Source organism: Pristis pectinata, chromosome 35, assembly GCF_009764475.1.
Source record: "Pristis pectinata isolate sPriPec2 chromosome 35, sPriPec2.1.pri, whole genome shotgun sequence".
Taxonomy (NCBI): domain Eukaryota; kingdom Metazoa; phylum Chordata; class Chondrichthyes; order Rhinopristiformes; family Pristidae; genus Pristis; species Pristis pectinata.
In genome coordinates, this window is record NC_067439.1 from 13,406,972 (window position 1) to 13,479,060 (window position 72,089).

Consider the following 72,089-nt stretch of genomic DNA (forward strand, 5'->3'; position numbering starts at 1 on the left):
CTTGAAGGTGGCAGACAAGTTAGCAAGGCTACCGAAACTTCACGCGATATGCTTGATCTTATTAAATGTACAACATTGGCATCAACCCAACTATGTGAACAGGTACGTCCTGTTCACATAAAAAAGCAGGATAAATCTAATCCAGGTAATCAACTTCTAATGGTCTATTGTCAATCATCAGTAAAGGAAGGTATTGTCCACAGTGCTATCAAGTGGTACCTGCTCTTCAAGAACCTGCACACTGCTTCCCTGTTTGGGTTTTACTTGGACCACTCAACTTCAGACCTCATCTGAGCCTTGGTCCAAAAGGGGATCAAAGAGCTGAATTTCAGAAGTGAGTGAGAGTGACTGCCCTTGATGTCAAGACTGCACTTAACTGAGTGTGGTAATAAGAAGCCCTGGTAAAACTGAAGTTAATGAGCATCCAAGGCAAATCACTGCAGTGGCTGGAGTCATACATCACACAAAGGAAGGTGGTTGTGGTTGTTTGAGGCCAATTATCTCGGACCAGGAGATGTCCTGGGCCCAAACTAAGCACAATGTTTAATTCCACTTTTACCTCCTAAGCAAATGAAACCAGTCCAACCTGCATGCAGCAAGTTCTAGACAACTTTTAGATTTGGGCTGATAAGCAAATCACAAATTAGGCTTTACCTGGAGTATAGTGTTCCATCCTAATGTCAAACAGCAACAAAGATATCAAGAGAGCAAGGATGATGTAATTGACTGTGAAAATAACATGACGAAGTTACCACACCTCTTCTGAGTGCTTGTGATTTGTAACTCAGGTAGAACCACTTATTTTCACAACAGAGACTGCAGCAGCTGATCACAACCGGAAGCTTGAGATTCTTGATTTATAGAAGTTCCCTGTCGGCAGCATTCACTTTTGCTTCATCTCAACAGGAAGCAGCACAAGCCAGGATGTCCAGAGATGAATGCAATGGTAAGAAAACGCTTCAAATCTGGCTTGGGGAATTTGTCATTGCGCTGTTGGATCTGATTGGTTAGCCAGTTTACTGTGGTTGGGACTTAATAACTACATCTCCATATCCTTACAAGTAAATCTAATTTCTCTTGTCTCTCTCACAGATCTCATCTGGTAACTGCTACTTTGTGTTATTATATTTTGGTATTCATACTCACGACAAATAATGACTGAAATGGAATCATTTAAGTTGTTGTAAATATTTTGGAGAGTTCCAATGCCACGAAGATGGGTTTAATAATCTCCTTCAACTGTAATATAAGATAAGATTTCTTTATCAGTCACATGTACATTGAAACACACAGTGAAATGCATCTTTTGCGTAGAGTGTTCTGGGGCAGCCCGCAAATGTCGCCACGCTTCCGGCGCCAACATAGCATGCCCACAACTTCCTAACCCGTACGTCTTTGGAAAGTGGGAGGAAACTGGTGCACCCGGAGGAAACCCACGCATACACGGGGAGAACGTACGAACAGACAGTGGCCAGAATTGAACCCGGATCGCTGGCGCTGTAAAGCATTACGCTAACCGCTACACCCAGAAAGCTGGAGGAACTCAGTGGATCAGGCAGCATCTATGGAGGGAGATGGACAGTCGACATTTCAGGTTGAGACTCTTCATCTGTCCATTTCCCTCCGTAGACACTGCCTAACCTGTTGAGTTCCTCCAGCTCTTTGTGTGTTGCTCCAGATTTCAGCATCTACAGTCTCTTGTGTCTTGTAATTTTGTAATCTTGAGCAGTTCAAATTGGTACGTTTAAACTGCATATGAGTCCCCTGCACACTGAGTGTAATGCTACTAACCTGCCCGCTTCCGAACTCTTTAATATCCCACCCACTCTAACCTGACTCTCCCATTCATTCTTTACAACACTCAATTAATAAACTCCCTTTGAAGGCACTCGCTGCTCGTTCTTCAACTAGTTTTTGCTGAGAAATGGTTGTAGGAGCAAGAACGAGATTTCTACTTATGATAATGACAGTGAAATTACAAAAAGAAATTGGTTGTGGATGAATGAAACTTTCAGCACTGAGAAACCAATGTGACTTCCTGAAATGGGCTCGCCCAAAGCCCGAGGAAGAATTCAAATCACACCTCTCCTGTATGCAACATTACCGAGTGATTTTTCTGATTTTTCCCCTCACAACTTGTTGTGCTATTGACTCGGTAATGTTGCATCTGATAATGCTCAAAATCTAACATAAAAAACAGAAAAATTTTGGAAATACTCATCAGGTCAGGCAATGTCTGTGAAGGAGGAACAATTAACATTTCAGAACAATGTTAACTCTGTTTCTTTTTCCATAGGTGCTGTTTGACCTGCTGAATGTTTCCAGCATTTTCTGTTTTCACCCAACTACTGTAGTAAATTCCACACTCTGAGTAAAGCAGCTTCTCTTGAAATTCCTAATGGATTAATTAGTAGGTATTGTATATTTGTAATCCTTAGGTCTTATTTGCAAGAAAAACTACTTGAGAAATTGGTAAGTGCTGGAAGGTGTATATTGGGATTGCAATGGGCAATGAAATGAGCAATTAGTATTGACCTGCAGGATGTACACAAAATTTGTCTCTCCATCTCTCCATCTTGACTTCAGTGTCCAGTAGGTAAACCTCATCATTTACTTACTCAGTGTAAATGCGCAGGACACAATTAATGAACATTTGGCACCAGGCGAACGAGCTGATTGAAGACATGCCTGTATCCCATAATAAGGAGAGAGTCTGTGGCTCAATTTGGTGATGTAGGTTAGGTACTGGAAGCCTGCTCAAAGCTAGAGAAGAATGCAAGGTCCTGCTCTGGAAACATTGGTCTATATCAAGAGGGGAAGGAGGACCTCTATATGCCAGGAAAGGAGGCTGAGAGACAAGGGGCAGTGTGGGAAGGTCATATGGTCATGGTCAAGGTCAGTGTGGATGTCATCTACTCTACTGATAACTCTACTACCAGACTCACAAACTGCTCCTTGCGATACTCTCCCATTACTCATCAAATAACACATGCTCCACCACAGTCTCATACCCGTCATTCACAGCTTTCATGCATTCTCCAACTATTTGTCATGGCAGGCAGCTCACTCAAATACCGTGCAGGACGCTCTCTGCTACACCTTCCTCTCTCTTGAAGGAGAAATTGCAATGCAAGCCTGTGCCAGAACTGGCAAAGCAGCTGAGGGAGAGTGCAGATCAAACAGCTCACCGTCGTTGAGGATAGAGTGCTGGCCATTATTTCACGAGCTGCTGGAGTCTATGACCAGCAATAGTGCGAGGACAAAGAGTGCAGTGCAGGACTGGTTGCACCTGGACTGGAAGGGTCCAACATCCCTTGGTGGAGTGGGGTAGCAGGTGTTTGCTACTGTCGTTGGGGAGGGTTTAAACTACTTCAGCACAGAATTGACACAAGCTGGAGTACAATAGGGGAGAGGAATAGGCACATGTAGAAGGGTCAGCCTTAGCCAGAGCATACATAGATTTGGCAGAGTACATGGGAGGGATGCAAGGCTGAAGTCTGACACGTAAGGCTGATGAACCAAGTGATTAACACACAGGAATATGATATCCTTGCCATTATGGAGACATGGTTGATAGATGAGCTGAACTGGCAACTCAACATTCCAGGGTTTATTGTCAGCTGTGATGTGGAGGGGGGAAGAATGAAGGAGGTAGCACTCTATTATTAATCATGAGTCATACAGCATGAAAACATGTCCTTTGGTCTACCAGGTCCACGCCAACCAATAAGTACACAGTTACACCAATCTTACACTAACCCTTTTTTATTCTCCTCACATTCCCAACAACTCTCCCCAGATGCTACCATTCACCTGCACATCAAGGGAAATTTAAAGTGGCCAATTGACGTACCAACCCACATGTCTTTGGGATGTGGGAGGAAATAGGAGTACCCGGGGGAAACCCACGCAGTCATAGGGAGGACGTGCAAACTCTGTACAAGCTCTATCAGTTGTGCAGTAATGAGGGAGAATATGCTGGAAGATTCTTCAAATGAGGCCATAAGGCGGCAATCAATTAGCTGAGGTGTACTTCAGACCTTTAAGAGTCAGTGGGAGATAGAGGAGCAGCTAAGTATGCAAAGCACAGAGAAGTGTAAAAGCAATAGGGTATTTTGAGAGGACTAATAAAACTAAGAAATGCACAATGAATGGCAGGAGCACTGAGGAACTGAGGGACATTGGTGCACAATGTCCAAGGATCGCTGAAGGCAACAGCAGAGGTAGATAAAGTGGTTAAGAAGGCATGCTGAATACTTGCCTTCATTAGCCAGGCATACAATATAAGAGCAAGGTCATGTTATCACTGTATGATACATTAGTTTGACCAGAGCTGGAGAACTGTGTACAGGTCTGGTCACCACAGTATAGGAAGGATATGATTACACTGGAGAGGGTGCAAAGGAGATTCACCAGATATTGTCTGGGATGAAGCATTTCAGCTATGAGGAGAAACTGGATAGACTGGGTTTATTTTCCTTGAATGCAAATTTCATTGGCATGACACCATTTTTTCTGGTATTGCCTGAGTGGACTTCCAGGCTGAAAAGTAGGCATTACTCCAGGTATGGTTGTAACTGTGCAATGGCAGCGAGACTTCCTTACCTGTACTTGCAACATACCATTTGCCTTCCTAATTTCTTGCTGTATCTGTATATTTACTTGTTCTGAACTAACAAATCAAGATTCCTCTGTAGACTAACACGTAATAGTTTACAATCATAAAACAAAATCCCTTTTTCCATTCACGTGTATATCCCTTGAGAAATTCTTTGTACCCTCCTCACTGCTGGCTTTCCCACCTATCTTTGTATTATCAATGAATTTGGATACGTTGCTCGCTGCCTTTTCATCCAAGATTAATTTCACCTTGCAAGTCAGGAGTTGGAGCGAGGTTTGGAGCGGGACCTTTGAAAAGAGGTGAGTCTCTGTGCCTGAGCTTGTGAGTTTCACCTTGCAGAGTCAGGAGTTGGAGCCAGATCTGGAGCGGGATCTTTGATAAGAGGCGAGTCTCTGTGCCTGAGCTTGTGAGTTTCACCTTGCAAGAGACTACACCAGGCACATTTGCAAATTGTTACCTGCTGATTGGCTTATTCACAGCAGCAAATAAAGGGAAGGCAAGTATAAGTGGAGCAGCCATTTTGGGAGTGGTGATTGTGTGAGTGGATGGTGTTAGAGTAGGGAGCTGAGGCTTTGGTTCAAAAGGTTTCAGGGAGAAGAGGCTAAGGTAAGTCTCTGGTAGGTTCCTTTCTTTCTTTGTTATGGTGTTCCCTTTAGTGCAGAGTAATGAGAATGGCTTCAGGGTCAGTGGTGTGTTCAGCTTGTGAGATGTGGGAGCTCTGGGAGACATCTGGTCTCCCTGATAACTACATCTGCATGAGGTGCATCCAGCTGCAGTTCCTTATAGACCATGCTAGGGAACTGGAGCTGCAGCTGGATGACCTTCGGCTCCTACAGGGATACCGAGGAGTACATAGACAAGAGCTACAGGGAGGCAGTCACTCTAAGGCTGCAGGAGGCAGGTAGCTGGGTGACTGTCAGGAGAAAGATAGAGAATAGGCAGGTAGTGCAGAGTACCCTGTGGCTGTTCCCCTCAATAACAGGTGTACTGCTTCTGATACTGTTTGGGGGAGGGGGGGGGGAGGGAAACAACCTACCAGGGGAAAGCCACAGTGATCAGGTCTCTGGCACTGAGCCTGGTCGTGTGGTTCAGGAGGGAAGCTGAGGGGGAGAACAGCAGATTGGCAGTGATAGGGGATTCCATAGTAAGGGGGGCAGACAGGAGATTCTGTGGATGTGAAAGAGACTCCCGGATGGTATGTTGCCTCCCTGGTGCCAAGGTCAGGGACGTCTCTGATCGGGTCCACAGCATTTTGAAGAGGGATGTTGAACAGCCAGAGGTTGTGGTACATATTGGTACCAATGACATAAGTAGGAAAAGAGATGAGGTTCTGAAGAGGGAATATAGGGAGTTAGGTAGGAAGCTGAAAAGCAGGACCTCGAGGATAGTAATCTCTGGATTGCTGCCTGTGCCATGTGCCAGTGAGGGTAAGGATAGGATGATTTGGCAGATGAATGTGTGGCTGACAAATTGGTGCAGGGTTTCAAATTTGTTGATCATTGGGATCTCTTCTGGGGAAAGTACAACCTGTACAAAAGGGACAGGTTACACCTGAACTGGAGGGGGACCAATAGTCTTGCGGGCAGGTTTGTTGGAGCTGTTGGGGAGGGTTTAAACTAGTTTCCCAGGGGGATGGGAAACAGAGTGATAGGTCAGAGGTTGGTGCATTTAGAGTACAAGTAGATGCAGAGTGTAGAACAACTGTGAGGAAGGATAGGCAGTTGAAAGGGCAAAATTGCAGTCAGTTGGATGGGCTGAAGTGTGTCTACTTTAACGTGAGAAGTATCAGGAACAAGGGTGAACTTGGAGTGTGGGTAAGTACGTGGAACTATGATATGGTGGCCATTACAGAGACTTGCTGTCACAAGGCCAGGAATGGCTGCTGGGTATTCCGTGGTTTAGATGTTTCAAAAGGGACAAGGGTGGAGGTAAAAGAGGTGGGGGAGTGGCCTTGCTGATCAGGGACAGTCACAGCTGTAGAAAGGGAGGATGTCCTGGAGGAATTGTCCACTGAGTCAGTGTGGGTAGGAGTCAGAAACAGGAAGGGAGTGATCACTCTATTGGGAGTATTCTACAGAGCCCCCCAATAGTAGCAGAGGACTCTGAGGAGCAGATCGGGAGGCAGATTCTGAGGTGCAAAAATAACAGGGTTGTTGTCATGGGTGATTTCAACTTCCCTAATATTGATTGGCACCTCCTTAGTGTAAAGGGGATTGATGGGAAGGAGTTTGTTCAGTGTGTACAGGAAGGATTCCTGACAGAGTATGTGGACAGGAAGAGAGGCCATACTGGACCTGGTACTAGGCAATGAGCCTAATCAGGTTTCAGATCTCTCAGTGGGAGAGCATTTTGGAGATAGTGACCATAACTCCTTGACCTTTACCATCGCCTTGGAGAGGGATAGGAGCAGACGATATGGGAAAGTATTTAACTGGGAGAGGGGGAATGATGATGCTGTTAGGCAGGAACTTGGGAGCATAAATTGGGAACAGATGTTCTTGGGGAAGTGCGCAGCAGAAATGTGGAGGTTGTTTAAGGAATACTTGCATGGGGCTCTGGATAGGTTTGTCCCATTGAGGCAGGGTAAGGATGGTAGAGTGAAGGAACTGTGGTTGACATGAGATGTAGAATATCTTGTCACGAGGAAGAAAGAAGCTTACCTGAGGTTTAGAAAGCATGGATCAGGCAGGGCTCTGGAGAGTTACAAGATATCCAGGAGGGAGGTTAAGAATGGACTTAGGAGAGCTAGAAGGGAGCATGAGAAGTCCTTGGCGAGTAGGATCAAGGAAAACCCAAAGGCGTTCCACACGTATGTGAAGAATAAGAGGATGACTAGAGTGAGGGTAGGACTGATCGGGAATAAGAGGAAACGTGCCTGGAGTCGGAAGAGGTAGGGGAGGTCCTTAATGAATACTTTGCTTCAGTATTCACCAGAGAGAAACCTTGACATTTGAGGATGGCGTATGACAGACTGATATGCTAGGGCACGTTAACATGAGGAAAGAGGATGTGCTGGAACTATTGAGAAACGTTAGGATAGATGAGTCCTCAGGGCTGGACGGGATACATCCAAAGTTATTACAGGAAGTGAGGGAAGAGATTGCTGCGCCTTTGGCAATAATCTTTGCGTCCTCACTGGCCACAGGAATAGTACCAGATGATTGGAGGGTGACAAATGTTGTTCCTTTCCTTAGGAAAGGGAGTAGGGATAACCCTGGGATTTACAGACCAGTGTGTCTTACTTCAGTGGTGGGCAAATTATTGGAGAAGATTCTTAGAGACAGGATTTATGGGCATTTAGAGAAGTATTGACTGATTAGGGACAGTCAGCATGGCTCACGAGCCTGATTTGAATTCTTTGAGGATGTGACAAAGCACATTGAAAGTAGAGCAGTGGATGTGGTGTATGTGGATTTTAGTAAGGTGTTTGATAAGGTTCCTCATGGAAGGCTTATTCAGAAAGTCAGGAGGCATGGGATCTAGGGAAACTTGGCTGAGTGGATTCAGAATTGGCTTGCTCATAGAAGACGGAGTGGTGGTAGATGGAGTGTATTCTGCCTGGAGTTTGGTGACCAGTGGTGTTCTGCAGAGATCTGTTCTGGGACCCCTGCTCTTTGTGATTTTTATAAATGACTTGGATGAGGATGTGGAAGGGTGGGTTAGTAAGTTTTCTGATGATACAAAGGTTGGTGGTGTTGTGGATAGTGTAGAAGTTTGCTGTAGATTACAACAGGATATTGACAGATTGCAGAGCTGGGCTGAGAAGTGGCAGATGGAGTTCAACCTGGAAAAGTGTGAAATTATGCACATTGGAAGATCAAATTTGAAGACAGAATACAAGGTTAATGGCAGAACTCTTAGCAGTGTGGAGGAACAGAGGGATCTGGGGGTCCACATCCACAGGTCCCTCAAGGTTTCCACGCAGGTTGATAGGGTTGGTAAGAAGGTGTATAGAGTGTTGGCCTTCATTAGTCGGGGTATTGAGTTCAAGAGCCACGAGGTGATGTTGCAGCTCTATAGAACTCTGGTCAGACCATACTTGAAGTATTGTGTTCAGTTCTGGTCACCTCATTATAGAAAGGATGTGGAAGCTTTAGAGAGGGTGCAGAGGAGATTTACCAGGATGCTGCCTGGATTGGAGAGCATGTCTTATGAGGATAGGTTGAGCGAGCTAGGGGTTTTCTCTTTGGAGAAGATGATGAGAGGTGACTTTATAGAGGTGTACAAGATAAGAGGCATAGATCGAGTGGACAGTCAGAGACTTTCTCACAGGGTGACAGGGGCTAACACGAGGGGACATAATTTTAAAGTGATTGGAGGAAGGTATAAGGGGGATGTCAGGGGTAAGTTTTTTTACACAGTGGTGGGTGCATGGAATGCACTGCTGGCAGAGGTTATGGGGGCAGATACATTAGGGACATTTAAGAGGCTCTTAGACGGACACATGAATGATAGAAAAATAGGGGGCTACGTGGGAGGGAAGGGTTAGGTAGATCTTAGAGTGGGATAAAATGTCAGCACAACATTGTGGGCCGAAGGGCCTGTACTGCTGGAGTGTTCTATGTTCTATGTAAAGTGTGAATAGCTGAGGATCCATTTGTGAAAGGCTGTCAACCTGAAAAAGACCAATTTATTCCCACACTGTTTCAACTCATACCCTATCCATGCTCCCAACTCCCTGAACTCTTACTTCCTGGGATGGGACAACCATTTATATGGTATCTTACCTAATGCCATTTGAAATTTCAGATGTATCACATCTGCTGGTTCCACCCTCCTGGTTACATCCTCAAAAAAAACTATCAGTTTTGTCAAACACAGTTTTCCTTTTAGCAACACATAAAACACTGAAGGAACTCAACGGGTCAGGCAACATCTTTGGAGAGAAATGGACAGTCAATGCTTTGGGTTGAGACCCTTCATCTAGACTTTCTCCTTTCATATTCGTTCACTCTTCATAATCATATTTTGATTTTCTACTATTCTATCTTTTATTTGATTCCAGCATGTTGCAGACCAAAGATGTCAGAGTGAGATCTTGTATCTTTTATACATTCGTGCTAATGTCAGAGGCAATGAGGGAATGAAGGAACATTCAGGATGGAAGTTCAGCTTGCTTTGTTCTGGATGGTGTTAAGCACCTTGAATGTTATTGGAACTGCTCACATCTAAGGAAGTAATGAAAACTCCATAACACTTCTGATTTGCACAGTATAGATGGGGGGAAAGACTTTGGAGAGTCAGAGGTTGAATTATGTCCTGTGGAATGTTCAACCTTCTATAGCTGCAAAAATTATGTGGATGCTCCAGAAGTATCTGGTCAATAGGAACCCCACCCACTTTTCAAGAATATTGATAGTAACACATTTGGTAATGGCAATAGTAATACTGTTGAATGCCAAATAAGTGACTATAATATTTTGTTGGAGATGGTTATTGCCTTGCACACTTGTAGCACAAACAATATTTACCACTTGTATTTGACCTAGTCTTCTGCATACATGAATGGATTATTTCATTCCCTAAACAGCAATTCTTTGCAGGATTATCTTCACTGGAAGGATAAAACTATCAGCCTACTTCTGGTTTTGTGCCTAGAAAGGGCACCTGATGTTACCTCCTCCTCTTCCTTCTCCTTCCTTTTCTCCTGCTCCAATAGCTCCTGCTCCTCAAGTGAGCCCATATAACTGTCAGGCTACAGAGAATTCATCAGACAAACTGAGACTCCACCTCTGCACTGAAATGCAAGACACCACCTAAGCGGTCCAACAGCAGAAATGTCAATTGATTGCTCGATTCAGTAAGGGTGGCGATGTGACTCTTGTTATATCCACACTTCCTTGTGCACCATTTTCAGATAAGTGTGAGGAATCTCAGGTGATGACCACAACTGTAAGTATCTGCCCTTTGGTCTTTGCTGGCTAAAGGAATCAAGGCTGCTTTTGATCACCATTACCTCTCTCCCATTGTTGCAGATGAGCTGGATGCCCAGGGACATATCCTTGATGTCTGATCAATACTCATTATATATATTACTGGCACAAAGCATCAAATGCAGTCCTATGGGATTGGTACTAAAAGCATCCCTATAATGGGTACATCAGATAACTGAACTCTCATAGTTACAATTGCCAGTTCTGCTATAATGATTACCTCCATTAAGATTCACCCTCTGTTTATAACTTTAATAGATATTGTATGTATTGATTTGATAGAAATGATTTACAGTAAATGGAAAGCAATTAATACAATTGGATGGTCAGTTGGACATATCCTTTCAGTTTGTGGGAAAAAAACACCAAGGGGTTTCTGATGCTGAACCCTCAGTGTGAAGTGGGTGCTCTCAATACCTCCTTGAATCACTGGGAAATCCACTACTTTAAAATCTTTACTGCCCACCTCCCGAGGAGAAGATGTGGGATGTGGCAGATCTCTGAAGCTCCTGGTCTCCCTTCAGGTAATTACTCCTCTGCTGTTAATGTGCATTCTTTTATGGATACAGGTTGTGTTGTGACCTTCTGATATATTGCTTACTCTGTGAGTCCTCTCATCCTCCTGTTTTTCATGCTGAAGACCTACAGGAGTGGCCATCTACACTCCCCATCTGGATGGAACTGATGCAGGATCAAGGAAAACTCGATCTCAAGGTGGTGCAACTCCTCAACTCTTCTTAATCGTGTACAAGGAAATCCAGCAAATGGACATGTCCAACTTCCAACCCCACCACCCCATTCTCTCTCTACCAAACCTATATAATGAACAATCTCTTTAATCAGAATCAAGTTTATTATCATGGACATATGATGTGAAATTTGTTGTTTTGTGGCAGCAGTACAGTGCAAGACATAAAATTTACCATAAATTACATAATAAATAAATAGTGCAAAAAAAACAAGATAGTGTTCATGGACTGTTCAGAAATCTGATGGCAGAGGGAAAGAAGCTGTTCCTAAATCATTGAGTGTGGGTCTTCATGCTCCTGTACCTCCTCCCCGATGGTAGTAATGAGAAGAGGGTGTGTCCCGGATGGTGAGAATCCTTAATAATGGAGGTCACCTTCTTGAGGCACTACCTCTTGATGCCTCGATGGTGGGGAGGGTTGTGCCCGTGATGGAGCTGGCTGAGTCTACAACCCTCTGCAGCCTCTTATGATCCTGTGTATTGGAGCCTGCATACTAGGCTGTGATGCAACCAGTCAGGATGCTCTCCACCGTACATTTGTAGAAATTTGTAAGTCTTTGGTGACATACCAAATCTCCTCAAACTCCTAACGAAGTAGAGCTGGTGGTGTGCCGCCTTCATGATTGCATCAATGTGTTGGGCCCAGGATAGATCCTCCAAGATGTTGATGCCCAGGAACTTGAAGCTTTGAACTAAATACCTCTCGTAGGATAGTGGGGTGGGAAGGAATGGACACAGGGTGGGGAGCGTGTAGTTATCCCTGCTGCCAAATCCTAGATTCCTGATGTATGATTGACAGTCATCCTCTCATTGTCCATTAATTACTCTTTTTACTGGATTAACTCTTTTAGGTCAAACTCTGTATGATAGTTATGCAACCTGCCTTGCTAGAGCTCTGTGCTATGTCCCCACTCCGATGACAGTTGGGTTATATGCACCGTGGGGATCGGGAATCAACTGTCTTCTGCAAAATATAGAAAGTAAGTTCACTGTTTCAGCCAATTAATTATTCATCTTCCAAGTTCTAATTGGAAAACCAAATGTCTGTTTCATAGGATAGTCATTTGTTCTTGTCCTAATACAAGTTCAAGAATTAAAAAATACTATGATGTCTAATCAATACACATCATATCAATTATTGGCACAAAGCATCAAATGCAGTCCCATGAGATTGGCACCAAATGCATCCCTACAATGGGCACATCAGGATAACTGAACTCCCATGGTTACAATTGCCAGTTCTGTACAATGATAACCTCCATTAAGATTCAGCCTCTGGTTTTAAATTCGTTTTAATGGATATTGTATTGATTTGATGTATTGGCAAGCAGGTAATACAATTGGATGGTCAAGCTGATTAGAGTAGTAATAAATGGGTTTTTGAATCTCCTAAAAGGGTTCTGAATATTCAACCATCTAGACTGCATATATCTACAATGCACACGTAGATATGCATTTGTTGATGTGTCTGATTTAGGAGGCACCCTGCTTCTAATCTTTTGGTCTTTACTTTGGTTCCACCACCTTTATTTTCTGCTGGAGTAGCTCAGATAAATACACGAATCAAGTAGACTTGCAGCCTTTATCAGTGGTGGTGTCTGAATAGCAGCCTGTCTATCATTGTATGGGGCTTTACTTATTTTTCAGGATCAGGGCTTGGTTGGCAAGTAGTAGCTGCTGTCTATCCCTTATTACTCTTGAGAAGGTGGTGGTGAGCTGCCTAGGAGTCAGTCATACAACTTGGAGAAAGGCTCTTTGGCCTACCAAATCCACATTGACCAATCACTCATTTGTGTTAATTCTACACTAAACCCATTCTATTCTCCCCAAATTTCCATCGTCTCCTCAGATTCTACCACTCACGTACACACTAGGGGAAATCTAGAGTGGCCAACTACCTGTATGTCTTTGGGATCTGGGAGGAAACAGGAGCACCTGGGGGAAACCCATGTAGTCACAGGGAGAACATGCAAACTCCACACAGACAGGAGCCAAGGTCAGGAGCGAACCCAGGTCACTGGAGCTGAGAGGCAGCAGCTCTAACTGCTGTGTCATTGTGCCACCTTTCTTGAATCACTGCAATTTATCTGGTGAAAATGCTCAAACAGTACTGTGGGGATGAATTCCAGGATTTAGACTGAATGATGAAAGACCAGCAATAAACTTCCAAATCAGGATGGTGTATGGTTTGGAGAGGAACCTGCAGTGATGTTTCCATCTACCTGTTGCCCTCGTCCTCCTTGGTGGCACAGGCTGCTGTTATGGGAAATGCTGATGCCACTTTAAACTAATCCAACATACCAGTCATTTTATATACTCAAGTTAGGTTTAGCAAGTTTACATATAATCTTAGCAGGACTCTGGTGTGTGTTGATGAGGTTAATATTGTCCACCTAATAACAAGAATCAGGAGTAGCTATAGGTCTTCTGGCCCTTGGAGCCTGCTCCGTCGTTCATCAGGATTGTTGCTCATCTTCTACCTCAGCTCCATTTTCCTGCTTATCTCCCAATCCCTTGGATTCCCATATCATGGAGCAGTCCCATCAGCACATCCCATTTACTTTTACTGAAAGTGCATTCACATCCACATCCAACCACCTGGAAAAATGCTGCTCTGCCTGCCTTGTCTGTGAAATATTACTCTTCATTGTTGTTCTAGAAAAGTAATTATGCTAATCTGACATTTCTTCTTTTGCAACAATCAACAATTTGCTGTATGGATGTTTTATGCTCCCTCAATCTCCAGACTAGCCGGTACTGAGTGTGCTCATCAACAATCTGCTTCCGACTTTGTTACAAAAGCTATTGTTAAAATTCCCATGTCAGAATCAGTGAACAGACTGGCAATAGAGAGAGATGCAGACTGGGCGACCGCTTCGCTGAGCACCTTCATTCTGTCTGCTGTGGCTGTCTGGATCTCTGGGTTGCCAGCCATTTTAATTCTCCTTCCCATTTCCACACTGGCATGTTTGCTCTTGGCATTCTCTACTGCTAAGTTGAGCCCAAACACAAACTAGAGGAACAGCACCTCATTCTGCCAGGCAGCCTACAACCTGGTAGTATGGTCACTAAATTCTCCAACTTCTGGTAACTGCTCCCTTCTCTCTCCCCTCCTGATCTACCTGGCCCCCTTCACCATGTCTCTTCCCCCCTCTCCACCTGCCCATCACCCACCTTCCTCCCACTGGTTCTCTTCCCCACCTCCCTCCCTTTATTCCATACCCCACCTTCCTTTCCTGTCAGATTCCATCATCTTCAGCCCTTGTCACTTCCACCTATCACCTTCCAGCTTCTGACACCATTCACTCTCTCACCTGGATCCATCTATTACCTGCCAGTTCTTGCTCCACCCTTCCCTCCAACTCTTTATACTGGCTATCTCTCCTCCATCTTTCAGTCCAGATCGACCGAAACACCGACTGTCCATTTTCCTCCATGGATGCTGCCCAACCTGCTGAGTTCCTCCAGCATCTCATGTTGCTCCCGATTTTGGCATCCACATTCTCTTGTGTCTCCACGACTTTAAAATGTATTGATCTATGCGGACACACTGGCAAGGCCAGCAGTTATTGTCTTTCCCTTATTAGCAACCGATCATAGGACAGAATCACAGAACATTTAATACACAAGATGCTGTCAAATCATTAAAGAGCCACCCATTGCAATCCCATCTTTCAGCATTGGGTCTGCAGCCTGCAAGTAATGGCTCTTCAAATCCACATCAAAGTACTACCTAATGCTTTCTGCTTCCACCACCCTTTCAGGCAGTGAATTTTAGACCCCCACTACCCTCGTCTCCCCTCTAATCCTTCCACCAATTAATTTGTGCCCCAAGTTTTGATCTCTCTGCTGGGGGAAGGTCTCTCATGATCTAGTACATCTCAGTTGTGTCCTCTGTTCCAATCTTTCCTTGGAGCTATTATTTTCCAGTCCTGGCTACATCTTCAGAAATCTCCTCTGCATTCTCTCCCGAACAATCACATTTTTCCGGTAATGTGGTGACCAAATATGTAGACAAGCTTTCATGTGGAATTTTATTGAAGCTGCTGGAAGTCCAGACAAAGCACAACATCAGGTCTTCAACAATAAAGCAATGGGTTACATAGAAGAATACAGCACAGTAACAGGCCCTTCAGCCCACAATGTCTGTGCCAAACACAATGCCAAATTAAACTAAATCTCTCCTGCCTGCACATGATCCATATCCCTCCATTCCCTGCAAATATATGTGCCTATCTAGCAGCCTCTTAAATGCTACTAACATCTGCTTGGACTACTACCCCTGGCAGTCCCTTCCAGGTACCTACCACTCTGTTTTTTTAAAAAACAACAACTTGTCCTGTATATCTCCTTGAAACTTTCCCCTTCTCACCTTAAATGTACGTCTTCTAATATTTGAATACTCTATCAGGAAGTTTATAAAGATTTGGTCAAGGTTTATATCTCATTCTGAAGTCATGTTGACTGGGGAGAGGGAAATAAGAGTTATCAGAAACTGGTCCCATGATAGATCAGTAAGACTATCATCTAATGGCTGGGTAGTAGGATACTGTATATGATTAGCTCCTCAGCTGAATAATGCAGGGATGCTCAGTACAATCCAAACATTGGATACTAGGCTTGAAGATGTGCACAGTGTGCTCTGTAATGTTTAATATAGCACCATGACCCTCATCTATGGATTCAATTCTTGAGATATGTCACGAGTAAATTACCTTGTCATCCAGCAGTCAACCTTTGACTTGAAATGGCATTTGTGGCAGTGGGTATTGCTGCAGAATGAAGGGGTTGTGTACACTACTGCAGAAACCGCAGAATTTGCTGTCTATGAGTGCACATCCCCTCTGACTTAGTGAAAGGAAGATCATTGAGGAAGCAGCTGAAACAGGTTGAGTCTTAGGCTTTGTCCTGGGGAATTCCAACAGCAACATCTTGGGTTGGAGTAACACACTTCCAATAAACACAGCCACCTTCCTTTGTGTGAGGTATAACTCCAACCAGTGAAGTCTTTTCCCTTTGATTCCATTGACTTCAGCTTTATGAAGGCTCCCTGCTGTCAAAGATAGTCAAATGCTACCTTGCTCCCAAAGGCAGTCAGTCCCTTCACCTCTAGAATCTATTTATTTGGACCTGGACTATGATGAGGTTTGGGGCTGAGATCTGGGCATTGGTGAGCATCTGGCCTTTACATTTAAGGTGATATTTCTCAGCATCATCTAAGAAATACTGTTGTTAACAATGCGATCAGATAGTAAAGAGTTAAATTTATATTTGGAAACTAAACATCTATTTGTCAACAATATCATTCTTCTTTTATAGAACAAATAAAAATAGAAGCACTTGACAGAGAGAAGAAGGAATTAAAGAGACTCCAGGAGAAGCCTCGGGTAGCCACTGGCTTTGGATTTATTTTGCTTTTATGGTATTTGGTTTTTCTCAAGCCGCAAATAACAGAACAGCATGAAAAGCGGAAAAATGTCCGGTTCATATTCATTCAGTTCAGTGCATGGCAGTTTGCAGGAAGTGACAAGTTGTGGGCTGGGCTCATTACCACACTCTGTGATGACATTAAGAACCAGTTTGGATGCATCCCAACTAGCATTGTTAGGGCCCTTGGTCACCAAGACACTGTTCAAAGAACAAATTCCAACAGTGAATGGGTGTCCAAAACGATTCTGGGAATTCCAGTATGGCTTATTTTCACTTCACTACTTTTTCTAGCCATTGTACTAGCATGCATTGTCTCAGTTTATGGCTTCACCCTCAGTGAGATGGGAAATAATTATGTTGCAGCAGCTGAAGGTGTTGGTTTTGGCTTAATTGGAATTTCTGCACTCATGACAATAAAAAACTCAATCATGGTAGGCAAGAATATGGTTGTCAGTCAGAAGGAAAAAATGAAGACCCTGATGAATAAATCAGACTTCAGCAGTCAGCTAGGATTCATGAATGATGTGAAGCAAGAAGTTAAAGTCCTTACCAACTTCATCCACTACATGGCGGTCTTTGAACGAAGAAAAATTCGAATAGTACTGAAAATCATGAGCCTTGACAGGTGCACTCCAGATAAAATTGTTGGTGTCCTGGATGCTATGAATATTCTTCTTTCAGATCCAGATGCCCCTTTTATTTCAATACTTGCTGTTGATCCTAGCATCATTGTAGCCTGTGTTGAGAAATCTAATAGCCTGAAAGGCATTGCAGAAAATGGCTATGAGTTCCTGAACAGGATTGTGTCACTACCGTTTTCTGTCCCTCAAATGGACACTCAGACCAAGCTCAAATATCTTCAGCGGATAGTGGATGGCAAGAATTTCCTCATGGAAGAAAACCCACCACCTAAACAAGACTTTGGACGAGTGAACAGATTCCAGAAACATTTTCCTGAAAGCAGCCCGTTGATTACTGTTTCCACTGAAAGCAACCAACCTTCCATGCAAAGAAATGGGAAGCTGACTCCGGGTTATTATATTCAACAGGCTTATCAGTGTTTAACGGACATGGATGGCGATCTCCATGAGTATGTTGAGGAGAACTTTCTGCTAATGAGGAGGATAGTAAACATAATCTCAGTCATGATTGGCCTCATGATGGAGAGGAATTTCCAAATGAGTTCCTTCCCTCCTCAGAAAATTGTTGCATGGGTCATTTTAGCAAGCAACTGGCCATGTCGTCTTAGTTGGATCTGGCAATGTTGGGAGGATGCTGAGCAAAGGAGTGAGTTAAATGAAGAAAAAGAGATTGATGACAAAATGCTTCTGTGGACCATTTACGAAAACTCCTCAGAGAAGTTTAACACAATAAAATCCTCTATCGAAAAATTGCTGGAACTGGATGGAGATCCTGAAATCTTTCAGAAGTTTCTGTCAATCAGTTACAAATTTACCGTTAAAGAGGGACAATCCATTATTCCATTTACAATTAATCTAGATCAATCTTTAAAAAGAAAGATGGAAGTGCTTCTTGCAAGAAAATTATGAGCAATCAGAATGAGAATTGTATTCTCAACTCCTGCCAATGAGAGTTCATACATTGAGAGAGACATGTTAGAAACTCAAGACTTAATTTCTCTACCAGGAATAACACAAGTATACCCCCTAACTGTTGAGTCATACTGACATGAACATACAATAGCAATCACAAGGATCAAAGGCTGGCAGGAACAGATAGATATTTCCAATGAACTGATCATACATTGTGGGAAGGCTTGAATCATTGCACCACCAACAGGAATGCTTCTACTTTGTTACTTTACTCCAGAAGAACAAACATTGGATAGTAATTTGTTTATTGCTAGTTTTGGAGGTTCAATCAAAATTCTCACTTGGATGATGAGTGATTGGCTAGCTTGCCTAAAATCATGCTTCTACCTTCATAGAATCTTATAGCACCGAAGCAGTCTACCTGACTCACTCCGCCTCTTTGAAAGAGCTATGCCATTAGTTTCACCCCCTGCTCTCTGCCCATTGCTATATTTTTTTTATTCCTTTTTCAACTATCTAGCTCTCCTTTAAGAGTCAAAATTGAATTTACTTCAGCCACTCTTTCAGGCAGCTTTTTTTTAGATTGTAATAAGTTGCTGCAAAGTAGTCTGTCATTCTCCCTCTAGCTCCTTGGCCAATTACCAAATCCTTGGTCCTTTGATTAGCAGCCTTCCTTTCATAATATATCAACTGGAATGGGGAGGGAGCACTGCACTGTCAAGGTGCTATCTTCCAAATGAGACACTAAACTGAGGCCCTGTTTACTCTCTCAGGTGGATACAAAAGAACCTGGGCCATTCTGAAGCTCTGTTGGTGATTCATTTCCAGTGGTCTCATCCTCAGTCATTAGAACATAAATTCATCAGGAAAGAGGAGCAGGAGTAGGCCACTTCCTCCCTCAAGCCTGCTTCACCAATTAACGTGATCATGGCTGATCTGCCTTTGGACTCCTCTTCTGTGTCAGTTCCCTGTTGCTCTCAATTCCCCAATTTAAAAAAATTATCTACTTACTCTTTAAATAACCCCCATGTATCTAGTCTCCACAACCCTCCAGCATGGAGAGTTCCAGAATTTCATCAAAGTGAGCAGTTCCCATGCACCTCTGTTAAATAACCTGTAACTATGTCCCCTCGTTCGATATCTTCCCACCAGTGGAAGTATCTCGACATGTACCCTATCAACCTTTAACAGATTTGATCATTATGACCTGGCTGTTTGTGGGTTTTGCCTCTGCACAATGTAGCCGCCATGTTTCCCACATTACAATAGTGACTATATGTCAAAAGCACCTCACTGGCTCTAACTCACCCTGGAATGCCCTGCAAGGTGTTCTAGAAGTACAACAGCATAGCAGCTACTACATGCACATTTTGCACAATGGCTGTGCATTAAGGCATTGGAAGTTGTGGTCCTTCTCTGAATTCAAACATGTCAATGCCTCAACACAATGTGACTGCAGTCAGTGGAACCCATCGCCATCAGCAAGTCTGCAGTCCAGGGGAATCTGCATGCCCCACTATCCTGGAGTACAAATCTGCTGTGACCAACTTAACATAGCAATATGCTGCAAACTGTGAGATGTTGCAGACCTTTTCTGCACCCGCCTGGAAACTGCCTTGTGTGGGAACTGATGAGCACCATGACCTAAGTGCCACTGGCTTTGCAGTTCTGACCTTGCTGAGCTGTTGCAGATGTGGCTGAAGCAATTGCCATATCTGGTACCTTCTGAGTCACCTCTGGTTTTGCTCTTTGCTGAGGTGCACCGGGGGGAATTGTTCCTTGAAACCCCTTCTAGGTTAGAGCCTCCTGCTGAGAGCCCTTCTCTCAGCCTCCTCCACATTCTTCTAGCAGATTGACATGCTCTGCACCCTGCCATATCATAGTGAGTACCCAGCAGAATGGCACCTAATGCACCCATGCCTGGAAGCAGCAGGATTTGGATAAAGCCTTGGAGTTGAGACACAATTCTTTATTCTGCCACATCACTCACTGGGTGCTCAGAAACAGTGACAATGCTTGTAAATGGTAACTGGTATTTCTCTGCAATAATTAGCAATGACCAAAAGGAACTGATGCATAAAGTACAGTGTGATGGTATATGATGGGACCTTACTGAAGATAATTGCTGGGTCCGTGCAAACTGAGCACAAGACATGAGCTGAATTGTTGGCCTCCAATTCAATAGCGCCGATGTCAAACCAATATTGTACAGTGACAGATATCACAATCTGTCTCCTCTGCATCCTCTGGTATGCAGATTCATCACACGTGCTACAATAATATGGCAGGTGGACCTAACGCCGGTACCAAAATACACGTGCTTATTACAGGCTAAATTTCAATCAAGTTAGCACCCACAACCCCAAAATAATGGACTGCAGGTTGCTGAATTTCATCATTTCTATATTTTTATACAAATGTCATCCAAGAAATAGATTTCAAATCCCATTCTTGTTACTTTGCCATCTCCGTACTAGGAAGTTGTAAACATAAAGGCAATAGGAAAATAAGAGACTGGTTCAAATGTGATACTTGCTACAAGAAGTATTTAAGGAAAAGCTGGGTAAATGGCTGAGGAGGAAAAAGACAAAGATATGTTATAGGGTGGGTAAAGTAAGGTGTATGAATGCTAGCATTGACCCATGGGTTGTATGTCCTATTTCTGTGCTTTTTAGGTAACTTTGCCCAACACTTTTAATTTTATAATCAATCATTGCTAAGATGAACAGCTATCTGATGCTGTGTTATTGTAAATCAGAAACTGCTTGTAGTCATGGTGACAACTTTATTATTCTTTTATGCAAGACAAATAAAAGGTATAACCTGCATTCATGTGATGCCTTTCATGCTATATTCAGAACATCATAAAGTACTTTACAACCCAACAAAATAATACTGAAATGCAATCACCGTTATAACAGAAATGCAACAGCCAATTTATTCACAGCTCGCTCCCCTGCAATGTGGGATGCTAATAACCAGATAATTTGTCTTTTGTTACAAATGTTAGTTGCTGTTCAAGCTGAATGAAATGGGGTTCTATGTTGCGATATGATGCAATGTATTATATGTAAAATGAAAATCCAGTATAAGAAGTTGGCATGATCTTCAGCAGATTCTATCACATGTAATGCAGAATCTTATAGATTTCACCATTTATTTTAACATTTTTTACTTTTTGTACTGCAGTGATTTTATAACTATAATAAAACATATATGCTTTGGACCAAGACTCCCTCTTTTCTTTCAGTGCCAAAGGAGTGAATCTACTACAATTTCTTACATTTGATATGGGGGCTTGCTGTGATGATACATCAATAAGGAACATCTAAGTTAAGTGTGAAGGTGGTGGCAAACGCTTCACAGAAACAGCACTATCACCGCCTCTTGAAGATGTTCTCGAAGGTGGGGGAGGTTGTGCCCATGATGGAGCTGGCTGAGTCTACAACCCTCTGCAGCCTCTTGTGAATCTTGCTGGAGCCATACCAGGCTGTGATGCAACCAGTCAGAATGCTCTCCACCGTACATCTATAGATATTTGCAACAGTCTCTGGTGACATAACAAATCTCCTCAAACTCCTAACAAAGTAGAGCCACTGGCGTGCCTCCTTCATGATTGCATCAATGCGTTGGGCCCAGGACAGATCCTCTGAGATGTTGATGCCCAGAAACTGGAAGCTGCTCCCCCTTTCCACCGCTGACCCCTCAATGAGGACTGGTGTGTGTTCTCCTGACTTCTCCTTCCTGAAGTCCACAATCAATTCTTTGGTCTTGCTGACATTGTGTGCGAGGTTGAAGTTATTATAATTAAGGATACCTATCATCAAAAAATTAGGTTTGGCTCACTTCAAAAGCAGATTGAAGCCAGTGAAGGGGCAGTAAAACCTACCTCACATGGGAGGAAATGACAGTGCTAGATGGATGATACAATCGATTTAATTCTTTCATCAGCACCTTGCAGCGGCAGATAATAGTGAGTTCAACATCATCAGCCGTTTCCATCAGAATCAGTTTGATCAGAGCAAACCTTAATGTGTTCCCAGAAAGAATCATTGCGATGAACAAAGTATTTCCAAACACACAAAAGTTGAAGCAATGTCACTACTAGTACAGAACACTCTTTTGTTTTATTAGAATGAACCTAATTATAATAACTTAATATTTAGAATGAACCTAGTTGAAGGATCAGTACCTCTGCAGAACACTGCTGTGATTAAAAGGACAATTTTCACTGATGGCCTTTACAATATGTCCGTAGCATTACTAAAGATATATCAACTGTGTAAATACAGATAGGAACTATTATCAGGGTTTGAATAGATGTTGAACCCAATAAGGTATGACCTGAGCTCAAATGACCCCAATACAAATTAGAATTAGAAAGTAGATTGAGTTAACCATTAAAACAAAAATACTGTGGATATTGGAAATCTGCCATAGGATTTTGACAGAGTTGGAAAAGTTGAATCAATGTATTTGAGGTTGCAATAGAAACTATCAAAGTGAGAAAGCTAATACGCCCTGGCAATGTGCATATTTCACTTCATAATTAATGAACTCTCACAACTCATGAGCACATGGGTTTGAAACACATTCAATGAGAGCTTGAGACACAAGAGACTGCAGATGCTGGAAATCTGGAGCAACACACAAAGGAGCTGGAGAAACTCAGCGGGTCAAGGAGCAGCTATGGAGGGAAATGGACAGTCGATGCTTCAGGCTGAGACCCTTCATCAGGTCTGGAAAGAAAGAGGGGAAATAACCAGTATAAAAAGGTGAGGGGAAAGGTAGAGCCAGAGCTGGCAGGTGACAGGTGGATACAGGTTAAGGGGGCGGGGGGGAAGAGATTGGGAATGATGTAAGAAGCTGGGAGGTGATAGGTGGAAGTAACCTCACAGCAAACAGAAGCTAATGGATGCCTGGTTTTGACCTGCCAGATCTGTTCTGAATTTAGTCGACGTAACATGGTGATAGTGCCACTCAACATGGTGGTATCCTCAGGATGCTGACAGTCTGCGCTGCAACTCCTACTAATGTTGTCATGCATCTACAACAGGTGAATTGGTAGGGACATGGTCAAATAGGCTTTTCTTTTGAAATTTGTTCTTTTTCACCACTTGCCAAAGGAGCAGTCTAGCGACAAAACGCTTCAGGCCTTAAAATATATCAGTTAGTACCTGTATTACGAAGCAACTTCAATGAAAAGACCCACACCACGTGTACTTCTAAGTGGCATTTAGTATGGTGATTCATTGGCTAAAGGAGGGTAGAACCAGCGGCAAGTTCTCTTGCCCATGTGTTGCAATGAAACTTCATGAGATCTAAATCCAATGCCTCAGAGTCATTGTCTCCCAATCTTGCCATGTGCTGTAGGTCTGTCATGTGAGTAAGGCAGGACCTATCCGGGGTGGTAAAAGGGCATTTGGGAAAACACTCTAAGATACGAATTTGTGAATATGGTTTAAGTGACTAATCACAAGACATCTCAATTTAGGGTGTGTCTCTAGACAAGGATTTTGCAGGGTCTACCAGCTGAGTGTGGATTTGTCCTATGCAAATCTTGATTGTAGGACTGTTCTTTGTTATAGTGGTTTGATACAACAGAGTGCCTTGCTAAGAGTGAACCACACTATTGTGGATCTGGAGTCACACATAGATCAGATCAAGTGAAGTAATTGTGTTTATTTTTAAGAAAATCTGTTAACTTCATGATTTCCATTACTGAAAATAAGATCTTAATTCTGCACTTATTTAGTTAGTTGAATTTAAGTTCCCTAGCTTTTACCTCTGGTTGGCTTTTACCTCTGGGCATTAGACTAAATTGCTGGATTATTAGTCCAGTAATGCAAATGCAAACACGTTCTATGAAATAAAGTAACCATCTAAAGGAAAAGTGTAAAAATGTTTTACTGTACATTCAGAATCGTTATATCAACATATATAAGGCAGATTAAGTCCAATTCATGGCATAATCACAATACACATGCAATACGATATCATTAATGTCAGGCCCTAGTGAGTGTTAGATCCTAGCCTTTTTCATTGTGGCAAACTAGTCCAGGATTCAGCATTACCTAGTCACAAAATGCAAAGTTAAACCCATTACAGGGCTGTCTCTGTTACTTCAGCAAAACGTAATAGGGAGAGTAACTTTTAAGCTGTTAATAAACACGTCAGAGGTGGATATAACTTAAAGACAGAGCAATTTGAGCTGTAAAACACTGAGATAATTGTGAAATAGTGCATACAATTAGTAATATTATGAACAACTAGTGTCAATAAATTAAGGGTGTCATACGAGAGGCGAATAGCTCAACGTTGAAGTGTATTGAAGATTTTTTTCTCCCTTTGGTTTGAGAGTATCAACATATCAAATTATCAGGGAAAACACAGGTGAATTTAGTTTCACACTATACTTGCAAATTTCTTAACTTCTTTCTCTGTGATAAGTCTAATTAATTACAGTGACAGGTAAAAAGCCACAACATAACGCAAACAGAATTCCTGAGCTCAGTTTAAAGAATCTGCCCTGTGTGTCTGCTTTGCTGAAATGCACTAATTCAAGTTTTCAAGCTGTCAGAGCTTGCAATTTGCCTGAAGCACTCCACTACTGAGATAGCCTGGAGCCTTGAAACTGCAATAAAACTTTACTGGTCTCTGCAAACTAGGTCAGACCTACACTAGACTTGCTGACGAGGAGGAATCTGAATGTCAGGGAGTAAGTTGCAGCTTGTGATTATGTCCATCTTTTCTGTCACTGACTTCAAATCGTCCAAGATTAACCGGATGCTGTGTGATGCATTAATGATCCCGTTCTGGGAATTGCTGAGGTGACTGGTAGCAGTGCGGATCTCCTTGGTGGCATTCTCGTACATCTGCTTGACCGCATGCTCCACGTTGTGGTTAAGACGCACATTACTCTCCCTCAGCTTCTGCTGCAGAAGACTACTGTACCGTCCCTGATGGCGAATCTTCACGGCCGGCTTCTCCTCCACAGCAGTCAGGACTTCTGGCTGCTTGTCACGGATCACGACCAGAGGTGGGAGATCGTGCTGAATGGCTTGCTGGATGTCTTGGGCTGCTGCTGCCTCCTCACAGCCTGTATCCTCGTCATCAGTTTCCGAGGCTTCTCCAGGCACTTTCGCTCCTGCCTGCAAGATGCATGCTGGAGATGTGGACGTCAGGTAGAGTTCTTCCTCAGAGTCTGTTTCAGAGGCCTCCCCCTGAACAATGGTCAGGAACTGTGTGGTGGCCATGTTGCATGTGCTCCTAAATAATAGAACACAAACTGTAATTCTTCTCTGGAAGCATTCTCACGTAACTTGGCTTCCTTTATCCTTGATGATATCATAGATCATAAAATTATGAAAGATGAAAGATAGAGGCAGGAAAATTATTTCCACTGGTAGGTGAGACTAGAACTAGGGGACATAGCCTCAAGATTCGGGGGGAGTAGATTTAGGATGAAGATGAGGAGCAACTGCTTTTCCCAGACAGTAGTGAATCTGTGGAATTCTCTGCCCTGGGAAGCAGTGGAGGCTACTTCATTAAATATATTTAAGGCACAGTTAGATAGATTTTTGCATAGCAAGGGAGTTAAGGGTTATGGGGAAAAGGTAGGTAGGTGGAGCTGAGTCCACGGCCAGATCAGCCACGATCTTAATGAGTGGTGGAGCAGGCTCGACGGACCAGTTGGCCTACTCCTGCTCCCATTTCTTATGTTCTTATGGGCTGCTGACAACCTCATGATCCACCATCCTCTGGACAAAACAGAACCTATCAGAACAGATTGTCGACTCCTGTGATGAAGTCCATCAGATGCATAGAACAGTACAGCACAGGAACAGGCCCTTTGCCCACAATGTCTGTGCTGACAGGAATGACTAAGGACAGATTTATCTCTTGGACTAGCCTCAATCACCATGGCAGTTGGGATGGTGGGGTCCCAAAAAGACTCCGGGTTTAAAATTTTTACTGCCAGGATATCACATGGTTTGGGTGGGATGAGGGGCGTACTTATGATGATACACAAGATATTACAATGTGAGATAGGTTGAGCTGATAAGCAGGTCTTTTCCAATCTACGTTCACACAACGCTCATGGGCTATGCTTTTAATTTTTTATAATTTGGCTGGTGCCTTGGAATTGGCTGGCTAATGGTTACCTCTGATGCTAACAAGGTAGTTCGGTTTGTGTATCCTACTCTTGTTTATGGGCAGTCCATTACTGACATTAACTGCAGAGAGCATTGAATGAGGGAGTGAAACAACTGATGACACAAGTTGTGGTGCAGTGCGAGAGTGGGTGATAAAGGCTAGTGAATCAGTGGGTGTATTTGGGCAAAGTGTCAATGGGAGAAGATAAGTGAAATCTGGAATTGCCTGCAGGAGGAGAGAAGGAAAAACATCAATACTGGAAATATGAGACACGAAGTTAGAATGGATGATATAAAAATAAAAAATACTGTAAATATTCACGAGTCATCAGGCTTCTGCAGTGAGAGGAACTGAAACTGCTGAGTTTAATCTTAAGACTGGAAGTCTGTGATGTACCTAGCTGGAAGATAAGGTGCTGTTCCTCAAGCACTGGTTGAGCTCCATTGGGACAGTATTGGCAGATAGGTCAGAGTGGGAGTAAGATGTAGAATTAAAGTGACAGGCAAACTGGGAGCTCAAGGTTACCATTGCAGATGGAAGGGAAGCACTTCGCAAAGTGGTTCTCCAAATAGTTTCCCCAGCAGAAAGTGTCATAACGAATGCAGCATATTAAATAATAAGTGCGAGCCTACTATGGGCAGGCACGGTAGTATAACGGTTAGCATAACGCTATTACAGCACCAGCGACCTCGGTTCAATTTCCGGCTGCTGTCTGTAAGGCGTTTGTACGTTCTCCCCATGTCTGCATGGGTTTCCTCCGGGTGCTCCAGTTTCCTCCCACATTCCAAAGACTTACGGGTTAGGAAGTTGTGGGCATGGTATGTTGGTGCTGGAAGCTTGGCGACACTTGCAGGCTGCCCCCAGAACATGCTACACAAAAAAAGATGTATTTCACTGTGTGTTTTGATGTACACGTGACTAATAAAGATATCTTATAGAAGTGATTATTGCTTCATTTGGAAAGTCTAATTGGGGTCACTGTACTGTAGGAAAGGGGGAGATGAAAGGGAAGTGTTGCATCTCCTGTGTTCACACATGAAGGTGTCATGAGGAGACTGTGTACTAATGGAGACAGGAGACTGAATCAGCACCATGGATGGAATGGTCCCTTCGCGAGGGTAAGATGTGTCCTGGGTGGAGGTGTTAGGAATTATTGGTATTGGTTATCATGGATGATCTGTTGAAAATGGAAGGTACAGATCAGGAGCCCATCTTTATTCTGAGTGGGAAGAGATGGGTTGAGAGCGGAAAATGGAGAAGACTCTTAACTGCATCTGTTCAAGTACAGTGGAGGGAAAACCACAGATGAGGAAGAAAGAAGATAATGCTGGAGGCAGCTGGTGTGGAAGGTGGTATCGTCAGAACAGATATGACAGACAAGGAGGAACTGGGAGAATAGAGTCCTTACAGAGAGTACCTTGGGAGGAACTGAAGTCAAGATAGCTACAAGAGTCTAAAGTAAAAACTACAGATTGTGAATCATCCATGGAGAGAGAAATTTAAAGGATGTTTCAGATCAATAATCTGTTATCTAAACTGAGACACAAGTAGGAGAAGGAATAGCCCATTCAATAAAGTCATGGCTGATCTAAAGCACCAGTTTCTTCTGACATTCACAAATCTATTGATCTTAGGTTTGAATGCAATTGATAACCAAACCTCAATAGCCCTCTGGGGCAGAGAATTCCAAAGATGCACCACCATCAAGTAAATAAATGTCTCCTCATTTTAGCCCTAAATAGCCTACTCATTCTGTGATTCCCTAGCCTTAAACCCCTCAACCAGGGGAAACATCCTCCTTGTGTCCATCCTGCAGAGTCCTCTAATAATTCTGTATGTTTCAATGAGATCATCTCTTATTCTTCTAAATTCTAGAGAGTAGAGCCCGAGCTATTCAACCTCTCCTCATAGGACTGACTCACTGTCCAAGGAACCAGTTTGGTGAATTTCACTGCATTCCCTCTGTAGAAAGGTGCCTCCTTTGTCAGCTGCCTTACTTCCCTGCTTTCCCTTCCCTACGACTCTGATGTGCTCAACATGGCAAAATTGTAGTTTATAAACTCCCTACCAATTCAATCTTTAAAATCCTGAGATCTTTCAAAGTCAACTTTGATTGACGTGTTATGGTGCAAATCATCAGTTATGACAAATCCTAGAGAGTATCAGCTCTCTCCAGCCACTTTACCTTATTTATAGAGTTTGAATAGAACAGAGTTGGGGACCAAATGACCCTCTCCTGCTCCAGTTACTTCCGTATTGTGAGGTCACAACTACAGATCAGCTGACTCATCTGCATATTACATCATCGCACGTTGGAATACGTATTCCCCATTGGCCCGCCGGCCCGCCAATCACGGCGTAGCGTTCAAACGTCAGGCAGCGCAAGGCGCGAAAAGGCGCCAACCGTCGCCGGGACTGGAGAGCGGGGGGGACGGACACTCGCGGCTGCTGTAAACCGGCAGCGGTGGGAACAGTGGGAACCTGACACCATGGGTTTACAGATTAACGTGCGCCCGCACCCAATGACCGCCCCCACCGTCACTTCGCACAGCGACCTCCGAAAGATTTACCCGCCGACGAGGGCTGCGTCTCCACAGCGGCTGCCGCCCGTCACCGAACCCCGTCACGTGACGGCTAAAGCGCCCTCCTAGCGGTCTGGAAGACTAAATGCAGCGACACCTTGCCCCCTCCACGCCCCCTAGCGGTTCGGAGGGTTCACCACTCCAAAACGGCACAGCTGTGATCGCTGGCGCTGCGCTAATATGGGCGAGAGCGTCCTCTGGCGACTAGGAGGGCAAAACACTGCTGAGGTTGCTATTAATGCTAACAGAGACATTTGCTGGACTGGAGGTTGAAGCAATGTTGTCTATAGTCATGGTGTGCTGCCCTTAGGAGTACTGGAGGTTCAAAATCATGGTGTGCTGCCCTTAGGAGTACTGGAGGTTCAAAATCATGGTGTGCTGCCCCTAGGAGTACTGGTGGTTCAAAGCCATTGTGTACTGCCCTTGGTATTGGTTTATTATTGTCACTTGTACCGAGGTACAGTGAAAAACTTGTCTTTGATTAGCATACTGGAGGTTGAAAGTCATAGTATACTGGGCCTGGAGAAGGTGCAGAGCAGGTTCACAAGAATGATCCCATGAATGAAAGGCTTAACCGACCGTGCAGGTCAATTCATTACACAGTGCAGTTACATTGAGTTAGTACAGAGTGCATTGATGTAGTACAGGCAAAAACAATAACAGTACAGAGTAAAGTGTCACAGCTACAGAGAAAGTGCAGTGCAATAAGGTGCACGGTCACAACAAGGTAGATTGTGAGGTCAGAGTCCATCTCATTGTACAAGGGAACCGTTCAATAGTCTTATCACAGTGGGGTAGAAGCTATCCTTAAGTCTGGTGGTACGTGCCCTCAGGCTCCTGTATCTTATACCCTATGGAAGAGGAGAGAAGAGAGGATGCCCCAGGTGGGTGGGGTCTTTGATTAGCCTACTGGAGGTTGGAAGTCATAGTATACTGGGCCTGGAGAGGGTCCAGAGCAGGTTCACAAGAATGATCCCATGAATGAAAGGCTTAACCTATGAGGAGCATTTGGTGTCTCTGGGTCTGTGCTTGATGGAGTGCACAAGGATGAGGGGGGATCCCATTGAAACCTACTGGATACTGAAAAGTCTAGATAGAGTGGACATGCAGAGGATGTTTCCATTAGGAAAGCCTAGCACTCAAGGGCACAGCATCAGAATAAAGGGACGTCCCTTTGAAGCTGAGGTGAGGAGGAATTTCTCAGCCAGGGGGTGGTGAATCTGTGGAATTCATTGCCACAGAGGGCTGTGGAGGCTAAGACATTGGGTGTATTTAAGGCAGAGATTGATAGGTCCTTGATTGGTAAATGGGTTAAGGGTTACAGGGAAAATGGGGTTGAAAAAAGTATCAGCCATGATCGAATGGCAGAGCAGACTCAATGGGCTGAATGGCCTATTTCTGCTCATATATCTTACAGGTGTGCAACTTTTTGCTTACTTTTAAAAGTCTCATTTGGTTATGTTAAGACTGGAGAAATTTGGGGCTTTATTGCTTCGAATTTCTCCAGAACCAAGATCACATGATCTGGGAAATTACTTCACAGTAAATTGGATGAGAAAGGCAAGGGAATGCAGCTTCAGAAGCCTTCCATGACAAAATTCAGGATTTGTCTCAGGGAAGTTTTCACAGAAAAATGGTGAATACCTTGATGTTACGTGCTGAGGAACTGAGTAATGATTGAACCTTTCCAAATAGATGACCTTAAGGTGGCTTAAATTGCCTTCCTTACTTATTAATTATTTTATAAGTATGTGAAGTGAGAATGGCAAAAATATGTATAAAACTACAGGAGCTAGATGGACTAGGTAGGAAAGACCTGTTTCCCAAAAAAATTTAAAGTAATTTGTAAAAGGATTAGAAGGGAGTTAAAGAACCTTTATTCACTGCCTGAAATTGTGTTTGAGGCAGAAGCTCTCCTCGCAGTGGAAAAGTATAGGATATGTACTGGAAGATCTGTGATCTGGAGAGCTGTGTATCAAGTGTGGGAAAAGTGAGCTTCGTCTTTCTGCTATTTTCTGTTTTTATTTCCAAACTTCCAGCATCTGCAGCCCTGAAACACACACACAAGATATTATGGGATAAAACAGAAAATGCTGGAAATACTCAGAGGGTCAGGTAGCATCTATTTCAAATCGAAGAGCCTTCATCAGAACTAAGAAAGAGAGGATTTAAGAGAAGGTGGAGAGGGCAGTGGGAATGCCTGTAATTGGGTGAAATAATGTAGCCATTGTATGGGCAGTTAAGCTCATTTGCCTGTGTAATGTGTTAAATTGTGAAGTCGAGGTAATGTTGTACAGACTGTCCTACTGGGACATGCCCAGCAGGCCAGAATATACAGATGAAGGAAGAAAGTAAGAAAAGAATGGGAGGCAGAATGGCCAGTCCTGATACGGGCAATCCCCAGGTTACCAGGGGGTTCCGTCCGTTCCCGAGAACTGTCCCTAAACCGAACTGTTTGTAAGTTGGAATTGGACAGGAACAGTTGTGATGGGAGGGTGAGCAGGCGGCGACAGAGTGGCCGCCAGCTGCCTTTACTGACTCAGTAAGTGAGTGAGTGTGCTCAGCACTTCCAGCTCTGTTTGGCTCCACCCAACCCCCAGTTGTTGCAGCTCAGGGAGGGGGGAGGTGATGGGGAGAGACGGCACGCAGAAATGCCCTGTTTGCACCCGGCAGAAGACGTCTATAGCCCTGCAGAAGCCGGCAAATCCATCCCCATCCAGCCTGCTGGTCTCCCAAACACTCGTTCGTGATTACAGGCTGTCCATGTTGGGCATTCATAACCCGAGGAGGACCTCTACAAATAGAAAGAAAGAGCAAGATATCTAAAGTTGGAGAATTCAGTATTGGGTCCAGAAGGCTGCAATGTGCCCAGAGGAAAAATGAGGTGGTGTTCCCTGAGCTTGTGTTGGGCCTTGTAGTAACAGCGTAGAAGGACACAGAGAGGTCAGGGTGTACAAGGAGCTGCACATTGTAGAAATTGTGCCTGGCTAAGGGGCTCAACAAGCCTATCAGGAAGGGAGTGCATCTGAGTGGGAACACACCTCAAATCGTCTTTGCTGTTTATCTGCCTGTGATGGACATTATGGTGTTATTTACTGAATCTCTGAGTAAATGCTGTTGATGAGAATTTCCTCACCGATGGCTTTATTGGTCTCTGTGAACTGATCTGTGCTCATTCCCAGCCACCCCAGGCCAGCATTCACATTCATTAACATAACAGGCAAGGTAGTGTAGCAGTTAGTGTAACACTTTACAGTGCCAGCGACCCGGGTTCAATTCCGGCCACTGTCTGTAAGGAGTTTGTACATTCTCACCGTGTCTACGTGGGTTTCCCCCAGGTGCTCCGGTTTCCTCCCACGTTCCAAAAGACCTACAGGTTAGGAGTTGTGGGCATGGTCTGTTGGCGCTGCAAGCGTGGCGACACTTGCGGGCTGCCCCCAGAACACTCTATGCAAAAGATGCATTTCACTGTGTGTTTCGATGTACATGTGACTAATAAAGATATCTCATCTCTCATATTTCACAATTTTGATTCAAAATTACATAATGGGAGGTGCTTTGGCAAATGGAAATGGAGCAGTGAGGAGGGAGCTGGGTTATTTGACCCTGATGCTGAAGCACGTTGCTGGAGGAAGCTGTACATTGTGACTTCTGAGACCCCGAACCTGGGAGTGACCAAGGCAAGCACTGCAAAGAGGAAGCAGACCTGTCATTCATCAGCTTAATGCGACAGCAGACCTGTTGTAGGAGGATTCGATGGAAAAGATATGAAGTCACTGCAGTCAAAGCACAATGATATATTGCAGCTGCGTTTTCTGCACTTTGCCCTGTGAAAGTCAGACTATATTCATTTTAGGAAATGCTTAACATTAACATACAACCACCCTCCCCTCCTGAAGAGCTGCTCCACACAACAACCTTGAAATTGTCAGCAAGAGTAATTTTGTAGTGATTAAAGAACAAATGTCATCAGTTTCCTGATTGAATGCCTCAAAACCTCCCCCCCCGCCACCCCTTGAAAAACCCATTTCTATGGCTGCTGTATTCAAGACAATCTTACTTAAATCCACTTTGCTGTGCATGATAGTGGCCCCAAGTCTTCTTTCTTTTTCAATCTTTTTACTAGTTTTCAAATTAATACAGATTGATATATAGCATCAATATTTATACATGTAATACAAAGAGATCAGGATAACAATCATAGCATAGATAATCATAAAGAACAATAAAATATAAAAAAATCTGTAGATCCAATGATCTCTTAGTAAATGAATATAATATAAAAGAAAGGAAAGAAAAAAATTTATTATATAAATTAAAAAAAAACCCCAAATCAATAAGAAAAATTGTAAACAATATAAACTAAACTAAACAAAAAAAATTTCAAAAAAAAAACAAACAACAAAGAAAAGGGGAAAAAATACTGGGATAAAATTTCTCAGTAGAAACAGAGCAATATTATGTCATCAACTCCGTTCCTCCAAATTGGAAAGTTATTGAAAGGGGATCTACATCATGTGAAAGTATTGAATTAATGGACTCCAAATATCTTCAAATTTAAGCAAAGGATCAACAGTCCCACTCCTAATTTTTTCCAAGTTTAAACATGATATGGTTTGAGAAAACCATTGAAAAGTAGTAGGGGGTAATGGATCCTTCCATTTAAGCAAAATGGATCGTTTGGCCATTAATGTAACAAAAGCAATCATATGGTTAGTGGAAGCAGATAAATGTGGCCCCAAGTTTTGGTGTGGCAACAACCCACAATGAGAAGAGGGATTCTGTTATGTTCCGTGAAAATTTTATTGCCATCCATGGGTAGTAGGGACCTAGCTACAGACACTGTGTGTATCTAATGGATGGACAGTGGTATTGGTACTCGTGCAGTGTCATTGACATTACTATCTGCAGCAGGAGTCCACACATTTACACTGGGGTGGCTGGAGCCCATACATTGGAACCAGTAGCTTGTAACAGGCAGTTGGTTTCCATGCATTGATGCCAGCAGAGACAGTCTATGCATTGACACCAGTTACCTGTAGTGAGCAGAGGAAATACTTACATGAGTTCCTTTCACTCCATTTCTGTGGGTTCTGAGATGGCTGAAGAGTCCTGTGTAGGAGGAGCTTCATTGGGCAGTTGGTTGGGTGGTTTGGCATACTGTGATGGGCTCCATCCATGTGCTACCACTGCTGACACTTGAGATGGTTCGTGCCTTCCTGGATACTCTTTCTCCATTCTGATTGATCATGATCAGAGAGTCATAGACTGATACAGCATGGAAACAGGTCCTTCAGCCCAACTCATCCATGCCCACTGAGCTGCCTACCTGAGCTCGTCCCATTTGCCAGCATTTGGCCCATTTCCCTCTAAACCTTTCCTATCCATGTACCAGTCCAAATGCCTCTTAAATATTGTAATTTTACAATCTCTACCACTTCCTCTGGCAGCTTGTTTCACATACCCCCCACGTGTGAAAAAGTTGCTCCTCATGTTGCCTTTAAATCTTCACACCCCCCCCCACCCCCCAACATCGTCACAAATCTGTGCTCTCTAGTTTTAGACTCCCCTACCCTGGACTGTGACCATTCACCCCATCTATGCCCCTCATGATTTTATATACCTCTGTAAGGTCACCCCTCAACCTCCTACCCCCAGGGAAAACAGCCCCAGCCTATCCAGTCTCTCCTTGTAACTCAAGATCTCCAGTCCAGGGACTTGCATGAGTCAATAATGATGTTGCATTTTTTTCAGAAGATAATTGAAGCATTTACTTTGTCCTCCTGGAAATCTCTTGCTGTGACTGAACCTTGAATAACATACTTGTTTTGGTTGGAACCTCTCCAACAAGACTGGTTGAACGTGATCAGAGCCTCAATGTTGGGGATGTTGGCACTGAAATTGGTTTGCCTATCCCGCCGGTAGATTGGAAGATTTTGCAGCAACTGTAACTTGAGGTGCCTGCTGCAGGTTGTCCAAAGCTCTGGTGGCAGAGTGGTGCAGTTCCAGTGACCCTGGTTTGATTCTGACCTTGGGCACCATCTGTGTGGAGCTTGCATGTTCTCCCTGTGACTACTTGGGTCTCCTCCAGTTTCCCCCAACATCCCAAGGACATGCAAGTTGGTGGGTTAATTGGCCGCTGTAAACTAATATGTAAATGAGTGATAGAATATGGGGAGAGTTGATGAGAATGTGGGGAGAATAAAATAGGATTAGTGTAGGATTAGTGTAAAGATTGTTGGCAGGCAATTGATGGGCTGAATGACCTGTTGCCATGGTGTATGACTATGAGAACAGAAGGGCAGACATTGCTGCTGTTTGCTGGGCTGTGAGTTTGCTGCTGGGCCTGAGGTCTTGGTCTTTGAACACGCTAAAGGTTGTGATAATGCTTTTGGAGGTTATCACCTTTGCAGAGAAGTAGGTCCCCTATCCCTCCCCAGATATTCAATGTATTCCATGCTTCCATGGTTTCACCGGTGGCTTTTAATGGAAGCTCACTTGTGGACACCAGTAGCCTGTAATGCTTAGAGGGAGCACATACATCGACACCTGTAACCTTAAAGGAAGCAGAAACCCAAGTTGTTTGAAATGATGATGGAAATAGAAAAAACCTGGAACCTGGAACATCAACAGCGCTGACTATGGAAGGACTTTGGGAACTGACTGTATGATGTTGGCAGGATCTGCTGGTAAAATTACACCCTGGTAGTGACGTGGACCTTCCTGTTTTGGTCCAGAAACGAAACCATTAACAAGCTAGCGAACTGAGAATGGGTAATGCCGCCAAGCAGGATCAGTTCCTGAGCTGGTCCAACACCAAGTACATTTGCTTGGCCATGGAATACTCTGCCAAGGTCAAGGAAATAAATGCAATGCAGAATGATGGTTGCTGAATCATCGGCGGGTGCCTTGCTCGTGACAACCACATGTGGAAGAGTACTTGCAAAATTTCTGATGTATGGTCACCAGGCTAAATCTTTGTTTCCCTCTCCAGAGAGGCTGCCAAATCTGCTGAGCATTTCCGGCATTAAAGGCATCGGGTCAGAGCATGGAAATCAGCCTTTTGGCACACTGTCTGCATGCTGGCAATCAAGTACCTATCGATACCAATTCAATTTTCAAGCCCTTGGCTCATAGCCTTCTATGTCATGGTGTTAACAGTGTCATCTAAATACTTATTAATGTTGTGAGGATACCTGCCTCCGTTTACCTCATTAGGCAGTGCATTCCAGATTTCAACCACCCTCTGGGTGAAAAAAATTCTTTCTCAAATCCCCTCCAAATCTCCTACTGGGGCACTTATAATTTTGTGTATGTTAGTTGGGTCCCCCTTCAGCCTTCCATGCTCCAAGAGAAACAAACCCAGCCTCTCCAGTCTCTCCTGATAGTTAAAATGCTCCATCCCACACAACAGAGAACAACACAGTACAGTACGGACCCTTTGACCCACAATGTTGTGCTGACCAATATAAACCTACTCCCTGATCAATCTAACCCTTCCCTCCTACACAGCACATAACCCTCCATTTTTCTTAAATCCATGTGCCGATCTCAGAGTCTTTTAAATGTCCCTATTGCATCATCCTCTACCACCACTCCCGGCAGTGTGTTCCAGGCACCCACCATCTCTGTGTAAAAATAACCTACCTCTGACATCCATCCCTAAACTTTCCTCCTCTGATCTTAAACAGATGTCCTCTGGTATTGGCTATTGCTGCCCTGGGGAAAAGTTGTTGGCTGTACACTCTATCTATGCCTCTCATAATCTTATACACCTCTATCAAGCCACCTCTCATCCTGCCTCACTCCAAATAGAAAAGCCCTGGCTTACTCAACCTATCCTCATAAGACATGTTCTCTAATCCAGGCAGTATTCTGGTAAATCTCCTCTGCACCCTCTCTAAAGCTTTCACATCCTTCCTCTAATGAGGCAACCAGAACTGAACACAATACTCCAAGTGTGGTCTAACCAGAGTTTTATAGAGCTGCAACATTACCTCACGGCTTTTGAACTCAGTCCCCTGACTAATGAAGGCCAGCACACCATACGCCTTCTTAACTGTCCTACCAACTTGTGCGGGATCTATGTACTTGTACCCCAAGATCTCTCTTTTCCTCCACACTGCTAAGAATCCTGCCATTAACCATGTACTCTGCCTTCAAGTTTGTTCTTCCAAAGTGTATCACTTCACACTTCTCTGGATTGAACTCCATTTGCCACTTCTCTGCCTAGCTCTGCATCCTGTCTAAATCCTATTGCAACCTATGGCAATCTTCTGCATTATCCACAACACCACCAATCTTCGTGTCATCTGCAAAGTTCCTAACCACCCCTCTACTTCTTCATCCAAGTCATTTATAAAAATCACAAAGAGCAGAGATCCCAGAACAGATCCCTACGGAACACCACCAGTCACTGGCCTCCAGGCAGAATACCCTCCAACTACTACTACTCTCTGCCTTCTGTGGGCAAGCCAATTTTGAATCCACACAGCCAAGTCTCCACGTATCCCATGTCTCATGACTTTCTGGATGAGCCTACCATGGGGAACCTCTTCAAACGCCTTACTAAAGACATACACCACATCCACTGCTCTACCTCCATCAATTTGTTTTGTCACCTCCTCGAAAAACTCAATTAGGCTTGCAAGGCACGACCTGCCCTGCACAAAGCCAAGTTGACTAACACTAATAAGACTGTGCCTCTCCAAATGCTCATAAATCCTGTAAATCTGGTGAATCTCCTTTGCACTCTCTTCAGTCATGTTCTTCCTATACTGTGGTGACCAAAACTGCACATGGTACTCAAGCTATGGCCTAAATAATGTCTTACCATAACCTCCATGCCCTGGCTGATGAAAGCAAGTACCTTGTACACCTTCTTAACCACTTTATCTATCTGTGCTGCTGCCTTGAGGGATCCATCGACATGAACACCAGGGTCCCTCTTTTCCTCAGAGCTTCCGAGGGTCCTTGTTGTGTATATTCTAGTCTGATTTGTCCTTCCAAAATTCATCACCTCACATTTTTCAGGATTAAATTCCATCCGCCAATTCTCAGCTCCTTACCAATTTATTAATTTCCTAGTAGCCAAAGACTATCAAAAACACCACCAACCTTCGTGTCATCTGTAAACTTACTAATTGTACCTGCTACATTCATCCTCAGCTTGTTCATGGATATAACTTTGTTTTCTCATTAATTTTATCTTATTTTATAAGCCTGTACAGAGAGCCAGCATAGAACATTAGTGACATGCTCCATCTTTGGTGTATGAAACACTACAAATGCCTTGCAACAATAGGAAATGTAAAAATTGGAGCTCATCTTGCGGATCTGAACCAGGACCATTTAAAAAATGATGAATGAGGACATTTCACATATGGCTGGGAACAACTGAGGTGCCAAGTTTCTGGATTTGCTGCATTTCTTGGCTTTATTTGCAATGATATTTCATATCCAACTGTTTTCCTACCATTTTCTGTTTTCCTCATTGGGAACTTGAGACTCTCTTATTATTTAGGAGCAAGAACGCTGTCTTTTTTTTATACTTATCCTTCATCCCTTACTCCGGTTCACCCAGGCTGTTCGTAGTGCCTCAGCAGCAGTTCCGATTATTTAACTCAATACAGATAGTGGTTTGTCCCAGGATGGCAAGGTAACTGATGCCGGGAAGTGAATTTTCTGAGTGATGTGAGGTGACCTAGAAAAGATCATTGTTGTGCTTGATTCTGGGGAAATAAATCACATTTCAATTGGATTACTCTTAAAACAAAAAGCAGCACTGTGCAACTAACATTTCCAATAGAAATGTATTTGTCTCTATAGACAAGCCTTGGCAACAAGGGGTAACATTATACTTGTTGATTTTGAAGCAGCTGGTGTATGATAATAAGTGATTTTATTCACACTAACTTCTGCACCTTTCCTATTGACAACGGAGATCTGGAGAAGGAAACCTCCCAGATCCCACGTTGGATGAATTGCTATTTTTAATGTCTATTTATTCAGCACAGGTCTAATGCTTCTTTTTATCTATGTGTGTGTTTATACACATGAGTGAATAGAGAGTGTGGTGTGTGCTGCTTCTCAACAATGTCGTAGTTTCACAGACACCCAATCTGTATTAAATCTTTAAAGCCTCCACATGTTAATGGTTTTAAGTGTGATGTCTTGTAAATAAACATGTACCACTTTGGACATGTCCATGTTGTGTATCAGTGCATTCATGAAAGCACTACGATGTTAATTTAAATGAGAGGAAAGTCTCTAAATGTCAGCACCTGGAACTAAATGTATGTTTGTTCAGCACCTGTCGGACCAATGGCTTTGTGGAACTCTGGTAAAACCTTTCACAATGCAAATTCTGGGTCACACACACAGTGCCATGCCCACTGAGACCAAATCTAGCACAAACACCGGATAATTATTTTTCCAACCCAAACCCAAAGAAAAGAAAACAACTGCATTTATAGTTTTCCCTCATCACTATGTCAGGATTTCTCCAATTGTTTTAGAGCTAACAACGTTGTTTTGAAATATAGTCAATAAAACAATGCAGGAAATGCATTGGTCAACTGTGTCTCTGTGATGGTCTTGCTTTGAGTCAGGGAGTTGCGTGCTTAAGCCATCTTTCAGAAAAATGTTAAACCGAGGACCTGTCTGCCCTCAGGGGGACATAAAATGGCACTATTTTAAAGAAGAGCATGGAAGTTCTTGCTGGTGTTCAAGTCAGTCCTTCAATCAATATTAAAATAGATCATCCGGTTATTATCCCATTGGTTGGCAGAGTGGTGCAGCCAGTAGATCTGCTGCATCCCAGCTCCAGTGACCCTGGGTCAATCCTGACCTTGGATGCTGTCTGAGTAGAATTTGAACATTCTTCTTGTGACTAAATGAGTTTCCCCTGAATGCTCCGGCTCCTCCCACATCAAAAATGTGCGGGCTAATTGGCCACTGGAAACCGCCCCTAGTGTTGTAAGTGAGTGGAGGACTCTTGGGGCGAGTTGATGGGCATGTGGGGGGAATAGGTTACAGGAAAAAGTAGGGAAATGGGATTGCTGTGAGAGCCAGTGTAGACTCAGTGAGTCAAAATAGCATCTTCTTATGTTATAAGGAAATATGGTGTTTGTGGATCTTTTTTTGTGCAAATAGGCAATCACGTTTCCCACATTGGGGAGTTGACTAGATTTCAAAAATACTTCAGTGGCTATAAAGCCCTTTAGGCTATGAAATGCAATGTACAAATACAAGTTTATGATTCCATAAGACCAGAATTAGGCCATTCGGCCCATCGAGTCTGCTCTACCATTCAATCATGGCTGATTTCTTTTTCAATCCCATTCTCCTGTCTTTTTCCCGTAACCGTTTACTCCCTTACCAATCAAGAAACCATCTATCCCTGCCAATGAATTCACAAGAAAGACCCATGTACGGGAGTGAAATATAAACAATCTTTCACCAGAAAGCTCATTAACCTGAAACATGAACTCTGTTTTTCTCCCACAGATGCTGCCTGACCTGCTGAGTGTTTCCAGCAATTGTTGTTTTCATTTCAGATTTTCAGTGTCTGCAGTTTTTTTTTTGCTTTTCTATTTGATTTTTTTAAGGTCGAAGAATAAACCCTGGCTGGGATACCGAAAATTTCATTCTTTTTCCTTTTATGTATTATCAATAAAGAAAAGGTTCCGAAGTCCAGATGTAGCACTTGGAATCATTTAGCAAATAATAAGATTCAGGTGGTGGGAACGCTGGAGACTTTTCTTTGGATGGACTAGGACACTCAAGTCTTGCCTGATTTTTGTCTGCGCTGTGGTTCTACTAAGCTAGTTCTCTACACATCTTCCTATCCTTGCCACCTCACCATTGCCTCTCCACTGTGCCCTCTAGTACTCTGAGGTGCCCAGAGTAATTTAATCTCTCCTCACAGGAAGGAAGTGGAAATAGCAAATCACCACATGAAGGGTTAATGGCATTGAGCCTAGCACGGATTCAGAGAAAATAATTCCCTGGGACTGATGGCACCGTGGATTATGAGGCAAAGAAATGAAATCACTTTCCATTTAAATCAGGCAGAATTTTGGACAGATGTTTAAGACTTTTGGAATCAATGTTGAATTACTGGGTCAGATCAGCATAATGTAATGCATTCTGGACTGTTACTTGGAACCATTGGACCATGCAGTGCAAAAGAAGGTATTTTGGCCTCCAATTAAACCCATCCCGTCCCCAGAATTTTGTTTTTTTTCCTGAGTATTTATCCAATTTCCTTTTGGAAGTCACTACTAAATCTGCTTCCTTTTCCTTTCAGACAGTGCATTCCAGATCAATTTGAAAATGATGTCCCTATCTCCCCCCTGGTAAATTCCTCTCTCTGCCGAACTTCCTGTCAGTGGAAGTAGTTTGTCCCCATTATGGTTTCTAATTTTGAATTACAAATCTCCCTATGACCTAGTCTGCTCTAAGGAGAAGAATCTCATTTGTTTTTGGTGTAGATTGTTGGTGTAATTCACTGTAGATGAGCTTTCCAACACTACTACCCTACAAGCAAGTTACCTTCAACAATTTCATCTTTCCCCATTAGAACAAAATGGAAAAAGGAATCACCACTGGATGGGCATTGCATATTCAGAGAAATATAGTGCTCACCAACATGTAAAGCATTTTAAGATGAGTCTATTAACTTTGCCACATAAAAGAAAGAGAAACTTGCATTTATACACTGCCTTGTGTATAGTATTGGTTACAACTAGAATGTCCAACAGTAATTTCTAGCCAAATAAATACCGTCATAACTGTGCTATCACGAAACACTCACTCTCTAATAAACTGCTCACTGATGCCCAGTTTATGTTTTACCAGAACCACTCAGCTTCAGATCCCCTTACAGCTTTGTCCAAACATGGATCAAAGAGTGAACTCCAGAGGCGCGGTGAGAGTGATTGCCCTTGACGCCGAGGCAGCATTTGATCAAGTATGGTATCAAAGAGCCCTGGTAAAGCATGAATCAATGGGCACCAAAGAGAAAACACTCCATTGGTTGGAGTCATACCTTGCTCACAGGGAGATGGTTGTGGTTGTTGGGGTGGGGTCAATTATCCCAACCCCTGAACATTGCTGCCGGAGTTCCTCAGGGCAGAATCCTGGATCCAACCATCTTCAGCTGCTTCATCAATGACCTTCCTTCCATCATAAGATCAGAGAGAGGGATGTTCACAGGTGATTGGATAGCACAGCAGATGAAGTAGCCCATGGCAACAGGTGATATGACTATGGTTTAAGAGAAAAGTCACATAAAAAGGAGAATTCCACATTTTAATGTCAATCCGTTAGAAAAACAAGAGTGGGCAGCACAGTGGTGGTGCAGATGGTGCAGTGGCCTCACTATGCCAGGGACCCAGGCTCAACCCTGACCGCTGGTGCTGCCTGTGTGGAGTTTGCATGTTTGCCTCTGATGTTTAGGTGAATGGTAGAATCCGTAGGGGGGAATTGATGGGAATGGGGGAGAATAAAAAATTGGGATTAGCATAGGATTAGTGTAAATGGTGTAGGTTGGTAGGTTAAATTGCCCCTAGTGTGTAGATGGGTGGTGGGAGAAGTAAGGGGGTGTTAATGGACATAGGTGAGAGAATAGGTTATCGGGAAATGTGGGGGAATAGGATTCATGGGATTGCCTTGAGAACCGGTGTGGACACAATGAGCTGATCCCAGGGTCATACAGCGAAACTGCTGCTGGAACATCATCAACGTGGTGAAGGACACACAGTAGTCTTCCCTAAACTTGCTGGGTCTCCACAACCGAATGTTGAGGACTGGCACATCCCAGGGTCCAGCACTAAGGGACATACTGAAGCTTGGTGAGGTCACTCTAAGGGGACAGGTCATGGTTTAGGGCCCTTCCAACATTTCAAATGAGAGGGCTGAAATCCACTTAAAACAAAACACTATGGACTCTTTGCTCAAGGAATGTCTGCAGAGGAAAAACAATGTCATGCTAATCAATGTAAATAGAACATTGTCATGAGAGTGGTGACATATGAATGGAGTGTATTATGTATTTGCAAATTTTATAAATAAGTTATTACTTTTGAAATAACAAAAATCTATCTTCTTCTTCTTATCTCTGTCTTTTCCTCTGGTTATGTGAGCTTCCATTTATTCCACTGTGTTGCCTCATCTGTCAACTGGACTTCAGTTTTCACACAAGTCACTCCCTAATTTTTCAAAAGCCATAGTTTCTGACTTTTCAAGGCTGCAGCTAATAACAAACAAATTGTTACCTTGACGCTATCTGTTATTGGTACTGACCTTTGCTGATTGTTCTGTGCCTGTATTGTGACTTGTTATCAACCGAAGCTCCTCAACAGGAATTCAGTTTAACTTGTCCTAACAGAAACTAACTCAAGTGGTTAAAGTTTGAAAAATGAATTAACTCTTTCCGAACAGGATATTTCACTGCAAGTGGCTACTGAGCCAGCACCTTACTTAAAGGGAAATGAATGTACATTTAAAGCTATTAAGAGATATGGCAGGGATGTGGGATTAAAATGAATGGCTATTGTTATGTCAAATACTTTTGGGTGTTAACAAAAACCCAGTCATTTTCTGGATCCAGTGTACATCTGGATTTTTGCATCTGACGCACATTAGGGCAAACACTGACATGACACACCACTACTTCAATCTGCGTTGCAATATACAAAGTCCAGTCAGAGCAGCAACATTGTTGCAGGGTTGGATGGGCTGAATGGCCTCATTCTGTACTGTAACTTCTGTGGTTCCACAAAAGAAGGTTAATCACATGTAAACGTTTCACATATCTTCAGGAAATTGCACCCTGTTAAAGTTGGAGTGCACTTAAACGAGAGACATTACGCTAAAAGAGAACTTTCCAAGTTACTTCACTGCATCCCCTTCCTTCCCCTACTGCCTGAATCTATAATTAATGAATCCAATTGCATTGGCAGTTGGGTAGAAATTGGATTGCATGGGATGACATTTTGTGCACCAAGAAGTTAAATTTCAATGAAAGTCATGGACTTGTTGCATGGGTCCACAGTGACTAATCAACAAGCTTCAAAACCTGGACCTCTGTACCTCCCTCTGCAACAGGATCCTCAACTTCCTTATCGGGAGACCACAGTCAGTGCAGATCAGTAGTAACACCAAGGCTTTCAATGTCTGTCATGGGACACTGAGTCCATCTCTGAATGCCAAAATAAATGCAATGGCAAGGCGGCCAGACAGCAGTGAAGAAATCTAGCCACATGCAATAAGAGACCTTTTCCAAGTGGCAGGTCTGTGCAGGCACTCAGTAAATTCCAACCAACGTACCAAGTTGGCCTTTATCATTCACATGCAACCAAGTCATTGAATTTTTGCAACTCAGAAACAGGCCATTCAGCCCTACAGATCAGTGCTGGTTTTTAAGCTTCATGTTCTCAGGTTGTAGACATGCTTCTGATGGAGTTCTCAGTACCAGCAGCATCCCTGTTAAGATCATGCCAAAGAATGTTGGTGCCTGGAGTCATTCGTAACAGAGTTCAGCCACTGCTCAAAACCAGATGAGTCAAACTGTGGCACTCCTGTAGCTGAGCTCCATTGACATGTTTCTGTGTCCCCAAGTCCAGATGGAAGTAATTTTTTTGAAAAGTCTTCTGGCCAATTTGAGCTGTCTATGCAAGTTATTTTTAGTCATGGAATTCACTTAATGTTGAGCCAGAGTAAAGTTGAGTATTTCTGGACACTTTTGATACAGGAACCCACAGTTCTGGTCTGATTGACTTTTGTCTGAAGCTGTGCTGTTGTAGGAACACTTGGATGCATTCTCAACAAATTGGAACACAAAATCTCATGAAATAGTGCCTTTTCCCCACACAGCCCTCCTGTGTGCTGTCAATTCTTGGCACAAGGTCTGATTTCCCTCCTGGGGTCGATAGAGATTTGTACAGCACTGAAACAGGCCCTTTGTCCACTGTGTCTATGCTGACCATCATGCCTATCTATACTAATACTTGCCTGCGTTCATTCCATATCCATCTATGCCCTGCTCAATCAAGTATGTGTCAAGATACCTCTTAAACGTTGTCTCTGTTCCTGCCCCCACCACCTCTGGCAGCTCATTCCAGATACCAACTACTCTGTGACCATCTCCTTCTTATCTTAAACCCACACCCTCCAGTTTTAGACACTCCTAACCATGGGAAACAGATACTGGCTGTCTACTCCGTCTATGCCTCTCATAATTTTATGTCCCTCTGTCATGTCACCTCTCAGCCTCCTTCGTTCTAGGGAAAAAAGACCCAGCCTACCCAATATCTCCTGTAAACCCTCCAGTGTCCAGAGATAGGGGCCTCTAACTCTGTTCTGAACCCTGGGATAGGTTTGACCAATTTTCCCTCACTCAGTGACAGCACTCTCATATCCACAATAGAAAATGGAATTAATGTCGGATCTTTGTAAACGGATGGTTGATGGTCAGTATGAGCTCGGTGGGCTGAAGTCCTTTCTCCATGTTGTGTTGCTCTGCGGCTAAGACAGTCTCCTACACTGAGTCAATACCGCTCATGTCTCCTCCTTAAACAAGGCACCCGTGAAGCATTTTAGAGAGGCTGTTACACAGGGCCCAGTCCCTCAGTGTCCAGCGGTGACCCAACACTCGACTGTGGCCCTTCCCCACAATCCGCCCTAACTCGGTACGGAGGTTGGCACGTGAAGATCGGGCACTCGGGTGTGCTGCTGGAACCTCAGTCTGAGTCAGCACCTTTCACAGAGGATGGGCCAACAACCGACTCTCCTCCAGCCCTTGACTCCACAAAATGCTCCAAAGTCATGTATCTTCTAACAACACTGGAGACCATTTGGCCCATTGGATCCATGCTGGCTCCCATTTCCTCTTCTATTTCCCTGCAACTTATTCTTTCTCACACTTACTCATCAAATCCCCCTCTGATTTTTCTTAGCATTAACCTATTCTGGGGTAATTCACACCACCCACTGCACCTTTCAGCAAGTCATTGGGACGTAGTTTGGAATATAGTTCTAGTAGCCCTTCCAAAGAGAAATGGATGTATATAGATCCACGTAATAAAATCTGTCTGAATGTGGGGAGACTGTCACGAGCAATTCTACTTTTGACAGTCTTCACTTTAGAACATTCTTCCCCTGTGGCTGGATGGATACATGTGCAGCCCTTCTGTGGCGGAAGAGTGTTCATTGTGCATGATAAAATATTAACCATTCTTAATGCATTACTTCTCAGTTTCATTCATTCTCATCTGGTGCATCAGTCATTAAACCAACGCTCATCATTTTATCAGATGGGAAACAGGAATGCTGGCAGCTCAGTCTCTGTAATGGTGTTTAAATGATTTGGAATGTTTTTTTAAGATGTTTTTAGCTACCTTGTTTTTACTGGCAATACCTTCGTGCCTTAAAATGTTTTTAGGTGCTCTTAGAGACATTAGAGTCTCAGTTTTTAGAGTCATGGAGAGATAAAGCACAGAAACAGGCCCTTCAGCCCACTGAATCCATGCCAACCATTAACCAATCATTTACACTAATGCTATACCAATCCCGTTTTATTCTCCCCACATTCCCATCAACTCCCCCTGGGTTCTGCCACTCACCCTTACACTAGGGGTAATTTACAGCAGCCAATGAACCCACCAACCCGCAAGTCTTTGGGATGTGGGAGGAAACCAGAACACCCGGGGAAACCCATGCGGTCACCGAGAGAACGTGCAAACTCCACATAGACAGCACCCGAGGTCAGGATCAAAACCTCCTTCTGTACACCAGTCATTGAATGTCAGCATGCCAGCGCAACAAGCAATTGAGAAGGCAACTGGTATGTTGGCCTTTATTGTAAGAGGATTTGAGCACAAGAGCAAAGATGTCTTTGTCCTATTATATCAGACCATATCGAGGCCACAGCTGGAGTGTTGTGTACAGTTTTGGTCGCCTTACCTGCAGCGAAAGTTCACCGGCTTGCTTCCTGGGAAGTCAGGATTGTCACATGAGGAAAAGTTGAGCAGGTGAGGCCTCTGTTCTCCAGACCTTAGAAGAGTGAGAGGTGACCTTATTCAAATGCACAAAATTCTTTGAGGACTCCGTGCTGGATTGCTCTATGACTCAACAGCATGGGTACTGGGAGGATATTTCTCTTGGCTGATGAGTATAGAACTAAGTGTCACAGTCTCAAACTAAAGTGTAGGCCATTTAGGACTACGATGGAGAAATGTTCTTTCACTTGCTGGTTGGTGAATCTTTGGAATTCTCTAACCTGGAGACTGAGATCGATAGATTTCTGGGTATTATAGGAATCACGGAACAAGAAGATATTGCAGGGAACTGGTGTTGAGGTGGAAGGTCAGCCATGATCTTACTGAAAGGTGCAGCACAGGTAGGTCGAGGGGCTGAATGGCCTACTCCTGTTCCTATTTCTCACGTAAACCCTTAATCTGCAGTCCAATATACTCAAGTTTACTTTATTTACTGGATAATCTGTATCTGGATTATTGCATTCAATTCTGGTCGCCCCCATTATAGGAAGGATGTGGAGGCTTTGGAGAGGGCGCAGAAGAAGTTTGCCAGGATGCTGCCTGGATTAGAGGGCATGTGCTATAAGGAGAGGTTAGACATACTTGAGTTTTCTCTGGAACAGTGGAGGCTGAGGGGAACCTGATAGAGGTTTATGAGAGGCATAGATAGGGTCGACAGCCAGTATCTTTTCCCCAGGGTCAAAATGTCTAATACTAGAGAGTGTGTATTTAAGGTGAGGGGGTAAGTTTAAAGGAGATGTGTGGGGCAAGTATTTTTTATGCAGAGAGTGGTGGGTACCTGGAATAAACTGCCGGGGCTAGTAGTGGAGGTAAATATGATAGAGATATTTAAGAGGCTCTTAGATAGACACATGAACGTGCAGGGAATGGAGGGATGTGGACACTGTGTAGGCAGGAGGGATTAGTTTAGTTAGGCGTTTAATTACTAATTTAATTAGTTCGGCACGACTTTGTGGGCCGAAGGGCCTGTTCCTGTGCTGTGCCATTCAATGTTCTAATTCAACTGTTGGGATCTGGCCCATGCTTGAGAAGGAGGTGGTGTGCCACCGTCTTGCACTACTGCAGCCCTTTTGGTGAAGGTACTACCCTGTTAGGTAGGGAGTTGTGCTTAGCATGGCAGATGACTGGAAACAGCTAAACTGTGTGTGTTATTTAATCAGTGTTTGCAGAGAATGGAGCTGCTGAGATAGTTGTCAATGTAATCTTTTGGAGTGTCCTCCCAAAATCTCTGCCTCTTTCTCCTTCCTAGAAACCTGCTTCTTTCACCAAGCCTTTGGTCACCTGCTTGAATATCTCCTCCTGGCTAGTCAAACAGTCTCCGATTGTGCCCTGAGTATGTTGGGATGTTTTACTGTATTAAAGTCACCATATGTTTTTTCCAGTGTGACAAGCAGTAACACACAATGAAACTAACACCCCTGTGTGTGGCTGGTATCATTTAAAGCTCATTCATATGGTTCACACTGGAGCAATTGGACATCATAGTGATTTTATTCCCGTGTGTAGAAAGATCATGAAAGCTTCAAATAATGTACTGAGGAAGGGTTTAAGACTCTGAACCAATGTGATCCTCGGGAGCATGTCAGTGTTTACAGGGGTGGGGGTCCCAGGGAAATGTGTCAGTCTTTACCAGGGGGATGTGTGTCAGTCTTTACAAGGAGGGGTTCCCAGGAAGTGAGTCAGTGTTTACAAGAGGTTTCCGGGAGTGTGTCAGTGTTAATAGGGACCCATGAAAGTATGTTGGGTCCCCAAGGATGTGTCAGTATGTGCAATGGGTTCTTGGGAGCCGTCAGTATTTGCAGGTCGTCCCTTGAAGTGATTCTGTACTTACAGGTGGTCTCTGAATGTCAGCCAATGCAAGTGATGTGATGGCATTTGCAGAGGGCCATGCCTCCCACAGAAAAGTAACAGACATGACATGCTGAATCTCATTGTTTGGTAGGCTCTGAAGGTCAGTTTGTGTTCAATTTGCCATCAAAGTTCAGGAGCATTTAAGGTGGAATTCTGGAAGGGCGGATTTATTGAGAGTGAAAATGCACAACAACTGATAACTGAATGTAGGTCACGTTGTAAACCAAAGCCTTCTGTATTTGTGGTTTCCAGTTAAAGACACTTCAGCAAAGAGCTTTGCACTTTCCCAAGTCTGGGTTCTTATGTAGATGGTCTCCTTGGCCTTACAGGCCATGCAACTTCTAGTACACTTCCACCCGCCCAGTATCAAGGTCAGAGTGAGGACGAGGAAACAGACAGAAAAACTGGGCCATAATTCTCAGACATAACTGTATATCATATGCCTGGATCTCTTCTTAGTTAATGAATGAACTGTTTCAGGTTAAATAACTTAATCTATAATCAAATGCAAAGGGACAGTACACTATTAATGGCAAGACCCTTAACAATGTTGATGTACAGAAGGATCTTGGGGTCCCTGAAAGTGGCCGCACAGGTTGATAGGGTGGTAAAGAAGGCGTATGCCATGCTTGCCTTTATTATTTGTGGCATTGAGTTCGAGAGTTGGGAAGTTATATTGCAGATTTATAAAACTCTAGTTAGGCCGCATCTGGAGTATTGCATACATTTCTGGTTGCCCCATTTTAGGAAGGCTGTGGATGCTTTGGAGAGGGTGCAGAAGAGGTTTACCAGGGTGCTCCATGGATTAGAGGAAATGTGCTATAAGGAGAGGTTGGACAAACTTGAGTTGTTTTCTCTGGAGCAGCGGAGGCTGAGGGGAGACCTGATAGAAGTTTATAAAATTATGAGAGCAATAGATAGAGTAGGCAGCCAGCATCTTTTTCCCAGGGTCAAGATGTTTTATACTTGAAGGCATGCATTTAAGGTGAAAGGGCATAATTTTAAAGGATTTCTGCGGGACAAGTTTTTTTTTACAAAGAGAGTGGTGGGTGCTTGGAATGTACTGCCAGGGGTGGTGGTGGAGGCAGATACGATGGATGCGTTTAAGAGGCTCTTAGATAGGCACATGAATGGAGGGATGTCGACATTGTGTAGGCAGAAGGGATTAGTTTAGTTAGGTGTTTAATTACTAGTTTAATTAGTTTGGCACAACATTGTAGGCTAAGAACATCGTAGGTAAGAACTGCACGTGCTTGGAAATCCTTCGTAAGTTACAAGTCGTTGTTAAGAATTACTTATTGGAATTAAATGTATCTGGCTTAAAATAAAATAAACTGTGTTTAAACTGCTTTGTTAGCTGGAAGTATCTTCTCCTTGGTTGGGAGGAGGGATCCACCACTCGAAATAGTGATTATTGACAGCTAGACCTTTCTATAGAAACTAAAGTAGTGAAGTAAACTAGTCCTTGAAGTGTAGGTTGAAAAAGTATAATCTCCCTGTAGCGAGGGTACTCGTAGATACTTATGCCAGATAGAACTTAAAGTCATAAGTTTAGAGCTCGTGGATGGTACACTCAATATCATCCCAAATGGAGCTAGTGTTTTGTTTGGATGCTGCTCAGTTCTGCATCTCTGCCTCTCTCAGATCAGTTGGATACAAGCACTTGACAACATGTTTATGGCCACTACTTTCCAGATTCAAACCATCCTCTGGATGTAAAAAAATCTTCCTCAGGTCCCCTCTAAACCTCTTATAGCAATGTTGGACAGTTGGTCTCAGGCAGCGTGGTCACCACTGGGTCTGTTGCCACAGAGAATTGCCCTTAGAGGTGTGCCTTGCCTTTTACTCAGACCTGACTTGCGTCTTCACCCAAGTCACAACATCCAAATCAAAACCCAAAGAGCTGGATGGGATGCTGGGTTGGTACCAGGTCAGTGGGCCTCTGCGTTAAGAAAGACTTGAATTTGTATAGTGTCCTCTAGGTCAGCAAATGAAGTGTGTGAGCACACCCACACTCCAAACTTTCATCAGTGGCAAGTTGTTTTAGAGTAATACAGAAACAGGCCCTTCGGCCCACCATGTTAAAACTATTAAGCATCCATCTTTACAAATCCAATTAACTAGCACTTGGGCCATAGCATTGGAAATTTAAGTGCTCATTAAGATGCTTAGACTTTGAGTCTCTTCCTCCATCACCCCCTCAGGCAGTGGGTCCCAGATTCCAACCACCTTCTCGGTTAGGTTGTGAGTTAGCGGGCAGTGGGGAAATTATCCCTCTTGTGTTCATTGATCTCGTTACTGGAGATTCAGTCTCACTGGACCCTGCCACTTTGATCTGGCCCACATCTTCATTATCCTGGTCCCGCTCCACTCACCTTTATTGTGAACTGTGCCTTATTCTTTATTCCATACCTTTATAGGGTGGGATAGGGGTCCCAGGTATTGTAGTCATGGTTAGGGTTCCTGAGATCTCCTCTAAATCTTTTAGTGATGCTGGACAGTCAGAGTCAGGCAGTGTGGTCATCACTGTGTCTGTTGCCACAGAGCTGTACCCTGTTAGAGACACATGTTCAATACCGCACGAGTGTGTAATGATCATGAGGGGAAATACATTGGTGTCCAGCCTGTGTGAGATTCCTCTGCCTGCCTGAGAGGACGTTTCCTTTCTGTGACTCTCCACCTCCTATTTCTCCCCCAGGATTCTGAAGGGACAGGGATGTGTGATGGCGGCAGGGAGGATTTGGTCCCTCAACACTGTGCTGCCTCTATCAGTGTTTCTTCCTACTCTGCCAGTGCAGTCTTTGTTCTAGGGTAAGAAGTACAGCAGCTCAGGTCCGTACAAGTCCTACAAATCAAACAGTTAATCCAAGCAGGCTCTAGAGGTACATTAACCAGAATGATATTTTATTCAGCAGCTGGCAATAATTATTTTAGGTTTCTTTGTGCATTGTAATTAGCAATAAAACCCCAAATAAATAATCCACGTGATCATAAATGTTTCATTGTGATATATCTGCTTCAATTCAAACACCCTATAACCCAGGACTTGATTCCTGACAGAGTGGAGACTCAGGTTGTCACTCCTTACTTTCCGGGGTAGAATTCACCATCGGTCTGATTGTTAAGGGCGTGTGACAGGCAGAACTCTTAAACATTACAGACACTCCCAACTACACTCCATACAGTTGGAGCTTATTGGCCACTGACAAGCATGACAAGCTAGATACTTAAGTTAACTCCATTCCCACCAAATCACCACCATCTGTACTTAAATCTCTTCAGAGCCACAGGGAATAAAGTTTGACGCAGAAGTGTGAATTATTCACTAGAGTTTGCATGGAGCAATTTTATTGGTCACTCTAGGAACAAGTAAAAATAGAAACAAGATTTATATACAAAGGAAGATACCTTTTAAAACTACGTCTTCTACTGAAGTTGAATTTTTCAGGATAGTTAACAGTTATAAAATTTAGTTCACGTGGTCGCATTACCTCATGAAGTAACACATTGTTCCCTGTATTCCAAAGCATCAACTGCATTCCCCTCATCAATATATCTTATTATTTCTTCAAAGAAATATCGAATCAGTCCCATAAGATCTCCCAGCCACAAAGCTGTGCCAACTGTCTCTGATCAGCCTTCTCCTTTCCAATTGTAGATCAATCCTGTCCCTTGGAATATATTCCAATACCCCTCACATTAGGCCTGTAATTGCCTGGTTGAACCCTACTGCCCTTCTTGAATTAAAGTACCACATTTGCAGTCTTCCAGTCATCTGGCACCCAGCCTGTGGTTAGCAAAGATTTAACAATCTCCTCCCAGAAACACCTTACAATGAAATCCCCTACCACTGTACATCTCGCCTTTCTCTGCCTCCTCATGTCAGCAGAGCCGTCTGCAGGACCATAAACCCACCTTTTGCTGCTTCCCCCGGGAGCCACGCCACCGACGTTATCTAAAGCGGTATATCTGCTCGAGCGGGGAGATCCGCAGTGGGGACTCTGGCACTTCCAGCTTGTACCCACTGCTCTACCTGGTGGTCACCCATCACTCTTCCATGCGGCCAATAATTTTGGGGTGACCAGCTCACTAAACGTGCTATGCCTTCAGGATTGCAGCTGCTCCATTGTGAATCCATCCTGAACTCTGGCTGCACAATGCAGTCAGTCAGGAGCTGCAGCTGGACATACCTCTTGCACACATGGTCACAGGAAGTGTCCCCAATTTCCAACATAGTGCACAATGAGCATTCCACAGGGCTGAGTTCTCCTGGCGTCAATGACCTTGGTCCCCTGCACTTGGGGCTTGGTCCCACTCTGACCACAACATACTACAATCTGAAGTCACTACCTACTTTTCAGCAAATAAAAGTTGGTAAGAAAGGTAGAAATACCCATCTGGTCCTCCTCACTAAAGCCACCTCCTCCAAGACCACTGCACCGTAGGATCCTCTGTGCAAAGCCACACTTTGGCTTCTCAGCTCTCCTTTTATCCATCAAACTCCTCTAATCCAAAAAGCTGTACTTAATTACTCTCTAATTAAGCTGTACTTAATTAGAGAGTCTGCACGAAAACAGGCCCTTCGGCCAACTGGTCCATGTCTGAACAAGATGCCCCATCCCATTTGCCAGCATTTGACCCATAACCTTCTAAATCTTTCCTACCCATGTACCTGTCCGACTGTCTTTTAAAAGTTGTTACTGTACCTCCCTGAACCACTTCCTCTGGCAGTTCAATTCACATGTATACCACCCTTTGCGTAAAAAAGTTGTCCCTCAAGTGTCTATTAAATCTTTCCCCTCTCACCTTAAACCTATGCCCTCTTGTTCTTGATTCCCCAACTGAAGATGTCACGATTACAATTACCTGCTCACCTGAAAATGCAGCTTCAGCTAAAAAATCCTTCAAGAATTTAACAGCAAACATTACTAATTTTGACTATTAACTTCAGGTAAAATTAGTAAAATAATTAATACTTACATTTCCTTTACCTTTCTTGCTGTGTTGAAGGTATTTCATATTAATATTTTCTTTATTCTCTATTAAAAATACAATTTTGTTGAGCCAGAATAAGTGCTTGTACTTCTATGGTGCTTATCGAAGTTCTCAGTAACACTGGAAAATTCCTCCTGATCAGCTTCTCTGAAGTGTGATGACTTGTAGGTAAATGTGTCAGATGTTACCCACACACAGCACAGGGAGCTGCATCAAAATGCTGTTGTGTTTTCCTACTAGGGCAGCTAACTCTGTTTTCCTAGAGTTCTCATCCATCCTTCATCCTGACAGAATTATACAATTAGCAGCAATCACATAGCTCTCTAGTTTGTGCAAGATTTGTTAATTGCAGTCCTATTTTGTCTTAGTAAAGGGTGGGTGTAACTGATAAAATAGTTTCTAAGTACTTGCTCTGCTGTAGGTACATTGGATCAGTAAATTATGGGAACTGTTCGACCTTGCTACATTTTCTAATTTAATATTTTCTATTCATTGGAATAACAAACAAAAAGCAAAAACCTGCAGATGCTGGAAATCTGAACTAAAAACAGAAGACGCTGGAAATACCCAGCCAGTCAGTCAGCGTCTGGGGAGGGAGAAACTGAGATAATGTTTTAGATCCATGACCTTTCATCAAAACTGACCATTAACTGTTTCCCTCCCCACTGATTCTGGTCAAAATATGAAACAAAGAGCGTCAGTGTGGGGTGATTAGTTTTCTGCTTAAAAAAAAACAAAATAAAATCCTGTGAGGTCAACGTGCATTTGCCTTATGGGTTAGGAATTGTTTCAGTGGCTTCTCTCTCATATGCTGCAGATCGTTGCTATACTACAGTGAAACTCTGATAACCCAGCACCCTCGGCAGATTTTTACAGATTGTTGAGTGTTACTCCGAAACATTTATCCTAAACACTTCTCGTTAACTTTTTTGAAAGCATATTACACAGTAGCAAAATAAAACTTCCAGTGAACCTGGTGGGTTTAAAGGGAGAGGGAAATGGGCCCCCAGTGTGCTTGAAGAGAGTGAGGGAAACAGGAGCCAGTGAACCAGATACTGAACTACTGGGATTTCTGAAGAAATGATACCGGATTCTTGGAATGCTACTGTAATTCCCTTGTTTGCACAATATTCTAATGTTTTGTGAATATAATAGTCGACCCAACTGAATTCTAATAAAAGACACCAGCTGCCATGGGAGATATCCCTGGACGTTTCATCGCATGACATCTCTACAAACATCCTTTCTCATCCAATGTACTATAGTGTTAATAAAAGTGTTCAAAGAAAGTGACATTATCCCACTGGGGTTGTTCAAGAGGGTGTGGGAAATGTGATGGGAATGGTCTTGGAGCCAGCATAGATTGATGTGCTGAATAACCTCCTATGTTGTAAGAAAGATACAAGCATGAAAAAAATCTCCAGGAGATTGCAGAAATCCTGGAAGGAAGGCAAGCCTAGTTTGCAGCTATTGTGGTTATCCATGTCTTTTCCTTGCAGGGAACTAGAGGGAAGACACAGAGTGTGGAATAAGGTTGATGTGGTTCCCAACCATCTAGAACGCAAACCCTCCAAAGTCGAAGGTATCAAAGTCCTGGTCCATAGCATCACAGTCAAAGGAGTTGTAGCCCCCACAGTCGGCGTCTTGGCAGCCATCCACTGAATGGATACCGAGCTCCTTGAAATCTGGCGAGACGGCGTCGGAGGGTTGAGTGGCAGATGAGGTCATTGTGTAACCGAGGGTGGGGCCGACAGCTGCCCCTCCCACCAGGAGGCAGGCGGCCCTGACCACCCTGTGGGACTGGGCGCCGTGGCGGAGGCAGGCCGCTGACCGACGAACCTTGCTCCTGCTTGGTTTGGCTGCAGGTGGAAACGGAGCAGGATGTCACCAAGATGTGAAGCTGGGGTCAACATCAAATTACATCAACTCAGCACACACGGGTCAGTGCATTAGCCTAGGGTTAGGGACGTGCATCAGCCTTCGGGTTAGGGAAGCGCATTAGGGTTAGGGATGTGCACTAGGGTTAGGGATGCGCATTAGGGTTAGGGATGCGCATCAGTCTTAGGGTTAGGGAAGTGCATTAGGGTTAGGGACACGCATTAGGATTCGGGTTTGGGACACATGTTCGGGTTAGAGACGTGCATTTAGGTCGGGGTTAGAAATATGCATTTGGGTAGTGGTGTGCATTGGGGTTCGGGGCACGCACTGGGGTTTGGGGCACGCATTGGGGTTCGGGGTGCGCATTAATTTAAGGACTTGTGCTCGGGTTAGGGTTAAGGACATGTGTTTGGGACGGACAGTAGGGACGCATGTTGGGGTTATGGTTAGTGACACACGTTAAGGTTCGGTTTATGGTCTCTCATTGGGGTTGGGAGCAGACTTTAATGTCAGGGTGTCAGTTTGCGGGCAGTTGCGCCTCTTGTTTCTGTTCCCCTCATCACCCGGGATTATCATCTTCGTTGCGAGCTTCTACTTTGATCTGGCCCATGTCTTTATACCCTCATCTAATTCTACTTGCTTTTCTGCACCCAGCCTGAGGTTATACTGTTGAGTTCACCTTAAATATCACATTGATTCATGTCATAAACTGAGGACCGACTCAGGAAGAGCAGAATGGTGGCTCCAATTTATTTTGACGTCCTAATTATATCTTGTGTTCAGTAGGCACAGGGTGTGTGTAAATCGGGGTTGTTCAGGAGTGTGGAAGCCTTGGGGTAAGGCTGGGTTACATGGTGTTGCTTTGGCTGCAAATTTATTAGAGGCATCAGGGGCCTTGGCTGTGTGACTCTGGGGACTGGGGCATTGCATTGGGGTTGGGGTGTCTGTCCGTGGGCAAAAGGGTAACTTTCCCTCTTGGGGCCTTAGGTTTAGGGCTGAGGCCATTAAGGTTCCTGGGTCCTTGGGTTAGGGACAATATGTCATTCTCCCCACTCTGGTGAACTTCTTGCATTTAAAATTAAGCGACTCAAGCTATTGAAATCTTTTTTTTGAAGCACCGTAATTCTGACAATCGGGCCATTGATTTGAACACAGCAAGATCCAGAAACAGGCAATACAATCGCGACAATATTTGTTGAGAGGTAAAGATTGACCGGAACACTGGGAAGTTCTCCCTGCTTTTCTTTGACCACCTCCATGGGATCTTCCACATCCACCCAGAAGGGCAGGTGGAGCCTCAGTTCAATGAACCTTCTGAATGACAGCGCCCTCCTCCCATGCAGCAATCCTGCAGCACTGTCTTGGATTATTTCTGGGAATGGGCTTCAACACAGGTTGTCTGATTCACGGGTCAGCCACATGGGTAACCCAAATGCACAGAGGCTGAGCTACTCCCTGAGACCCAGATTATTGATTCAGTGACACAACTTTGACAGCTGGGAAATTTCAATTCAGATCATTAACTGTGCAAGCAAAAATGCCAGTATTATTAGTGGTAATCTGAAATCACTGGACTGTTGTAAAATTTCATCTGATTTACTAATATTCATCAAGGAAATCAACTATCCTCAAATGAAAATCAACAAGCTGCAGATGCTGGAAATCTGAAATAAAAACAGAAGATGCTGGAAACACTCAATAGGTCGGGCAGCATCCGTGGAGGGAGAGACGGAATAAACATTTAGGGTCTGGAGCCTTTGACAGAACCTGCCCAAGTTTCGACAAAGGGACATCAGCATTTGCAGCATTTTCTGTTTTAATGAATTATCCTGCAGGGCTTGACCCAAAACATCCACCATTTTCTTTGCCTCCACAGATGCTGCCTGACCTGCTGAGTTCCTCCAGCAGTTTGTTGTTGCTCCAGATTCCTAGCATCTGCAGTCTCTTGTGTCTCCATCCTTGCTTGGTGTATTTGAGACTCAGATCCATTAATGTGGTTCAACTGAATCACCCAGTGAAAACCACTGTGTTTTGGAGGTAATTAGGGATACCTTATAAACGCTGGGCCCCTGCCAGTTATTTTTAACATGCTGTAAATTAATAAATATGAAACAAAGAATCCAAAGACTTCTGAAAATGGCCAGACACATTTAACTGTGGGATTTCCTGAGTGGACTTCATTGAGATATCGTTATATAATTGGCAGACCCATTTTTTGAGATTAGTCCTCAAAATTCAATTTCATTGGACCTGATGGTACATCCTTAAAACAAGCACAATTCAGTTAACGAGAATCACAAAAAAACATTAGATGTTGTAAATGTGAAATAAAAACAGAAAATGCAGGAAACTCTCAGTGGGTCAGGCAGCATCTGTGGAGAGCGAGAACAGAATTAACATGTCTGAATGTTGGGTCTTCAACCTGAAATATTAACTGTTTTGTCTTTCCACAGATATTGCCTGACCTGCTGAATCCTAGAGTCATAGTCATAGAAAAAGACAGCATGGAAACAGGCCCTCAGCCCATTGAGTCATGCCAACCATCAATCACCCATTTACACCAATCCTACCCTAACCCATTCCCATCTCCTGAGTTTAAAAGTCAGAAAGTCACGTTGCAGCTGTATAAAACTGTGGTTAGGCCACATTTGGAGTATTGCATGCAGTTGTGGTTGCCACATTACAGGAAGGTTATGGAGTCTTTGGAGAGGGTGCAGAAGAGTTTCACCAGGATGTTGCCTGGATTGGAAAGTATTAGTTATAAGGAGAGGTTGGACAAACTTGGAATGTTTTCTCTCACTTGCCGGAGGCTGAGGGGAGACCTGATAGAAGTTATAACAGGCATAAGTAGGATAGATAAGTCAGACTCTTTATCCCAGGGTGGAAATGTCAAAAATTAGAGTGCACAGCTTTAAGGGGATAGGGGGAAAGTTTAAAGGTGATTTACACGGCAAGTTTTTATTATACACAGAGAGTGGTGGGTGCCTGGAATGTGCTGCCAGGGGTGGTGGTGGAGGCAGATACAATAGTGGCATTTAAGATGCATTTAGACAGGTACATGAGCAGGCAGGGAATGGAGGGATGTAGACCCCATGCAGGCAGATGTGCAGTTTAAATTAGCATCATGGTCGGTGCAGACATTGTGGGCTGAAGGGCCTGTCCCTGTGCTGTACTGTTCTATGTTCCTTCACTGCACATTGAGTGTTTGCAGCATTTTCTGAATATGTACAAGTTAAAGATGGATAATAAATGCCAGCACTGAAATGGCATCCGCATCCTTTGAACACATCTGTCACCTGAAGTACGGCTGCAACACCCCAAAGACCATTCCACCCTTAAGGAGACAAGAGAGAGAACAGACGCATGCTCTACCTTCATGGTGCTGACACATCTTCTCTCCTGCCACGTGCTCCTTCTCTCTGAGGGACATCCTGCGCTGTTTATCAACGTGGATCATGCACGTGGACACGCTGGGTGAAAAGGACTTGAACTAAAAGAAAGAGAAAATAAATCAGCTGCTGGTTCGTAATGTGGCAGAGAAACAGCACTGGGAAAGAGACCATGACATCAATACGATGGATATATCAAAAAAAAGTTGGTGTATCCATAATTCCGCATCCTGTATCCAAGAAGCTTGTGGCCAATACCCTCCCTACTTCTCATCTCTCAGTGGTCTAAGATGCATCCACCCAAGGGAAGGGACTGGTCCGAAATATAAACAGAAAACATTGGAAACACTCAGCAGGTCAGGCAGCATCCGCAGAGAGAGAAACAGAGTTAATGTTTCAGTTTCCAGTTCAATGAAGATCTCAAACCTGAACTCTGTTTCTCTCTCCACGGATGCTGCCTGACTTGCGGAGTGTTGAGGAAAGGGCAGCACGGAGGAATTTATCCCTGCGTGGTAGCAGTGTGTACTATGTAATGTCATTAGCTCTACCGTGTCTACTAAATTCCTGCTTCTCAAGTCAATGGAATGAATTGAAGACAATGGCGTGAATTTTGGAGACAAAGTTCAGCATGCCGATGTGTTCACTGTGCCAAATGGGGATGAATTTCCAGTCCAATAGATTTGAAACGTTGGTCATCCTCAGATAGAAAAGTCATCTCATAAGTGAAAATCAAAAAAACTACAGAAGCAAAAAACAGAAAATGCTGGAAATAATCAGCAGGTCAGGCAGCATCTGTGGATAGAGAAACTGAGTTAATATTTAATGTCTGAGACTCTTGGTCAGAATGGAGAACTAACAAAGGGCCTCAGACCTGAAATATTAGCTCTGTTTCTCTCTCCACAGATACATCCTGACCTGCAGAGTGTTTCCAGCATTTTCTGGTTATTTTTATTTCAGATTAGTCACCTCTGCTGGGTGGGATGCATCCTGGAGTACTGGGAGGTGGGAAGCGGAGATGTACTGGACAATCCTTCTTGGAATTATAAATGCCACAAACTTTTATTTAAAAAACAGGGAGAAGCATCAATCTTCAGACAACTTCAAGCAGTCAGTCAATTGAGGAATAACAAGCAGAGATATCTGTAGCTGTGAAATCAGCAGGGAATTGTTAAAGGCACACAGTCTTTGGCTCCCCTGATCATGTTCTCTGATAGTTTTTAAGTAGCACTGGTTGATGTATTTATGGATTTTTTAGAAGGCATTGGATAAAGTTCATAAACAGATGCTAACAAATCTAGAAGTCAGTAGGGTTGGAGGTACATCCACAGCAGGATAGAAAATTGGTGACAGAATATCTCTCCATCAAGACCCACAGTGCATCGTCTGAAAACATTGGCACTCACTCCCTTGCATCTCAGCCATAGAATTATCACAGTCTGACCACTAAACACCATCTACACTAATCCCATTTTATTCTCCCCATATTCCTCTCAACTCTCCCCGGATTCTACCATTCACCAATGCACTTAGGCGCAATTTATAGTGGCCAATACAATTACCATGTCTTTGAAATGTAGGAGGAAACCAGAGCACTCAGTTGGAAACCCACACGGTCACAGGGAGAATGGCAAACTCCACACAGACAGCACCAAGAGGTCAGGATTGAACCTGGGTCACAGGGGCTATAAGGCAGCAGCTCTACCAGCTGTGCCTCTGTGTCATCCTGAATAACTTAAGAAAAAAAGACTCCAACCACTTGCAGCCATAATAACCAATTTGGTAGGTCAGGCAGACAACTTTTAACCATGAGTCACTCTCCGATGCTTACTGGCAATGAACAGTGTGAGTGCCACACAAAGCAATAATTTACAAAAACAGGCGGCTCAGATTTAATGTGTTACTTGCAATGTGATGAATCACAGGTCTTGACCCCCACACTTGTTTCTGGGTTTTATCCACTTTCTAATGGAGTCCAAAAGCAATGAAGTGACACTAGATCTTTAGAAAGCACTGACGATGTCCCGCCTACCAAATTGTGTCCAACACTGGGCGGCACGCCTGAAAGGCTTCTGAGAAGAGGTAGGGGAGATTAACTAGAATCGGACATAGGGACAAAAGATCATAAGAAATCAGAGTTGTAGACCATTCAACCCCTTGAACTTGCTCCGCCATTCGTTAAGTTCATGGGTAATCTTCTACCCAAGTACTAACTCCCTGTTCCTTGATTCCCTTAATGTCCAGGAATCTATTGATCTGTGTATTGAATGAACTCAGTGACTACTCCTCCACAGCCCTCTGGGGCAGAGAGTTTCAAAGATTCCCCATCTTCTGAGTGAAGAAATTTCTCCTCATCTCAGTTGTAACAGCCTATCCCTTATTCTCAAGCTGTGTCCCCTGCCTTAGACTCCTCAGATGGGAGAAAACATCTTTCCGGCATTTAACCTGATAAGCCTTTATGTGTTTCAATGACATCCCTTTCATTTTTTCAAACTCTAGAGGATACAGTCCTGGTCTACTCAATATCTCCTCAGATGGAAAACCCGCTATCCCTGGAAACCAGTCCAGTGAATCTAACTACATGACAGGTACTTTTTTTTTTAGTAAACAACCAAAATTATACCAAATACTCAAGGTGTAGTCTCACCAAAGCTCTATACAATTGCAATAAGACTGCTTTACTCCTATGAAGGGTTTTGTTAGCTGAATAAGAACTGTGGAATCAATTTTAATAACTCCTACCTCAATTTCAAAAGAGACAAAAGTAATGGAGAAATTGACACATTAAAAGATTGTTCAGGAACTCGATTTGCCTTATCCTTTAGAAGCCTTCTGGACTTTCATTGGATGATCCCAACTATCTGATGGGTGACAACTCGGAACAGGTAAATGTCTGGCCTGAAAGTGGGATGGAGAGTGGATCAATAAATGAAAGATCTTACCTCTTTCACCCTTCTTAAGCACTTCAACCACCGACTGTGGTTGAAAGAACAGATAAAAGAGAGAGTTAATACTGGGGGCCTGGAGCAGGGATGATTTCTATTAAGCAAGAGGCTACTGGGATTAGTCAGGGGAGGTATCCCTGGGAAACTTGGATCATTCTCTTTGCAAAGAAGCAATCCACTGGAAGGTCAGTAAGAATAACTATCAAATTATTTTGTATTGAATTCTACAACTTCAGCTTGAATTCTGCGTCTGTATCAGTCATCCATCTGTGGTATTAGCTCAGCTTGCTTTTCTTTCTCTGGAAGTACCTAGCCTGACCTGCCGGGCATGTCCTCTTGCTCCGAATTTTGCAACTTCTACATTCTTTTGTCTATGTTCCCTCTCTCTAACTGCCCCCATTCACTCATTGACCAGATAACTTTGTTTATAGCTTATCCTGTTGGTCAACCCCGGTTTACCCTATCAGAGACACCTCCCCTCTCCCACCCTCTCTAAAGTTTAACAAGCTTCTTTTCTCTCCTTCCTATTCTGATGAAGATTCTTCAACCTGAAACATTAGCTCTGTTTCTCTTCCCACAGATGCGGCCTGACCTGCTGAGTATGTCCATCATTTTCTGTTTTATTATGATACAATCAGATTGTTAGATAAGAGGGATAGTGAGAAGTCACACTGGTGGTAAAAGCAGCCCTGGCACACATGGATTTAGCCAACACAGCTCAAGAAGGATGCAGGCACATCAGAAAAAGTTATTTGGGGTAACTGAAGACTTTAGGGAATTATAATCATAAATGCAAGTACTTAAATGCAGATAAAATGTTCAACGATATGTAGGAATAAATAAGGTTGAGTTATTTAGAAGGTCGAACAGAACTCAAGGATACAACTGGAACGTGGTATGAGATTTTCCATTCCTTCCACCACTCAGTGCCCTCCTCACAGCCCACTCAGACTCCTGCCCCACCCCTCACCCCCATTGCCCCCACTCCAACCTTCAATGGAGATCAGATGGACGAAGTTAGTTTGCTCTGGGTCACATGAACACCATTGCTGATAGGTTCATTACTCATAGAACATTACAGCACAGCACAAGCCCTGCGGCCCATGATGTTGTGCTGACATTTTATCCTCCTCTAAGGTCTATCTAACCCTTCCCTCCCACATAGCCCTCCATTTTTCTATCATTCACATGTCTATCTAAGAGATAGAAAGGGGAGAAACTCCTTGACAAAGGGGAGAGAGAGTCGTTGATGGAAGTATTTATAGATCTGCCTTTCACTACAGTGTTCAGAGAATCAAAACTTTTGGCCGAAAATAGATTCCGTGAAAACTAAGTCCTTCATAATTTCAGCCATGTCTAACTGTTCACGCTCTCAGGATGCCCCACAGAGTTTAGTGGTCAATTATATAATTGTAGGGCATAGTTACTGCTAAAATGTAAAAATGCAACAGTCTAGGGGTCCTGAGACTGCAACGTGCATTCATATTCTATATTTCCTTATGACACTTGGCTCCCCAAACTTATGCCAATTCTCAGAACAATCTCACCCTTCACACACACTCTATCACCCCACACAGACAGAGGCAAACACACATGATATTGCCCACACCCCAGGCAGCACAGTGGCGCAGCCAGTAGAGCCGCTGCCTCACAGCTCCAGTGACTCGGGTTCGATCCTGACCTCTGGTGCTGTCCGTGTAGAGTTTGCATGTTCTCCCTGTGACTGTGTGCTTTTCCCCCGTGTGCTCCCACATTCCAAAGGCGTATGGGTTGGTAGGAGAATTGGGCACTGTAAATTGCCCCTAGTGTGTGGGTGAGGGGTAGAATCTTGGGGGGGGGGGGGGCGGGTGGAGTTGCTGAGAAAATAAAATGGGATTAGTGTAAATGGATGGTTGATAGCTGTCATGGACTCGGTGGGCTGAAGGGCCTGTTTCCCTGCTGTAGCTCTCTGTAACCCTCTTCCACAGCACCCTACACCCCTCCTTCCTCGCTCAGGGACCTGTCTACTAATCGAGCCAAAAGCTGATGACCGCCCCTGCCATCTCTGCAAGGTTAACAGGAGAGTGTCAGTAGAAGGAATGAGCAGAACAATGTGAATGAAAGGGAAACAAATTGCCAGGAGTGGTCTGACGTCAGACTCGGCACCAGTGGGGCGCCTGCCTTCCCTTGGTTACGGAAGGGAGGAAGCACTTATCCCACATCACCAGCAGACAGCCAATCACATAATGTCTATCTGAAGGCCTGATGGAATCAATTAAATCACCAATGTTAGTTGGCAATGACCTAGTCTCCATTTCACAGAAAGGATATAGCATACATAAGAATATTAGGAACAGGAGCAGGAATGGACCATTCAGCCCATCAAGCCTATTTTGTCATTCAGTATGATCTTCTACCTCATTCTGTTCTCCCCGTATCCCTTGATTCCTCCAACATCTGGTTAGCGTAACGCTATTACAGTGCCAGCGACCCAGGTTCAATTCCCTCTGCTGTCTGTAAGGAGTTTGTACGTTCTCCCCGTGTCTGCGTGGGTTTCCTCTGGGTGCTCCGGTTTCCTCCCACATTCAAAGACGTACGGGTTAGGAAGTTGTGGGCGTGCTATGCTGGCGCCAGTAGCGTGGCGACACTTGTGGGCTGCCCCCAGAACACTCTACAACCAAAGATGCATTTCACTGTGTGTTTCTATGTAACATCTGACTAATAACAATATCTTATCTTATCTTATGAATGGAATCAGTGATCAGGCCACCACAGCCCTCCAAGATTCACCAGCATCCGAATGAACAAACCTTCATCTCAGTTGACATTTTGGGTCGAGGGGGGAACTGGACCAATGGAACTGCTCTACTCGGTGACAGCTTTGACTCGATAGGTTGACTGCCTTTCTGCTATACGGTAATTCCGTGAATCACAGATATTGACCTGAGAGGTTCAGATCAACCTTGAGCCGTGATGAAGTCAGTCAGGCTGGTAACTGGAGAGTGGGAAACATTGACCTAATTCCTTCATTGCTCCCCAAACAGTGATGACAGCTGAGTGCAGGCTGGAAAATTGAAGCTGACAGCCAGCATTATTTCACAAAAAAAGAGATGGAGAGAGTAACCAGGAACAAGAGACCAGCTAGGCTTGGCATCGGTAGCAGGGAAAATGATGGAAATCGGGAAAGTGATGGAAATCGGGAAGTGGTAATGTAGCACTTGGAAATAATAATAGGATTGGGCAGAGTCACAGGGATTTGTGAAAGGGAAATCATGTTTGACAGATCCAGACTCATGGAATAATACAGGACAGAAAACAGCCCCATCAGCCCACTGAGTCTCTTGCTGACCATCAACCACCCCTTTACACTAATCCCATTTTATTCCCATTGTCCGCCCAGATTTTACCACTCACCTACGCACTAGAGGCAATTCACAGTGGCCAATTAACCTACTAACCCGCACGTCTTTGGGATATGGGAAGTAAACCAGAACACACAGAGGTCACAGGGAGAACGTACAAACTCCACACAGACAGGACCAGAGGTCAGGACAGAACCAGGGTCGCGAGAGCTATGAGGTAGCTGCACCACTTTTGGAACTTTTTAGGGTGCAACTAGCAGAATAGATAAGGGCAAACTAGTTCTGCACTTGCGAAAAGGTCAGAGTCATACAGCACAGAAACAGGCCCTTTGGTCCATCGTGTCCATGCTAACCATCACATACTCGTCTATTCCAATCCCATTTACACACAAGAAATTGTGAAACAATATTCGAGCTCACAGAACTGGAGATAAATTGTGTAGATTGAAGATTAGACAGAAAGTGGAAAGTAGGAATAAATTGGTTATTTTAGGGTTGAGAAACTATACTGGGGGTTGATGCCGGGATTGGAACTGTGGCCCCCAGCTGTTCCCAATCCATATCAATGATTTGGAAGAAGGGATCAAATGTAATATATCCAAGATTGCTGCTGTCAGTGTGGGGCAGAGAGGTTTCAAGGGGGTTATAGATAGGCTATGCAATGAGTGAGGACATAGATGGAACCTAAAGTGGAAAAAAATGTGAAATTGTCTACTTTGGTAGAAAAAGAAGACAGAGTACAGGTTTTCCCCAGATTATTACAGGGTTCCGTTCCTAAGAACCTTTTGTAACCTGAGCAGTTTCTCAAGTCGGAAATGTGGGCTGCCCGGTAATATATTTGAATGAAAACATACACCAACCAAGGGAAATGTGTAGTTAAACTGAAATGTTTAACTCAACCATTCGGATATTGCCACGAACTGGCTTCCCACCTGGCAGAAGATCCCTGCAGCTCCGCAGCAGTGGGCAAATCCATCCCGCCAGTCTCCCAAACGCTCGATTCGTATGTGCAGGCTGCACATAAGTCAGGTGTTTGTAACCTGGCAAGTACCTGTATTACACCTTTCAGTCCCCTGTGAGTGATTGAAACATGTTGGTGTTCAGTAGGCAATGGGTGTCCTTGTATACAAAATGTGAGTACAGCAAGGCAATTGGGAAGGCACAAACTATGCTGGTCTTTACTGCAAGATTTGAGTATAAAGAGTATCACTCCAATTATATAGCAGCTGGTGAGACAGGACACGGATTATTCTGTCGTGATCTGGTCTTCCCTACCTGAGGAAGTATATACTGGCAATGTAGGGAGGGTACTGAAGGTTCACCACATCGACTTCCTGGGATGGTAGCTGTGTTGTATGAGGAGACATTAAGTAGATTGGGCCTGTACTCTCCTTTAGTTGAGAAAGATGAGAAGATGTCTCATTGAAGTGGATAAAATTCCTAGAGGGCTTGACATAGTGAATGCTGAGTTGATGCTTCACCTAGTTGAGGTGTTTGGAACCAGAGCTCATGTTCTCGAAGGAAAGGGTTAGCCATTCAGGATGGACGTGATGAGGGAATCGAGGGTTATACTTGGGTTAATGCAGGGAAGGTAGCACTGAGGCAAAAGATCAGCCACAACCTCATGGAACATTGTGGGTGGCACAGTGGTGCAGCTTGTAGAGCTGCTGCAGTGCCAGAGACCCGGGTTCAATCCTCACCCAGGATTCTGTCAGTGTGGAATTTGCACGTTCTTCCTTTGACCATGTGTGTTTCCTCCCACATCCCAAAGATGTGCAGGTTGGAAGGTTAATTGTCCACTGTAAATCGCCCCTAGTGTGGTGGTGAAATGGATCCATGCTGGCTCCCAGCGGAGTAAGCCCATCAGTCCCACTCCGTCCCCTCCTTACTTCCCTGTGGCCCTAAAACTGACTCTCTCTTGCACATGCCCATCAATTCGCCTTTGATTCTTTTTGTCATTAACCTTCACTAGGGGGCAATTTACAGCAGCCAATTAACCTACAGGACATCTTTGGGACGTGGGAGGAAACTGGAGCATCCGGGGGGAAACCCACATGGTCACAGGGAGAATACATGCAGACTCCATACAGACAATGCCAGGGATCAGGATTGAACCTGTGTCCCTGGAGCTGTGAGGCAGTGGCACTAACCGCTGCAACTAAATCTGGGTATATGTTTACCTGCCTTAACGGAACCCCGATTTACCCAGGCTGTGTGACCTGAATGTCAAGGTTCAGGGATCACACCAGGACTCCCCCAAGGTCAGATTCCCGTTGCGAATATACCTGGAGTCCTCACTGTTTGCTGCCAGCAAGAGGAGGAGTTTGCCTTTGGAAAAGGACCAGGGCCAAACAGCAGTCTCTCTCTGCACCCAAGGGTAGCCGGGGCAAATCACTGATCTGGCTGCCCTTCAGGATGGCATGGCAGCTGGTAGCCAGCGGGACTTCCGTCTCGGGCAGCGAGTCGTGGTCACGGCAGATGACCAAGGACCCCCTCAGCGACAGAAAGAAGAATTTCTCCTTCCATTGCTTGAAGACAAAGCCCCTGCAAGCAAATGAAAAAAAGAGTGAGTGCCCAAACCCAATATGTGCAGTGACCCGTCCATCACTCTCCGAGTCACAGAGTCATACAGTGCGGAAGCAGGTCCTTCGGCCCAACTCGTCCATTCCGACCAACATGCCCATCTAAGCTAGTCCCATTTGCCCGCGTTTGGCCCATATCCCTCGAAACCTTTCCCATCCATGTATCTGTCTTTTATATGTTGTTATTGTCCTGGCAAAATCCAGACCCAGTTTCAATCCTAAACTAAAAGAAGAACAGGAAGCTCTGGCAAAAAAAACCTCTGAATGTTGCAGTGTTTTCTGTTTTTATTTCAGATTTCTACAATCTGAGATAAAATCATTAAGGAGAATGGCTGATCTTACAGATGTGTATAGAATTATGAGGGGTATAAATAGGGTGAATGCGCACAGTCTTTTTCCCAGGGTTGGGGAATCAAGAACTAGAGGGCATAGGTGTAAGGTGAGAGGGCGGAGATTTACTAGGAACCTGAGGGTCAACTTTTTCACCCAGAGAGTGGTCAGTATATGGAATGAGCTGCCAGAGGAAGTGGTTGAGGCAGGTACATTAACAACATTTCAAAGGTATTTGGACAGGTACATGGATAGGAAAGGTTTAGAGGGATATGGGCCAAATGGGACTAGCTTAGATGGGAATCTTGGTCCACATGGACCAGTTGGGCCGAAGGGCCTGTTTTCGTGCTGTACAACTCTGTGACTCTAATGTACAGTTGTTTTGATTTACACTTTTACTCCTAAACTGTCCACCTGCAGTGCCAGCATTAGGTAAGGTCGTGGATCAGAACTTATTTGGGATTGAGGTCCTTGTCAATAGTAAGAGGGAATTACTAGCATTTCTAGAGTGTCTTTGGAGTCCTCAGGAAGTCTGGCAGCCAATGAAGTACTTACGAAATGTGGTCGCTGTGGAAACACGGCAGACCATCGGGGTAGGCACAGCTTGAATTTTTTTTGCCCATCTGGTGGTATCGCAAACTCCCCCCGATCCTGTCACCTACTAAGGGGTAATTTACAGCGGCCATTTAACCTACCAGCCATTCTCCCAGTGACTGTGGGGGTTTCCCCCGGGTGCTCCAGTTTCTTCCCACATCCCAAAGACGTGCAGGTGGGTTAACTGGCTGCTGTAAGTTGCCCCTAGTGTGTAGGTGAGTTGTAGAATCTAGGAGGGGAGTTGATGAGTATATGCGAGAGGTTACAGGGAAATATGGGGTAATGGGAACGATGGGAAGAGCGGGCATAGACTCGATGGGCTGAACGTCCTTCTCTTTCTTGCTCGTGAATGTGGAGAACATAGAGCAGTACAGCACAGGAACAGGCCCTTTGGCCCATAATGTCTGTGCCGAACATGATAGAGAATTAAACTAAATCTCTTCTGCCTGCACTTGATCCATATCCCCCCCATTGCCTGCACATTCACTTGTCTAACAGCCTCATAAACACCACTGTTGTATCTGCTTCCACCTCTACCCCTGGCAGCCTGTTCCAGGCACCCACCACTCTCTGTGTAAAAAACTTTGCTCCACACATCTCCTGTAACCTTTCCCCCTTTCACCTTAAATGCATGCCCTCTAGTATTTGACATTTCTACCCTGGGAAAAAAGGATTCTGACTATCTATCCTTTCTATGCCTCTCATTATCTTATAAAACCTCTACTGGGTCTCGCCTCAGACTCTGACACTCCAGAGAAAACAACCCAGGTTTGTCCAACCTCTCCTTACAGCTCATTCCCTCTAATCCAGGCAGCATCCTGGCAAACCTCTTCTGCATCTTCTCCAAAGCCTCCACATCCTTCCTGTAATGCAGTAACCAGAATTGCACACAATACTCCAAGTGCTCGCTAACAATTTAACTTCCACCTCTGACACAGCAAGATCCCACAATTAGCAACACAACACCGATCAGATGGTCTTTTTGTTTTGACGTTCATCAAATAACGACAGGAGACCCTTGTTCTTCTTCTACACAGCGCCACGGGACTGAGGGAGACTGAGGGTCTCATCCCACGAGCTGCGCCTCTGACACAGCAGGGTTCCTGTGGTGCTGCACCAGTGTGTGCGCTGAAGTCTCTGCCATGGGCTTAAAGACACAACGGAAGTAAGAGCCATGCTACCTGAGCCACAGCTGGCAGAATCAAGATGGAGAAAGCATCAGCTGAACCCAATCCTCTTCCCAACAGATGGGGAAGCGGCAGCCGACTCAGAATGTACCCGTCACGTCGAAGGTGAGAGGACATGTCAAAAAGTGCCAAACAGGCTGAGCTGCGAGATTTGGAGCAACACACAAGATGCTGGAGGAACTCAGCAGGTCGGACAGCATCTGTGGAGGGAATTGGACAGTCGACGGTTCAGTCTGAATATTTCCCTCCACAGATGCTGCCTGACCCACTGAGTTCCTCCAGCAGATTGTGTGTTGCTCCAGGTTCCAGCATCTGCAGTCTCCTGTGTTTCCTGATTGGAAGATTTGTAGCTTGGCGCTTGAATCGGGTTACCTTGGCTATTCGGTCAACTGTAGAACCGAAACACCTTCATTTTCACAAGGTTACAGAGGCATATAGCACAAAGCAGGCCCTTCAGCCCATCACGTCAATGCTGACCACCGATCCTACACTAATTCTCCCCACATTTCCATTAACCCCCTCCCCACATTCTACCACCCACCTACACACTAGGGGCCATTTACTGTGGCTGATTAACCTACCGACCCACACGTCTTTGGGATGTAGGAGGAAACCGGAGCACTCTGGGGAAGCCCATGTGGTCACAGGGAGAATGTACAGACTCCAATAGAGGTCAGGGTTGAACCCAGATCACTGGATCTGTGAGGCAGCGGCTTTGCTAGCTGCACCACAGTCTGCTACATCATTGAAAAAATATATACATGCACCATTCAAACAATTAAGAATTGACACAGGAGACTGCAGATGCTGGAATCTGGAGCAACAAACAATCTGCTGGAGGAACTCAGCGGGTCGAGCAGCATCTGTGGGGGAAAAGGAATTGTTGACGCTTTGGATCGAAACCCTTCATCAGGACTGGGTGAAAGTCCTGATGCAGGGTTTCGACCTGACATGGCGACAGTTCCTTCACTCCCATAGATGCTGCTCGACCCACTGAATTCCGCCAGCAGACTGTAATTAAATATGTGTTTTCTCATTTACAGGTGCAGCATTGTACATCACATTGTTCATTCAGCAACCTCATTTTAGTTATGAGACAACCACACAGGCTCTGTCCTCTTCCACACTGTGCAAAGAGATCTAACGGGATGGCTTTACATGGTAGCCTTCTCCCAGAGGTCCTGGGGGTAGGTCACATCTTGCACCATGTGCCCCTGGACCTCAGAGAGAGCTGGTGGGTGATTCCTGCTGCTGGAGGACTATTGTCTCCTAGCTAATGGTCTTCCAGCACAGGTTGATGTCCGCCTTGGAATGTGTCCCTGGGAGCAGCCCGGAGAACACAGGACGTCCTCCGTTCCCTCTCAAAGGTTGCCGCAGAAAACAGGCTTTTCCCACCGGCCCGAACAGCCTAACAGACTTTGTCCCAAGTGGATCCAATAATCCAGCTGTGGAGGTTGCAGTGGCTCCAGCAGCTGGAATGTATCCTGGGGAGAGAAAAAAAAAATCTGGAAAGCGACAGAGGGAGAAGGGAAAAGTTGGATACCAAAACCCAATCAGGCTCGGATGGGCAGCCAAAGGTTTGGTCAATGAAGCTTGTAGGGAGGACTCTGGGGGTGGGGGGTGTGGGGGGCTGATTGCCAGAAAAAAATGCAAAGAGTGTCTATTGACATTATTTCTGCTGGTGGGTGAAGGAAGGGTTACTTTTGTGCTGTGGCCTCATTTTCAGTGAGATCTGGCCACTGCATAAACACAGTTGAAATGAAGGCAATGTAAACTCTTTGCTGCTGTTAATTTTGGATAACTCATCATCTGATTCCCATCTTTAAGCTGCGTTGCCTTTGTCCCACTGGAAGAGCAGATGAGGAGGCCTTGATGGCTCCAGAAACTTGACTTCATCAGCAGCTAGACTGTATC

The 72,089-nt window shown here is 44.1% G+C and overlaps 2 protein-coding genes across 3 annotated transcripts; one reads left to right on the plus strand and one right to left on the minus strand.

Annotated features, from left to right (window-relative positions):
- The first annotated feature begins 831 nt into the window (after positions 1 to 831).
- nkpd1 (NTPase, KAP family P-loop domain containing 1) lies at positions 832 to 21,509 on the plus strand. Its single transcript, XM_052044315.1, has 3 exons — positions 832 to 946; positions 12,154 to 12,282; positions 16,622 to 21,509. The coding sequence occupies exons 1-3, from the start codon at positions 925 to 927 to the stop codon at positions 18,280 to 18,282; spliced, it is 1,812 nt and encodes a 603-aa protein (XP_051900275.1). The 5' UTR covers positions 832 to 924; the 3' UTR covers positions 18,283 to 21,509.
- Positions 21,510 to 23,918: 2,409 nt separating this feature from the next.
- Positions 23,919 to 29,059, minus strand: bloc1s3 (biogenesis of lysosomal organelles complex-1, subunit 3). 2 transcript variants are annotated; one of them, XM_052044324.1, is made up of 2 exons: positions 28,628 to 28,973; positions 23,919 to 25,554 (listed from the first exon to the last, which is right to left on the minus strand). In XM_052044324.1, exon 2 carries the CDS (start codon positions 25,539 to 25,541, stop codon positions 24,966 to 24,968), a length of 576 nt encoding a protein of 191 aa, XP_051900284.1. In that variant the 5' UTR covers positions 25,542 to 25,554; positions 28,628 to 28,973; the 3' UTR covers positions 23,919 to 24,965. The 2 variants fall into 2 exon arrangements, with proteins under 2 accessions (XP_051900284.1, XP_051900283.1); XM_052044323.1 differs by lacking the exon at positions 28,628 to 28,973 and adding an exon at positions 29,013 to 29,059 and having other exon boundaries at positions 23,920 to 25,554.
- Between the last annotated feature and the right edge of the window lie 43,030 nt (positions 29,060 to 72,089).

Coding starts and splice junctions, on each gene's coding strand:
- nkpd1 (XM_052044315.1), top strand. CDS start 925: ATGTCCAGAGATGAATGCAATG. Junction 947..12,153: donor GTCCAGAGATGAATGCAATG/GTAAGAAAACGC, acceptor TAACTCTTTTAG/GTCAAACTCTGTATGATAGT. Junction 12,283..16,621: donor TCTTCTGCAAAATATAGAAA/GTAAGTTCACTG, acceptor CTTCTTTTATAG/AACAAATAAAAATAGAAGCA.
- bloc1s3 (XM_052044324.1), bottom strand. CDS start 25,541: ATGGCCACCACACAGTTCCTGACCATTGTTCAGGGGGAGGCCTCTGAA.